The 54,910-nt window shown below is 41.0% G+C and overlaps 2 protein-coding genes across 8 annotated transcripts; one reads left to right on the plus strand and one right to left on the minus strand.

Moving 5' to 3' along the window:
• The first annotated feature begins 19,847 nt into the window (after positions 1 to 19,847).
• FBXL21 (Putative F-box/LRR-repeat protein 21) lies at positions 19,848 to 39,432 on the plus strand. 7 transcript variants are annotated; one of them, XM_070793614.1, is made up of 6 exons: positions 19,848 to 20,010; positions 20,366 to 26,136; positions 28,490 to 28,856; positions 29,315 to 29,437; positions 35,519 to 35,690; positions 36,289 to 39,432. In XM_070793614.1, the coding sequence occupies exons 2-6, from the start codon at positions 26,054 to 26,056 to the stop codon at positions 36,930 to 36,932; spliced, it is 1,389 nt and encodes a 462-aa protein (XP_070649715.1). In that variant the 5' UTR covers positions 19,848 to 20,010; positions 20,366 to 26,053; the 3' UTR covers positions 36,933 to 39,432. The 7 variants fall into 7 exon arrangements, with proteins under 7 accessions (XP_070649715.1, XP_070649719.1, XP_019820515.1 ...); XM_070793618.1 differs by having other exon boundaries at positions 20,366 to 20,421; XM_070793615.1 differs by lacking the exon at positions 19,848 to 20,010 and having other exon boundaries at positions 20,022 to 24,885; positions 26,041 to 26,136.
• Positions 39,433 to 40,565: 1,133 nt separating this feature from the next.
• On the minus strand, positions 40,566 to 52,417 carry LECT2 (leukocyte cell derived chemotaxin 2). Its single transcript, XM_019964958.2, has 4 exons — positions 52,160 to 52,417; positions 49,836 to 49,932; positions 48,052 to 48,197; positions 40,566 to 40,865 (listed from the first exon to the last, which is right to left on the minus strand). Exons 1-4 carry the CDS (start codon positions 52,203 to 52,205, stop codon positions 40,699 to 40,701), a joined length of 456 nt encoding a protein of 151 aa, XP_019820517.1. The 5' UTR covers positions 52,206 to 52,417; the 3' UTR covers positions 40,566 to 40,698.
• Between the last annotated feature and the right edge of the window lie 2,493 nt (positions 52,418 to 54,910).

Raw genomic sequence — 54,910 nt, forward strand, 5'->3', positions numbered from 1 at the left:
AGTCAAAGCTATGGTTTTTCCAGTAGTCATGTATGGATGTGAGAGTCGGACCATAAAGAAAGTGGAATGCCTAAGAATTGATGCTGTCAAATTGTGGTGCTAGAGAAGACTCTTAAGAGTCCCTTGGACTACAAGGAGATCAAACCAGTCAATCCTAAAAGGAAATCAATCCTGAATATTCATTGGAAGAACTAATCCTGAAGCTGAAGCTCCAATACTTTGGCTATCTGATGCGAAGAGCTGACTCATTGGAAAAGTCCCTGATGCTGGGAAAGATTGGGGACAAGAGGAGAAGGAGGCAACAGAGGGTGAAATGGTTAGATAGCATCACTGACTCAATGGACATGAGTTTGAGCAAACTCTGGGAGGCAGTGGAGGACAGAGGAGCTTGGCATGCTGCAGTTCATGGAGTCTCAGAGTTGGACATGACTTAGCGACTGAATACCATCCATCCATAGGGCTACAGTGTGCGTTTGGGTCAGGAGCTAGGCAGAGGTTATGGGAGGTACTCAGAGGGCCTTAAAGAGCCAGGTGACCAGAGGCTGAATCAGCCAGGGAGTCCCAGAGCCTTTACTGACCTCTCACCAGCCCCTGGCCACCAGTGTCAGCAGTGAGCGCCAGCAGGGCAAGCAGTGACCAGGGCCATACAAACAAGGTCCCCTGCTGTAGAGTCCAAAGGTGGCAGAAGACACCACAAGGTGCAAGACTCCTTCCAGGCACAGCTGAGTGTGCACCGTGGGCACCCACCACCCTGGGGGAGAGAGCAGTGTTGGGGCAGAAAGCTGAGAGATTGAATCTGTTTAAATGCTTCCCTCAGTGGAAGAAGACTAGACCCAGACTGACTCTAGTTCTGTTCCACCTGTCCCCATCCCTCAGTGAGTGAGGAATCCCGAGGAAGATCTAAGAGGCTACGGTTTCTTTGCACTTGTGAGTTATATTTAATGGAATGAAAAATGTCCTCAACTCTTAAGTCTGACTGTTAGACATCTAACCCGTATCTTAGGCTAACGTTGCCTAAATTTAATTCTTGATCCCTGTCTAAAAATAACCTGGCCCACTCCCCAGTGTCCCTAGCTCCATCATGACAGTAACATACCCCATGAGTTTAAGAATCACCATTGATTTCTCCCCGGCCCCTCACATCTAATCCATCAGTAAGTCCGGCCATCTCTTCATCCAGGCATATCCTAAACCCATTTTTTTTTCTTTTCCACCATAATTATTATCTCTGCAAAGGTTATTTCAATATCTTCCCCTCTGTTCTCTTTCCTGAAGGTGCTCCCTGCCCATATGATACATTGTGTGTGATAGAAAAAGATACCCCTTTCTCCAAGTGAATGTAGCCCCAAGCTGGACACAAGGCTTAGTGAATGGTGCAAAAGCTGGATTTCAACCCCACCCACCTACTCTGCCTGCCTTCCTTGCATAGGATCCAGCCTAAATGAACAGTACCAGCCACCCTTCTCACTCCTAAACTTCTCCCCATCATCCATACCCACCAGGAGCCAGAGTAATCTTTAAAAAACATGAATCAGATATCACTGCTCTGGAATACCCTCCATGTCTTACCCAAGCCCTTATCACAGAACTTCAGCTTCCCACCCCTGTCACCTCTTGACCTACAGTGTCCTGTGTGCTGGGACCCCCGATTCCCTCTCCAGCTTCATCATACTCCCTCGGAGTCGCTCTCTCTCTTCCCTCCAGCATGATCCCTCACCCTGGAATATGCAGCCCGGCTCCTGCTTGTCATCCAGGTTCAAACTCAAATCTCACCTCAGTAAGGACTTCTCTAAATGCCCCTATTTACCCCACCCTCCTCCCACATCCTCTATCACATTACCTGTTTTGTTTCCTTGAGAGGATTTACCAACCTCTAAAAATCATCTTTTTAATGTTTTCATTTCTGTCCCCTTTCTCTGTCTCTCAAGAATAAAGGTTCCAAAAACAGGAACCATTTTTGTCTGGTCTCCCTTCGTTTTCAGTCGTGAACAATGAAAGGCACATGTTTGTTGAATGAACGCTTGAAGAATGAATGGTGAAGATGCATGTGGTGCTGTTGTAGATGTTTCATAAAAAACTGCACTGTTGATCTGCAAAGCCAAGTCTTTAGTGTTTCTCTGAGAGACAGTGATGTGGCCCTACACACATACAGAGGGAAGAATAAGCACAAGAAATCGGTGAGCGGTTTGCTGGACACTGAACCATACTATAAATTTCTCAGTAATAAATGATGTGGCCAATTGATACCAGTGACATTGCTGAATCTTTTTTGAAAAAAATAAATGTATTAATTTATTGGCTGTGCTGGGTCTTCTGTTGCTGTGTGCAGGCTTTCTCTAGCTGCGGAGGATGGGGGTCACTCTACTCTGTGGCACACAGGCTTCTCACTGTGGTGGTTTCTCTTGTTGCAGAGCACAGGCTCTAGGATGCTGGCTCAGGAGCTGTGCTCCCCAGCTCTAGCGCACAAGAGTTTCAGGAGTTGTGGCTCACGGCCGTAGTTGCCCCTCTGCACGTGGAATTTTCCTGGAGCAGGGATCGAACCCCTGTCCCCTGCATTGGCAGGCGGATTCTTAACACTGGATCACCGGGGAAGTCCCGCCATTGGTGAATCTTAACAAAGTCACACTTAGGTAAAGTTTTATCAGTATTTTAAAAGTTCTAGGAATAATTATAATAATGTACTCTGCTTGGAATACAAAACCTTTGATGAAAACTATTGTTGTCTAGATTACCATATGAGTTAAGGGAAAGCTTTCTTACCTAAAGAAAAACTTATTTGAACAAATGATTCACATAGTATATTCTATTTTGCTAATATGATGAGGGTAAGAATGAAATCTCTCCCCTCTTCCTTTTAAATGTCTATATAACATGGTAGAAGATGCCCTTAGTTCTGTGTTTATGATACTAAGAAATCTTGATGGATATTGTCTTTCATCACTGAATTTAAAACTAGAAAAGAGCAAGTTTTAAAGTGTCTGGGTGCTTTTACAACGTCATGCAAAACATATTCTCCTGGTGATCATCTTATTTTCTGACTCTGAAACTTTGTTTTTCATTATTTGTCTTCATCCTGTCTGTGGTTTAAAAAGTTTGATCACAAAGAATGATATAACATATACTAAATAATAATTCAAGTAGAGTAATCTTAACATCTATTCATCATCAAGTTTTCAAGTTTTCTAAAACATTATTCACTGTGTTACTAAATCCAGGAACTGACCACTTTCACACAGTTTACAGTTTACAGTCCTTGTAAATGAATATTACTCCTTGTGACTACTTACGTTGTAATCAGTTCATGGAACTACTACAGTTAGGGCATTTATCAAGAGTCAGCATCTTCTGTTACCTCATTTGCTCCTAATGTTCAATCCTCCACAGATGAGCTGTGGCCTGAGTCCTGACTTGACTCACAGTTTCTTCTGTTCAATGTAGGAAACACCGTAGTTGCATAACAGGCTAGGTTTCATGGTGTTTATTGAGATTACGTTATGATACTACTCATTAATACATACTCAGTTGAACAATATGAAAAGCAATTAACTTGTACTTGAGACCCACTCTCCTTTTCTTCTTCTTTCCTCTTTCTCCTCCTTACTGCCTGCTTTCCTTCCTTCTTCCATATGCATTAAGCCCAGTGTGAGGCAACTCCATATGAACACATTCATAAAATACCCTATTCTCTGCCTGGAGCTCGGAAGATATTCCACTGGCAAAAGAAAAGAATCAAGTACACAGTTTTTGCTTTTGATCCTGACGTTACTGAATCTTTTATTTGGTCTTAACCTAGACAGAGGAGAAGGCAATGGCACCCCACTCCAGTACTCTTGCCTGGAAAATCCCATGGACGGAGGAGGCTGGTAGGCTGCAGTCCATGGGGTTGCTGGAGTCGGACATGACTGAGTGACTTCACTTTCAGTTTTCCCTTTCCTGCATTGGAGAAGGAAATGACAACCCACTCCGATGTTCTTGCCTGGAGAATCCCAGGGAACGGGGAGCCTGGTGGGCTGCCATCTATGGGGTCGCACAGAGTCGGACACGACTGAAGCGACTTAGCAGCAGCAGCAGCAACCTGGACAGAAATCAATTAGTCTAAACTCGCATATCCTATCACAGAATCTTTGGTAAATGGTCCTCCTTATTTTGCTTAAATAAATGAATTTTGCCATGATTTGGTATGGTATGAATAAGTTGGTTTAAAGCTCAACATTCAGAAAATGAAGATCATGGCATCCGGTCCTACCACTTCATGGGAAATAGATGGGGAAACAGTGGAAACAGTGTCAGACTTTATTTTTCTGGGCTCCAAAATCACTACAGATGGTGACTGCAGCCATGAAATTAAAAGACGCTTACTCCTTGGAAGGAAAGTTATGACTAACCTAGATAGCATATTCAAAAGCAGAGACATTCTTTGCCAACAAAGGTTCGTCTAGTCAAGGCTATGGTTTTTCCTGTGGTCATGTATGGATGTGAGAGTTGGACTGTGAAGAAGGCTGAGCGCCGAAGAATTGATGCTTTTGAACTGTGGTGTTGGAGAAGACTCTTGAGAGTCCCTTGGACTGCAAGGACATCCAACCAGTCCATTCTGAAGGAGATCAGCCCTGGGATTTCTTTGGAGGGAACGATGCTAAAGCTGAAACTCCAGTACTTTGGCCACCTCATGCGAAGAGTTGACTCATTGGAAAAGACTCTGATGCTGGGAGGGATTGGGGGCAGGAGGAGAAGGGGACGACAGAGGATGAGATGGCTGGATGGCATCACTGACTCGATGGACGTGAGTCTGAGTGAATCCCGGGAGTTGGTGATGGACAGGGAGGCCTGGCGTGCTGCAATTCATGGGGTCGCAAAGAGTTGGACACGACTGAGTGACTGATCTGATCTGAATAAAGACCTGAACTATCATTTAGAAAGTGTTGAATAATTCACAAGACAGAGCATATAAAACACAGTGCAGTATAAAATGTGTTGGAATGGGAATCAATAGATCTGATTTCAAGTCCAAATTTTGTCCCCAATGAGCTATGTAACCTTTAGGCAATCACTCCCTCTGTGTGAACCTCACTTTCCCCATTTGAAAAATTAGAAGATGTGTTACTCAAGACTCTTTTAATCAAAAGTGACAGAAATCCAGATAAAGCTAATTCAGGCAAAAAAAGAGAAATTTCCAATCAAACATCTTCAGGCATGGCTGAATCCAGGAACCAAACAGCATCATTGGAACACTGTCTTTCTCTCTGCTCTGCTTGTCTCTGTATTAGCCCCACCTCTCCTCGTGCAGATGGGCTTCCATTGTGGACTCAAGGGAAGGAGCCACTGTAACCTCAGGTTTGTGCCATCCCAGCTTATTCACTCTAGAGGAAAGGACACATTTCCCAAGACCTGTATACCAATATGAGGAAATCGGAGACTGGGTCTGCTTTGGTCCTGTAGCTATCCTTTGGCCCTGTTTCTGTTGCTGAGGGAGTAGCTATTATCATCTTCCGTGTATAGATACCAAGTCTACCGCTGAACGGAGAAGGCAATGGCATCCCACTCCAGTGCTCTTGCCTGGAAAATCTCATGGACGGAGGAGCCTGGTAGGCGGCAGCAGAGAGTCGGACACGACTGAGCGACTTCACTTTCACTTTTCACTTTCATGCATTGGAGAAGGAAATGGCAACCCACTCCAGTGTTCTTGCCTGGAGAATCCCAGGGACGGGGAAGCCTGGTGGGCTGCCGTCTATGGGGTCGCACAGAGTCGGACACGACTGAAGTGACTTAGCAGCAGCAGCAGCTACCGCTGAAATTGGCTTGGTGTGGGATCTTCTTGGCTGCCACCCTGATGTCTGTTTTCTGGCCCCAGAAAATAACTGGAAAGACGAGGGATAGCACTAGTGTGTGCTCTGCACTCAGCCTTTCCAGGCAATCTGTTTCTCCAAGTCTTTGCTAGATGAGGAGACCCTGAACCAGAAAGCCTTTAAAGTAAAACCTTTTCACCTTTAAAGTAAAACTATTGCTCATTTACTTTGCACATCTCTCCATCCCGCCCTCGTGGACGATAGTAAGTTTGATTGCTTACTAGGAGGATTTCTATTGCCCAAAGAGGTGAGTGAAGTGAAAGTCACTCAGTCATGTCCAGCTCTTTGTGACCCCATGGACTATAGCCTGCTAGGTTCCTCTATCCATGGAATTCTCCAGACAAGAATACTGGAGTGGATAGCCATTCCCTTCTCCAGGGGATCTTCCCAGCCCCAGGATCAAACCCAGGTCTCCTGCATTGCAGGCAGATTCTTTACCATCTGAGCCACCAGCCCAAAGTGAAATGACTATACTGCGATGAAATCTGGCCTGAAACTCATACCTGCCTTCTCCCATCCAGTGTCCACTTCATACCACCATGCTTCTTTGCTCATACTGATTTACCACTTGGTGCCTGGGGTCCTGGGCTTCTCTAGTTTGGAGGCAGATGACAAATAGTTCCTTCTAGGCCCAACTTGAAAATTGTATTAGCTTTTATGACTTGTATTCCTAGAAAACAGGCATTTTTGGAGTATCCTGGCTATGAAGCTCAATGAAATAGCACTGCTTTTGACTATAAAGATGTCCAGAATGACTGTGTTGAATTATGGGAGGTTTTGTAAGTCATTTACAAGTACACATAAATCAAGGCATGAAATGTGCACTGAGGGGCCCACAGGACAGCAATTAACATTTAGGAACCTCGATTTTCTCACCTATAAAGTGGGAGAGTTAGACTAAATGACTTCTAAGGTCCTCCAGAAATCTGTGCATATATGATCTAAAGCTGTTGGAGTTTCTTTCAATCTTTAGACCATGTCTAAATTTTTTTTTTAAGTTTAGAGCAGCTATCTGCTGGAGATGCTTGGGGTGTAGGGGTTGTGGGTGCCCAGCCTACTGCTACTGCTGCTGCTGCAAAGTCTATTCAGTCGTGTCCAACTCTGTGTGACCCCATAGATGGCAGCCTACCAGGCTCCCCTGTCCCTGAGATTCTCCAGGCAAGAACACTGGAGTGGGTTGCCATTTCCTTCTCCAGTGAATGAAAGTGAAAAGTGAAAGTGAAGTCGCTCAGTCGTGTCCGACTCTTAGCGACCCCATGGACTGCAGCCCACCAGGCTCCTGCATCCATGGGATTTTCCAGGCAAGAGTACTGGAGTGGGGTGCCATTGCCTTCTCTGGGGTGTCCAGCCTACTAGACTCTATCTCCAGGGCACTAGCAGTCAAAGCCTTGACCCCCCCAACACAGAGGTCTGGCTTGTTGATTCCTGGAACTTCACCACTGGCACTTTGTTCATTTGGTTTCTGGCTTTGATCTCTCCAAAAGGACATATAAGAACTTTGGAAGAGGCAACTTGTTTAAGCTGTAATCAGAGGCTTTCCTGTGTGCTAGTTTGAAAGCAAGAAGAGTGAGTGTTCTGGGTACCAGAAGAGGGCATTCAAGGTGCTAGAAGCATGCTCTCAGGAAACCAGGGGCCAAAGCCACGTTCTAAACATTCGGCAGCTTTGTAGGGGCTCAGTCACATAAAGAACACTTGTCTTTACACTGTAATTGTGGTCAACACAGAGCATCTGTGTCACTCACACTTTGACCTCAGGAAAGCACTTTTGGTTAAGAAAAAAGTACCAAGAGTGAACCCCACTTCCTTTTCAGAGCCTTCTCTCAGCAATCTGCTCAACTCTGATGTGCTGAGTAGACAGGAAGAACCAAGTAAAAGCAACTGAGGTCACTGGCTGGCCCAAGGTTAGCACGACACTCTATTGATAGTCTGCATGTCAGTGCACTTTTTCTTATGCTAATGAGCAAGGCAACAATAGACTGTCTAAGGCTTAAATGCCATATTGTAAATGTCAGACTGCTGCTGGGGCTTTTCTTGCATTTTTTGTTCCATTACAAAGGTGTCAAAAGCAGTGAGATCTTGAATCCATGAAGCCTGATTTTTAAAGTGATGTATAAGTACATGTAATTATGGTACTCTTTTTTAAAAAACACATTTTAAGCTGTTGCAATGAAAGGTATTATTTAACACTTAATTTCTAAGAAATGTAAAATGTATAATGATTATATGCTATCCTACGGCTAGAATGAGAAGTTGTCTCTGTGATTCTGTAGTGGTATTTGTCCTGCTCTTCCTGCAGCAGGAGTGGGGGAGTGGTAGTGACAAGTTGTACCAGCCTATCCCTATGTAGGCTTACTCTGTCCATCCATCCATTCACCCATCCACTTTCTATCTGTTGGAACGATTTTGTGAGATGACAAGACGTTCATTTACTCATCCCCTTTACAATTGCTCATTGAGTACTTGCTACGTGCCAGGCGCTATTCTGAATAGTGAGGATACAGCAGAGAATGAAACAGACAAAAATCCTGCCTGCCTGGAGCTTACATTCTAGTGGGAACAATAGATAAGAAAAATGTATCTGTGGTTGTTGTTATTGTTCAGTGGCTAAGTTGTGTCCAACTCTTTGCAACCCCATGGACTGCAGCATGCCAGGCTTCCCTGTCCTTCTATTAGAGGAAACACACTGACTAAAACCGCCCACCCTGGCCAGGCACCCTAGTAACCATTTGTGTGAGTTATTTTATGACAGGTGGTCCTAGGAAGGAACACTGAACTAACAAGCCATCACCAACCAAAAGAGTTCAAGATAGCTCAAAAGGACACACCGCATGTCTGACCACCTCCCAGAATCCTTCTCACTGGCATCCATCTTGGCTGAGCAATGCGTGCACTGCCAGAAAGGACTCTGAGTCAGCATGATTGGCTAAAGACAACCCAGAAACTAATCCCATCACCACAAAACCTGAGACCCCGAGCCACGTGGTAGAGCAGTTCTCCTGGTTCCTTTACCCTGTGGCTCTCTTCCTGGGCACCCTTTCCTAATAAAGTCTCTTGTTTCATCAGCACATGTGTCTCCTCAGACAATTCATTTCCCAGTGTTAGACAAGAGCCCACTCTTGAGCCCTGGGAGGTGTCCCTCTTCCTGCAATACTTCACTGTCTCCTGGAGTTTGCTCCAATTCATGTCCATTGAGTCAGTGATGATATCTAACTATCTCATTCTCTGCCACACTCTATAGTATATGATATAGTCATTAGTAACAAGGAGAAAATGAAGCAAGTGAGATTTGAGTAAAGCCCTAGGCTTTCCCAGTAGCTCAAATGGTAAAGAATCTGCCTGCAACGCGGGAGTTCAGTTCAGTTCAGTTCAATTGCTCAGTCATGTCTGACTCTTTGCGACCCCATGAACCGCAGCACACCAGGCCTCCCTGTCCATCATCAATTCCCGGAGTTCACCCAAACCTATGTCCATTGAGTCGGTAATGCCATCCAACCATCTCATCCTCTGTGGTCCCCTTCTCTTCCTGCCCTCAATCTTTCCCAGCATCAGGGTCTTTTCCAATGAATCAGCCATTTGCATCAGGTGCCCAAAGTATTGGAGTTTCAGCTTCAACATCAGTCCTTCCAATGAACACCCAGGATTGATCTCCTTTAGGATGGACTGGTTGGATCTCCTTGCAGTCCAAGGGACTCTCAAGAGTCTTCTCCAACACCACAGTTCAAAAGCATCAATTCTTCGGTGTTCAGTTTTTTTTATAGTCCAACTGTCACATCCATACAAGACCACTGGAAAAACCATAGCCTTGACTAGATGGACCTTTGTTGACAAAGTAATGTCTCTGCTTTTGGGAGACCTGGGTTCAATCCCTGGATCAGGAAGATCCCCCGGAGAAGGGCATGGCAACCCTCTCCAGTATTCTTGCCTGGAGAATCCCATGGACAGATGAGCCTGGCAGGCTACAGACCATGGGGTCACAAAGAGTTTGACATGACTGAGAAACTAACATTTTCATTTTCTGAAGGAGAAGAGGGAGTAAGCCTTGTAGGTATCTATGCAAAGAGCATTCCAGGTAGAGGGGAAAGTGAATGGTGAAGGCCTGAGACAAGAGTATTCTTACAAGATTTGAGGAACAGAGACTAGAGTGAAGGATGGAGGGAGGAGGGAGTAGAAGATGAAGTCAAGGGGATGGCGTAGCAGAGGACAGATTACAGGGAGGGTTCTTAGGTCCTTATAAGGACTATGTTTTACTCTGAGTGGAAGGACACCATTGATGGGTTTCAAGCAGAGGATTGACATGAGTTGACATCCTTACAGGAGTCCTCTGGCCCTCCGCATTTAGAATACATTGTAGACCAAGAGTGGAGGCAGGGAGGCAAATGGGAGGCCCCCAAACACTCCAGGTGAGATGGCAGTGGCTTGGACCAGAGTTGTGATAGTCAGCGTGGGGAGAGGTATTTAGATTCTGGACATGTTTCGAAGATAGAGCTGAAATTTGTTGACATATTTTACATAAAGTGTGAAAGAAAATAGAGAATTCCAAAGTTCTGGGCCTGTGAAACTAAAAAGACAGTATTGCTATTTAATGAGATAGGAAAACAGCAAGAGAAACGTGTTTTTAAGAAGAGAATCTAGAAGTCACCTTGGACACAAGTTTGAGATGACTATTGTAAATCCAGCAGAAGTCAAAGGGAGAATTGGATATAAAAGTCTGGAGTTCAAGAGAGAGGGGAGGACTCGAGATCTAGATTTGGGAATCAATAACATATAGACTGAGCTTAAAACCAGGAGGAGTGATGTCACCAAGAGAATCAGCATAAATAGAGACAGAAGTGCTCCTAGAACTGAGCCGAGCCGGGGCACCCCTGCGGTCAAGAGGTTGAGGTAATGGGAGAGGGGGCAGCCAAGGAGAGGAGTTGTCAGAGCAATCGGGTTTGGAAAGCCAGAGACTGCATCCAGACTCTTTGCTGTGGAATAGGACATAATTAAACAGTGTATTCAAACATGTATGTTCATTGTAGCACTATTTACAATAGCTAAGACATGGAAGCAACCTAGATGTCCATCAACAGAGGAATAGAAAAAGAAGTTGTGGTACATATACACAGTGGAATATTAGAAGGGAACACATCTGAGTCAGTTCTCGTGAAGTGGCTGAACATAGAGCTTGTTATACAGAATGAAGTAAGTCAGAAAGAGAAAAACAAATCCCTTGTATTAATGCATATATATATGGAATCTAGAAAAATGGTACTGATGAACTTTTTGCAGGGCAGAAATAGAGATGCAGACATCGAGAACAGACGTTGGACCCAGCAGGGAAAGGAGAGGGTGCCATGAATTGAGAGAGAAGAATTGAAACATACATACTGTGCTCAGATGCTCAGTCATGTCCGACTCTTTGCGACCCCATGAACTGTAGCCCACCAGGCTCCTCTGTCCATGGGATTCTTCAGGCAAGAATACTGGAGTGGGTTGCCATTTCCTTCTCCAACATATACATTACCATATGTAAAATCGATAGCTAATGGGACGTTCCTGTATAACACAGGAGTTCAACGCGATACATGGAGAGCTTGGAGGAGTGATGGGGTTGGGGGCAGGGGGATTCAAGGGGGAGGGGCCATATGTATACTTATGACCTGATTCACATTGTATAGAAGAAGCCAACACAACACTATAAAGCATTTACCCTCCAAGTAAAAATAAATGTAATAAAATAGTGTACTCAAAAAAAAAATCATTGTATGTTACTGTCCTATATCTAGAAAAGTGTCTGTGACTTGGGTTGAGAGTAGAAGAAACCAAAGCTAAAAGAACAAGCTAATGTGATGATTTCTGGTCAGAGAAAACTGATGCCTTCCCATCATTATTCCTACTTTGCAAGAGGCTGTGCATCAAAGTTTAAAATTTGAAGCATTTGGTATAAAAACTATTTGGGGATTTTTTTTTCCCTGACATAATTCAGAAGTAAAATCATTATAATTCTCAACATATTGCTATGGAATATTAGCCAAAAAAATCTAAATTAAATTTAGGCTTCTTGAAGATAGATTTTATACAGCTTCCAGAATATAGGGGAATCTGAGTTTGTGAAAAGGAACTTTTACTCAAATCCATTATCTTTTATGGATAATGTTCTAGCTCTATATTGAGAACGGCTAGGAAAAGTGCTAGGGACGGCATGAATATTGTAGGAGAACTGCTGTGGTTCATTAATTAATGTTTTTAGCGTAGTTCTCTAGGTAGTTAATTCAAGGAAATGTAACTAAATTCTATGTGAGTTAGTGACATAGTTGCACATCATGACTGTCACTTGTCAAAGGGAACCTATATATGGCATTCTACAAGCTTGATGTTAGTTATTTTTTTCTGGATTCCAGATGAAACCTCTGCTCCAAAGGGAATACATCAATATATTAAGAGTTTGACTTGGTTCCTGTCTGAAGCACCCATAGAAGTTTTCTGTTAAAAAGAAAGAGTCACTTTCAGGATATGACTCAACAGTAATTTGTTCTTAATGAAACACCCTTCATTCAATAGTAGATGGTGTAGAGATTTTCCTTTCAAAGGTTTGAAAAGTTCCCTAAAGGCAGGAAGTTGTAATTGATGTTGATAAAGGAAAGTGAGTAACCAAATTTTCTCTGAAGAGAAAACTTCTTTTATTAAACGTAAGGGCAAAAATGCTCAGTAAGGATTTGGGGATCTAAAATACACTTTTTCACTATGATTCAGCCCAAACTGAATACACGCTCTGTGAATCATCATTAAAGGAAGAAAATAGCTCCAACTCACACATGTGATCTGCTTCCCCCTTCTGGAGGAAAATCATTGCCCCTAAACCCAAAGCTTTGTGCATTCTCAAAAGCTTCATGCATTCTCAAGACTCTTCCTCAAAGCCCAACTGAGAGCCCACACCATGCCATGTGCTGGGTATGCATGGGGTCCGGAAAGAGGTGTCACTTGGATTTTTTTTTTTTCACTTTGATTCTTATTCAACATGTTTTGCATACCTCATCCTATGTTTATAAAGCTCAAATAAGACTACTCATTTGAAAGAGTCAAAGCTGTAACACTCTCTGTAAATGCTGAGCTTTGCAATTTTACTCAACACAGGGAGTTCACACAGGGAAATATAAAAGCCAGACATGCTGTGCTTGGTTTGAATTTCTACTGAGGTAATACTTTCATTAACACCACCATCTAGAAGACGTGGTGGTAGGTGTGTGATTGATCGGCGGTGACGTGAGCAGTAGCGGACATTATGGTTGTGACATTGGCCTGTGTTTGACTGTGTGGCTCAATTTTTTTTTAATTTTACCTAATCATTTATTTATGGCTGTGCTGGGTCTCTGTTGCTACCTGCAGGCTTTCTCCTGTTGTGGCGAGTGGGGATACTCTTTGTTGTGGTGTGTGGGTTTCTTATTCTTTGTTGCCAAGCACGGGCTCCAGGTGCAGTTGTGGGGCACACAGGTTTAGTTGCCCCACGTCATGTGGAATCTTCCTAGACCGGGCATGGAACCCATGTCCCCAGCATTGGCAGGCAGATTCTTAACCACTGGACCACCAGAGAGGTCCCCCTGGGTTTGTTCTTGCTCTGTTCTCTGTGCTAGACTGCTTGCCATTGCTGTTGATTGGCAAACTCTGCTGATGTCTCTGAGCCTGTGTTTAGTGTCTCCTTGATACCTTGTATCAAAGAGCTATCCTATTTCTGTTTGCTTACTTATTGGTGTGTTTGCTGCCAGTCTACTGCTATCCTGTGATATTTAAAGTATTATTTCCCTTAAATATTATAGTATCTTTTCCATTTCTTCTGACAGTTGTAATGTAATCAACTGGCAATACAGTGTATCCTTTATGATAATGAATAATAATTATTAAAAACAAAACCTACTTTGGAGCATTTACTTTATAAAGCCAGTACATCAAATTAAACTATTGTGTATTTAATTTCCAATCTTAAGACATGGCATTTTTCAACGATTTTAAATTGCCATAGGAAAACATAATAAAGAGGAAATTTTAACACATTGAAAGCACTTGCTGTTCTTTACAAGGAAAATATTTTAGTATTAAATTTTTCCTCTAATTAAACAGCTAAGAAATTTTCATTCTTGCTAATGACTACTTTTTGAAATGCCTTTAAAGATGGCTGATCACCCGAACAGCTATAAAACATGACCTACTAACCTACTTTTACCACATGATTTGAAATGACTGATCTTGTTTCTCTCTACAATCCCAGATTTGTGTGGACAGTCAAATTAATAATACACACTTTGCCTTTCATAGCTGACTACAGAAAATTATCTATAAATTAACTATTTCTATGAAATGTTTAGTTAAACATAGCAATAAATCAGTGTCCTTTTAAAATCAAGTATATTTGCAGAATCATTTACAAATTTATGTTACAGCTTTTAAAACTAGCTAATCCATGTTACAGCTTTTAAAATCAGTTGGAACACATAATTCAATGTTACAGAAAATTATCTTTAAAAATTACAAATTTATGTTACAGCTTTTCAAATCAGTGGGAACACACAGTTCAATGTCACATTTCATTTTAAAGACTTTGTACTATAAAAACTTGACTTAGAAAAGCATTAGTGAAAAGGAAAAGGTCAAAATCATTTTTCTTCTCTGTTTTAAGAAATGATAAGTTCAGATCCACAAGATGGTACAAAACAAGGCTACCTTACATGAGACTGAACACAGTGTTTATGGAATCTTGAGCTCCACACAATCCCCTTGATTTTATTCACTTTTCAAAACAGGATAGTGGCTTTGAATCAGTATTGTCAGGGATGACTAGCCCTGACCCACTTAGAAATGCTCATTTCATAATTCCCTCTCTTTTCAGGGGCTTCATACTGTGTCTGAAAACACTGAAAACAGCAGCAAGTTCTTCCACATTCAGAGACGCACTAGCTGGCATTTCTGATTTTAAAATGAAAACCCTTAATTTTTACTTTACTAATTTTACATTTACTAATTTCCTTTGGGGAAAGCTTAATTTAAAGGAATATGGAGCAAAAGCAAAAAGTCTTAACTTATTTAGAATATAGATTATATATCTTTTAAAATATTAAACACCAACCTCTTTTTTAATTAATTATTTTAATTGGAGGCTAATTAATTTACAATATTGCAGTGGTTTTTGCCATACATTGACATGAATCAGCCATGGGTGTACATGTGTTCCCCATCCTGAACCCCCCTCCCACCTCCCTTCCCATCTCATCCCTCAGGGTCATCCCAGTGCTCCGGCCCTGAGCACCCTGTCTCATGCATCAAACCTGGACTGAAACACCAAATTCTTAAAAGAAAGGCAGAATAGATCTTCAGAGCATAATTATATTGGTAAGGCGATGGCACCCCACTCCAGTACTCTTGCCTGGAAAATCCCAAGGACGGAGGAGCCTGGTAGGCTGCAGTCCATGGGGTCGCTAAGAGTCGGACACGACTGAGCGACTTCACTTTCACTTTTCACTTCCATGCACTGGAGAAGGAAATGGCAACCCACTCCAGTGTTCTTGCCTGGAGAATCCCAGGGACGGTGGAGCCTGGTGGGCTGCTGTCTATGGGGTTGCACAGAGTCGGACACGACTGAAGCGACTTAGCAGTAGCAGCAGCATTCAGTTGGGACAAACAGTAACTGCTTTTATGACATGATTGTCTATGTAGAAAATCCAGTGGAATGTACTAGATGCCAATGGAGGCTTCTAGAACTAAAAGTGATTTGAGCAAGTTTGCTCCCTGGTGGCTCAGACAGTAAAGAATCGGCCTGCATTACAGGAGACCTGGGTACGATCCCTGGGTTGGGAAGATCCCCTGGAGAAGGGAATGTCTACCCACTCCAGCATTCTAGCCTGGAGAATTCCATGGACAGAGGAACCTGGTTGGCTACAGTCCATGGGGTCACAATGAGTCTGCCATGACTGAGCAACAAAACACAGCACAGCAAGATACAAGATCAATGTACAAAAGTCAATTATATTTCTATATATTTGCACCAAATGATTAGGAATTAAAACATATAAAGCAATATTGTTTACAACAGCCTTGTAAAAACTATAAATACCTAGGGTGTGTGTCGCTCACTCAGTCATGTCTAATTCTTTGTGACCCCATGGACTGTAGATGCTAGGCTCCTCTGCCTGTGGAATTTTCCATGAAAGAATATTGGAGTAGGTTGCCATTTACTCCTCCAGGGGATCTTCCTGACCCGGGGATCTTCCTGACCCAGGGATCAAACTCACGTCTCTTGCATCTCCTGCACTGGCAGTTGGAGTCTTTACCACTGTATCACCTGGGAAGCCGAAAGATTAGAAGGCTAAGGATTTGTGCATGCTCAGTTGCCAAGTCGTATCCAACTCTTTGCCATGCCATGGACTGTAGACCCCTAGACTCCTCTAAAATACCTAGGGTATCTCTGGGGGGGGGGGGGGAAAGTGTGCAACACCTGTATAAAAACTCAAACATTGCTGAGAGAAATTAAAGAGGACCTAAATACATGAAAGCTATATTATGTTCATCAGTTTGAAGACTTGATATTTTTAAGCTATCAATTCTCCCTACACTGATTTCTAGATTCAAGGCAATCTCTAGCAAGATCCCATCAAGACTTTTTTTTTTTGTAGATATTGACAAACTGAGTCTAAAATGCAAATAGAAATACAAAGAATATCGAATAGTCATAATAAAGCCTGGATGGGAGGGGAGTTTGGGGGAGAATGGATACATGTATACGTATGGCTGAGTCCTTTCACTGCTTACCTGAGACTATCACAGCGTTGTTAACTGACTATACCCCAATACAAAATAAAATGTTAAACAAACAAACCAATAAAACAAAAGAGCCAATAGGGCCTTGAAAAAGAACAAGTTGGAGGGCTAAAATTACCTGATTTTAATAATTATTACAAAGTTACAGAAACAAGGCAGTGTGATGTTGGCATAAAGATGGGAAAATATATCAATTAAACAAAATAGAGACTCTTAGACCATGTATACATGAACAACTGTTCTTCTGCAAAGATGCAGAGGCAATTCAGTGGAGAAAAGCAACAATCTTTTCAAAAGCTAGACATGAAGTAATTGGATATACATACAAAAAAAAAAGTGAACTTCGATTCATACACAAAAGTTAACTCAAGGGGGCTTCCCTGGAAGCTCAGACAGTAAAGCGTCTGCCTACAGTGCAGGAGACCCGGGTTCGATCCCTGGGTCGGGAAGATCCCCTGGAGAAGGAAATGGCAACCCATTCCAGGATTCTTGCCTGGAAAATCCCATGGACTGAGGTGCCTGGTAGTCCACAGTCCATGGGGTCGCAAAGAGTCGGACACAAAGAGCATGAAGTAATTGGATATACATACAAAAAAAAAAAGTGAACTTCGATTCATACACAAAAGTTAACTCAAATGAATCATAAACCTACATGTAAAATCTAAAATTATAAACCATATAGGAGAAAATCTTTGTGAACTTGGCTTAGGCAAAAATTTCTTAGATGGACATCATGATCCACAAAAGGTCAAATTGATAAACCAGACTTCATCAAAATGAAAACTTCTGCTCTTCAAAAGGAGAGTAGAAAGACAACTTACATATAGACTGGGGGAAAAAAAAAGGTTGTAAGTCTTATGTCTGATAGGGGATTTGTATGCAGAATGTATAAAGAATTCTCAAAATTCAGTGAGAAAACAGACAACCGAATTAAAATTAGGCAATATTTTAACAGACACATAACCAAAAAGGTTGTACAGATGGCAAATAAACACATGAAGAAATGTTCAACAGCATTATTTACTAGGGAAATGTACATTTAAACTGTATTGTGATACCTCTAGATATCTATTAGATTAAAAAGTGGGGGTGAGGATGTGGAGGAAATGGAGCTGTAACACACTTCTGGTGGGAATATAAAATAGCCTTGTTGGAAAAGACTGGCAATCTTCTTTAGAAGTTAGTTCAGTTCAGTCTCCCAGTTGTGTCTGACTCTTTGTGACCCCATGGACTGTAGCATGCCAGGCTTCCCTGTCCATCACCAACTCCTGGAGCTTGCTCAAACTCATGTCCAACGAGTTGGTGATGCCATCCAATGATCTCATCCTCTGTCTTCCCCTTTTCTTCCCGCCTTCAATCTTTCCCAGCATCAGGGTCTTTTCCAATGAGTTGGCTCTTTGAATTGGGTGGCCACAGTATTGGAGCTTCAGCTTCAGCATCAGTCCTTCCAATGAATATTCAGGACTGATTTCCTTTAGGATTGACTGGTTTGATATCCTTGCAGTCCAAGGGACTCTCAAGAGTCTTCTCCAGCACCACAGTTCAAAAGCATCAATTCTTCGATGCTCAGCTTTCTTTATTGCCCAACTCTCACATCCATATACGACTACTGAAAAAACCATAGCTTTGACTAGACAGACCTTTGTTGGCAAAGTAATGTCTCTGCTTTTTAATATGCTGTCTAGGTTGATCATAGCTTTTCTTCCAAGGAGCAAGCGTCTTTTAATTTCATGGCTGCAGCCACCATCTGCAGTGATTTTGGAGCCCAGGAAAATAAAGTTTGTCACTGTTTCCATTGTTTCCCCATTTATTTGCCATAAAATGATGGGACCGGATGCCATGATCTTAGTTTTTTGAATGTTGAGTTTTAAGCCAGCTTTTTCACTCTCCTCTTTCACTTTCCTCAAGAGGCTCTTCAGTTCCTCTTGGCTTTCTTCCAGAAGGGTGATGTCATCTATTATACAGTGCAGCTCTTGCATACTAGGTGTTCACCCAAGAGAAATGAACATGTCCAAAGATGTGTACAGTAATGTTCATAGCAGCTTTATTTGTAATAGCCAAATGTCCATCTTCAGGTGAATGTATATATAAACTGTGTTATATCTGTAAAATGGAATACTACTCAGCAGTAAAAACAAATGAGCTATGATATTCATTTCCCTGGTGGTTTCCCTGGTGGTTAAGATGGTAAAGAATCCACCTGCAGTACAGAAGACCTGGGTTCAATCCCTGGTCAGGGAAGATCCCCTAGAGAAAGGAATGGTTACCCACTCAAGTATTCTTGCCTGGAGAATTGCACGGACAGAGGAGCCTGGTGGACTACAGTCCATAGGGTAACAAAGAGTCAGACAAGACCGAGCAACTAACACTATGATACTCAAAATAATTATGCTGAGTGCAAATAACCAGATAAAAAGAGTACATACTCTATGATTCAATTTATGTAAAATTCTAGAAAATGTGAACTAATCTGTAGTGTCAGAAAGCAGATGGGGAAAGTGTTGGAGGAGGGATTATAGACAGGCATAAGGAAACTTTTGGAAGAAATGTGTATGTTCAGACTTATCGAATTGTATGTTTTAAGTATCTGCAGTTTATTTTGTCAATTATACCTTAAGAGAGTTGTTTGCAAAAAAAAAAAAAAAAAAGTATGAGGGGGATTTGTGTTGATAGAGAAGTTTATAGAGAAATATGTCCGTGATGTAGTAAGCAAAAGAAGTTCCAGAATATTATATATAATTTGATCCCAGAGTTTTTTTTCAAACTTAGCAAATGAGAGTAATAAAATTCTTGCTTCTCATTGGATACTTCTGTGTATGTACGGAAGGTCTAGTAATTTACACAAGAACAGTGTTATCCTCAGGGAGTGAGATGTGGCACAGGACGGGGAGTTGATATACACATATTTAACACTGAACTGTTAACACTCTCAGTATTTTAAGTTTCATGTATCTGTGTATTAATAAAGGGTGCACTTTCCAGGGAAGTTACGTTCTAGACCCTGGAACTGTGAATTCACTCCCATTCGGATGGGCTGGTCGTTAAGATTTCACCGCGCAGGTGTCACATCAATTTAGCTGAAGGCCAGCAGGCAGAAAACCCTCCCAGTCACCACTTAAGGAGATGCCCCTGAGCGGGTGGGAGCCGGCACGCACAGGTCCCCTGAGACAGTTGGAGCTATGCGCATGCGTGGCCGCCCGGGGGCGGGGCCGGGGGAGGGCCTGGGGGACGCCCGCGAGCTCTGGGGTCTTCGTCCCCGGCCCAGCGTATCCGGTTCCAGGGCAGCTGCCCAGAGCTCGGACGGGGGGGAATTGGGCCGCCGCCGCAGCCCGGCCGGCGAAAGCCCGGGCGCGCGGAAAGACACGCGGTGGTGTGTCTCCAGGTATCCTTTCCTTCTGGGGAGAGCGGAGGTCTGCGGGGGGCTGCGCCTCCACTAGCTTTGAGGAAGCCGCGGGCAGGAGCGCGGGTCCTGCCCGGGGCGGGTTGTTTGAGGACCCGGCTAGCGCGCTTTCTCCCGGAACGGGGAGGCGCGACCTGGCGTCCTCAGCCCGGGCACTGGACTCCCCGAAACGGGGAGCGGGAGGGGGCACCCCCGGCTAGAGACTCCTCCCGACCCCAGGCCAGGCTGCCGTGGCCAACCCCCACCCCTGCATTTGCTTTTCCTCGAGGTGGGGTCTTCTGTCTGAGGTTTTACAGCCTCGGGTTGTTCGTTTCTTCCTATGGTGGTTTTTCTGCAGGGCCCAGCCCGGGACCCAGGTTTCCCGAATTTAGTCATTTTGTTCATCTTTGGAGGGTAAGCTCTGAACGGATTATGTTCGTCTTAACCTCTCTCTTAAGCGCGTATTAGTTGATGTTTTCATTACCTGTATGATTACTGATTACGCGGTCTCTTTTGCACGACGACTTGAAGTGTTTTCCCTTAACAGGAGGAGCCTGTTAAGAGTTTATGTTTACAAAGGCATGTCCTGGAGAAAAGTAGACACAAGCCTTCCCTGTAATTTGGAAGAATCTCTGCCCTTTTAGGTGTTATTGGTTTTGTCTTTATTTACCTGTGCCCAGAAATTTCCCCCAAAATATGAAGTGGAAAAACTGATTATTTGCTCAGAAAAATGTTGCAAAGTGCCTTCTTGAAACCTTTGTATTAATTGTTAAGATCCCTTGGTGTAACCAACACTGAGAAGAGACTCTCCCCATTTCAGAAGCCTTCCCTGTAAGAGAGCCTGGCTTGCAGTCCTCATTCCCTTTTCCCTTCGGAGTTGCAGGAGAGGTGGAGAGGGTTAAGAGAGGGGAACAGCTGAGACTCTCCCCCACCCCAGTTTCAAGGATTTAAACACATTGCCCAGTTCAAGTTTTTAAGAGTCACAACAGTAGAAAGTTGGCAATCACTGCTTTAAGAAAGATTTGTTTGACATAAATACATACCAGTTATTTATGTCCTGTTGGAACTTTGATGATACTGTAGTTTGACTTTCATATTTTAAAAAATTGTAGATTTTAGATTTAGAATGGAACCCAGAGGTCATGTGGGTTGCAAAGAACATAAATATTTTTGAAAACATTCTTAAAAAATTATATTTTGTCCTCTGGGCTATGTTCAGTGGGAAGACTTTGCCCTTTGGCACAATTTACTCTTCTATTAGTATTCTGTCAAGCAGTCAAGTTTCAAAACTATATTTTGAAATAAATCTTCCGCTCCCCTGTCCAGGCTACACCTCTCTGGCCATTGCACTGATGACTACTAGGATTTCAGACTCCTAACAGAGGTCCCCTGCATATGGGGGGAGCAATCTAATTTCTCAGTGTGCCACTTTAGAAGAGTTGCTTAAGGACATTTGCTCATTGTTTTTGTTCATTTTCATCTTGTTGCTTCCAACAAATATGTCTCATTTTTTTAGATAGTTTTAAATCTTTATGCTTTATCTGTAGTATTTACACAATATTTCTACTGTTGTGACTCATAAAAACTTGACGTCTTTAGAAGTGCCTTCTGTGTATTCATTTCATCAATCTGGAAGAACCTGGTGATGGTGCAGAAGATAGCTGCTTTCATTTCTGCTTCCAGGCGGGCTTTTAATGTTCAGTAACCTGTCTTTGATTATCTTTCCCTCAAGAATACTGTGGGAGAGTTCTTAGATACTTTTAGAGGCTCTGATTCACAGGGTCACCCATCTGCCAAATTAATTAACATATTTAAAAAAGGGAAATTGGGTTAGGGTGGTTAGTGAAGCCACCAAGTGGACTTTGAATCATCATTACGTTTTTTCCCCAAGTGCTGATAAACCTGTTTTGTGCTTGTGATCACTGTCAAGTTTGCTCATTTCTACATGTTTCAATTGTGGCTTACCACCTGATGGGGTCCTAAATTCTGGTTTTGTCTTCCACCAGTCCTCACTATTTGGTGACTCTTAAAACAACAGTCAACTCCCTTTAGCCACCAGGAAAGTAATTCATCTGAGTTTAAAAACTCCAGTGAGCCGATCTGAGTTAGGTACCTTCACAACGCCTACTTCTGGGTCTTAGGTAGAGACTCCCTATTTATATATCCTTTCCAGATCTCTTCAGTGTTTTCTAGCATAAAGCATGACCTGCATACATGGAATTAGCCATATTGATAGCTCAGTAGAAGAGTTTCTGTGGTAAATAAAACCATGTGTCATTTGGTTGGGAAAGTATAAGTCACTTGACTGACCTCTCTCTTCTTTTGTGGTATTCCTCTGAAAGTGTCCCTGGTGGCTCCCATCTGCTTAGTTCTGGAGTAGAATATAAAGGCGAGAGAGCTGACCTTGCCATTATCTGGAAGATGGGGTTTGTATGATAGTAGAGCAACACTTGGCAGTCTGGAAATCAAATTGTGGATATTGGGCTCTAATTCATTCTCCCTGTCTGTCTTCCAGAGCTCTATTTTAGGAGTAGGATTCAGAGAGAAGAGAGCTGGCTGATGGTGGGCATTAGAGATTGAAGATAAGGTTTTAGTGGATTATTAATAAGTTGTCTCCTCCACCTGCTGTGTGTAACTCAGTTAGGCTTACAAAAAGGAGCAGAGTGAATTTATTTAATTTTACTTTATGACACTTATTCATGATGCCCAGACAATGAGTTTTATCCTGGTATTGTTGTAGTTGTTCAATCGTGTCTGACTCTTTACAACCCCGTGGACTGCAGCACCCCAGGCTTCTCTGTCCTTCACTGTCTGCCAGAGTTTGCTCAAGCTCATGTCCATTGAGTCAGTGATGCTATCCAACCATCTCATCCTCTGCCATCCCTTTCTCCTCCTGTCTTTAATCTTTGCCAGCATCAGGGTCTTTTCCAGGGAGTTGGCTCTTCGTATCAGATGACCAAAGGGTTGGAGCTTCAACTTCAGCATCAGTCCTTCCAATGAATATTCAAGGTTGATTTCCTTTAGGATTGACTGGTTTGATCTCCTTGCAGTCCAAGGGACTCTCAAGAGTCTTCTCCAGCACCACAGTTTGAAGGCATCAATTCTTTAGGGCTCAGCCTTTTTTATTGTCCAGCTCTCACATCCATACATGACTACTGGAAAAACCATAGCTTTGACTATATGGACCTTTGTAGGCAAAGTAATGTCTCTGCTTTTTAATACGCTGTTAAGTTTGTCATTGCTTTTCTTTCAAGGAGCAAGCTTCTTTTAATTTCCTGGCTGCAGTCACCGTCCACAGTGATCTTGGAGCCCAAGAAAATAAAGTTCTGTCACTGTTTGCATTGCTTCCCCATCTATTTGCCATGCCTGGTGTAGACCTGTTTTTATTTTCTTCTGTATCCATAGACTGCTCCTAACTCTGATAAGTCACAGAAATTGATCAAACTTCAAAGAGAATACTAATAAATCATGAACAAATCAATTATGTCTGTCAATACAGGTGAAAAATTTAAAAACCACAGAAGCTTATGGTAACAGCAGACAATGGCACCCCACTCCAGTACTCTTGCCTAGAAAATCCCATGGATGGAGGAGCCTGGTAGCCTGGTAGGTCGCTAAGAGTCGGACATGACTGAGCGACTTCCCTTTCACTTTTCACTTTCATGCATTGGAGAAGGAAATGGCAACCCACTCCAGTGTTCTTGCCTGGAGAATCCCAGGGATGGGGGAGCCTGATGGGCTTCCATTTATGGGGTCGCACAGAGTCGGACACGACTGAAGCGACTTAGCAGCAGCAGCAGCAGTCAGACTACATTCATATGGGAATGATAAATAATAAAAGTTCTGTCTGCTTATTTAATTATTATAACTGTAGAGGTGTTCAATTCAGTTCATTTGCTCAGTCGTGTCCAACTCTTTGCGACCCCATGGACTGCAGCACACCAGGCTTCCCTGTCCATCACCGACTCCTGGAGCTTTCTCAAACTCATGTCCTTCAAGTCAGTGATGCCATCCAACCATCTTATCCTCTGTTGTCCCCTTCTCCTCCTGCCTTCAATCTTTCCCGGTATCAGGGTCTTTTCTAATGAGTCAGTTCTTCACATCAGGTGGCCATAATATTGGAGCTTCAGCATCAGTCCTTCCAATGAATATTCAGGACTGATTTTCTTTAGGATGGACTGGTTGGATCTCCTTGCAGTCTAGGGGTCTCTCAAGGGTCTTCTCCAACACCACAGTTCAAAAACATCAGTTCTTCGGAGCTCAGCTTTCTTTATAGTCCAATTCTCACATCCATACAAGACTACTGGAAAAACCATAGCCTTGATTAGATGGACCTTTGTTGGCAAAGTAGTGTCTCTGCTTTTTAATATGCTGTCTAGGTTGGTTATAACTTTCCTTCCAAGGAGTAAGCGTCTTCTAATTTCATGGCTGCAGTCACCGTCTTCAGTGATTTTGGAGCCCTAGAAAATAAAGTCTGTCACTGTGTCCTTTGTTTCCCCATCTATCTGCCATGAAGTGATGGAACCAGATGCCATGATCTTAGTTTTCTGATTGTTGAATTTCAAGCCAAGATTTTCTCCAGGATGGTGGAGTAGAGGGATGTGTGCTCATCTTCTCCTGTGAGAACTCCAAAATTACAACTTGCTACTGGACAACTGTCAACAGGAGAATGTTGGATCCCACCAAAAAAAAGATACCCCACATCCAAGGGCAAAGGAGAATCCCCAGCAAGATGGTAGGAGAGGCAAAATCGTGTTTAGAATCAAACCTCATACCTGCCAGAGACTCTTGGAGGGCTCAAACAAACCTTGTGCGCACCAGGACCCAAAGACCCTGCAGAGACTGAGCCAGAACTGTGTTTGAGTGTCTCCTGTGGAGGTATGGGTCAGCAGTGGACTGCTGCAGGGGCAGGGGCTCTGGGTGCAGTAGACCTGGGTATGGCATGTGACCATTAACCCCACCATAGAGCCCCCAGAACTTACACAAGACTGAGGAAACAGACTCTTGGAGGGCACAAACAAAACCTTGTGTGTACCAGGACCCAGGAAAGAGCAGCAGGGACCCCACGAGAGACTGACTCAGCCTTGCCCGTGAGTGTCCAGGAGTCTCGGTGGAGGCGTGGGTCGGCAGTGGCCTGCTGCAGGGTTGGGGGCACTGAGTGCAGCAGTGCCTGCATGGGACCTTTTGAAGGAAGTCGCCATTATCTTCATTACCTTCTCCATAGTTTGGCCTTAGGTCAAACCACAGGGAGGGAACACAGCCCTCCCCATCAACAGAAAATTGAATTAAAGATTTACTGAACATGGCCCTGCCCATCAGATCAAGACCCAGTTTCCCCCTCAGTCAGTCTGTCCCATCAGGATGCTTCCATAAGCCTCTTATCCTTCTTCTTCAGAGGGCAGACAGAATGAAAACCACAATCACAAAATCTAACCAATCTGATCACATGGACCACAACCTTGTCTAACTCAAACTATGAGCCATGCCGTGTAGGGCCACCCAAGACAGACGGGTCATGGTGGAGAGTTCTGACAAAACGTGGTCCGCTGGAGAAGGGAATGGCAAACCACTTCAGTATTCTTACCTTGAGAACCCCATGAACAGTATGAAAAGTAGTGGTGGCATGTGCTTCTAAAAACTGGAACTGAAAGATTTACATAGCCTATTAACAAATGTAATCAGGGCTACCCTAATTGTTCTGTAGTAACTCGCTATATGTTTTTATTAAAATGTGAATTTTTAGAGCCCTCATTTGACTGTTTGATCCACAGTCTTCTATTTGAGTAGAGCTTCATGTGTAATTCCTGGTGAGTGTTGCTCTATTTCTATTGATGAGGCTAGTGGTATTTTGTTCTTGTTTTTGCTTTAATGGGCAGCTTTTCTTCTGAGTGGAAAATAGTTTGGGAATCAGTAATTTTCTGATAATAACTTTCAGCATATACAATGATATATAAATGCCCTAAGTATAAAAATTGCTGAATTTTTACTTATATATTCTGATGAATGTGTTTTTGTGGTGTTTTGCCAAGCTAGGAAGTGAAATCAAATGGATATTGGTGAGTACCCTATGGCAGCAGTTACTTCATTTCATTCATTCACCGTGAACTGTAACTTGGGAGCCTTCTTTAGGTAAGAAAGTTGGTAGTTTGAAAAAGAAATGATCAGTTTTGAAAAACGATTGTATATGCTTAGGCTGGAATTTCTATATCTAGGTTTTCAAGCTAATAAAGATCCCTTTGTCTTGCACTTGATCATATGTTCCAGATGTTCATTGCTAAAAAATTATTTCATATAAAATGTATGGTTTGTGGATGGGTTTTCTATTCTGAAAGTTGATGTACATGAGGAAAAAGAAAACTAAGATGTTATTTTTTGATAGAACTATTGGTACATACTATCGTTTAGTTATTTTTGGTGACTCTGTCAGTGAATTGGGAACTTAAATTTTTTTAACAGATACACAGGTTTAACATTTAATCCCTGTTACATGCGGTTTTAATATATAGCACAGTTCCTTTATTTAGAATCACAAGGTGGTTTTCTAACTGGGCATTTGGATGAAGTCTTTGTTTTATTTTTGGCTTCACTGCTTTTTTAATGAGGGATTATGTTAGCAATAACTTTTTGGTAATTCCTTAGTAAAATTTTAGCTTTCCATTCTGTAGGCTTCCTAATAAAACAGTTACAAGCAAAATGTCCATAAATGTGCTCAGCTTCAGAGGTGAGTATCTGACGTCCATTCCTGTGCTTTCCTTGGACCGTTGTATTTCGTTTTAGGGAATTAACCCTTTAAAATAGTACATGCTTTGAATTATTGATGTCAGCAGCTGCGCATATTCTACATGGTACTGCTCAGTTACGTACGTAAACTGGTTTAGTCAGATTAAGATGCGCACTGGCTCTTCTGCCTAGTGCTCGAGATACAGTTTTTTCCTACCCCTCCTTCCCTTTCCCAAACCCTAAAGATGGCCTTTCATTTTGCTCAGTGATTTTATGGGTCATTCCTATTTCTGGGATCCATCTCTATGTTGTGGTTAAGAAATGTTTCCCATCAGACAGTGACTCGTGAGACAGGGATATTTACATATTAAATAAATATTTCATTAGATTTGAAGGTATGTTTCAGTTATGATACCAAATCTTCCACATACACATACCTAGCATCCAGGGATGAGAAGAGGGTTAAAGAGTCAACCAAAGTTAAATAAAATTCAGAACTACCCTTATTACTATTTTAAAATGTATACTTAAAATACTTTGAATTCTTATGTAAAATATATGTACAAGATAACCCTATATACTTGGCTATATCTATACCTGAATTTTGTCTGCACTTAGTTTTGTCTCCAGCTAATAGGAGTCATCCTTTCTTTCTGTTGGGAAAGAATGCTCGTTCCTTTGCTATGTTTACATCAGCTAGTGAGGACCCAGTATGCTGCTGCGGCTTCAGTCCCTGCCATATCCCGCTTCTCTAGATCTCCCATGTCCTGGGTGTCATCTGAAAACTGTCACAGGCCATTTGGCTTTTCGTTGGAACTGTGCTCCAGCTTAAGCAACATAATGAAATTTGTTCAGGAAAATGCATTAGATGATTTAACAACAAGGGCGACATTTATTGAGCACTTACTATGGGCTGGCACTTGAGTTACTTTAATCCTCTCTACAACCTTATGAGACGTAATGCATTTCTCCCTGCTTTTCAGGGGAGGAAGCTGAGGCTTATATTAATTTGCTCAGACAGAATCACATGGTTGGTAAATAACAGAGTTGGGACTTACCCAGATCCATGCTTTTAGTTATGTTTTATAGCTCCCAACGATCCCCACAACCCCACCCTGCTTGGAGTTCTCAGCACAATTGCACTGTGTTAGTGAGAATACAGTAATTGACTAGGAATAAACCTGGCACATGCTCTGCTTCCTTGGACCTTTCTTCCTGGAAACTTACCCCGACTACCCCCTCCCACATACAAACTCAAGAATATGCCATTCCCTTAAACTTCCACCAGCTGGTCCCAGTTTCAGTGATGGCATTCATCACTGTATTTTGCTGTTTCACCATAGCTCTTTGAGAACAAGTTCCCTCCTATTTGGGGCTTCTCTGGTGGCTCAGATGGTAAAGAATCTGCTGGCAGTGTGGGAAACGTGGGTTAGGAAGATTATCTGAAGAGGGGAATGGCTATCCAATCTAGTATTCTTGCCTGGGGAATCCCATGGAAAAGAAGAGCCTGGTGGGCTACAGTCCATGGTGTCGCCGCAAGTCGAACATGACTGAGCGACTAACGCTTTGACTTTTCCCTCCTGTTTATCTCTGTATGTCTAGTGCTAAGTAGTGCCTATCAATGCATGAAAGTGAAAGATTCCTGTGAAAATTGTCTTAAACTGTTTCTCATTTTCTGATGTTGTTATTCCATACAATTAAAGCAAAGTATAGGATGGGAATGTGGGGAAAATGATCACTTACCATTGTTTACTGTTTACAGAATGAAGAGGAACCGTTTATCTTTCATGAATAAAGTTCTCCAGTCTTCACCTGCAGTGAAACAGCCAAAACTTGGGTGCCATTCTTCTCTCAGCCAGACTCACATGCGTGCTGCTCTTCTGGACTGGGGGAATTTGCCTCACCACGTAGTGTTACGCATTTTTCAGTATCTTCCTTTAATAGATCGAGCCCGGGCATCTTCTGTCTGTAGGAGATGGAATGAAGTTTTCCACATACCTGACCTTTGGAGAAAGTTTGAATTTGAGCTGAACCAGTCAGCTACTTCATATTTTAACTCCACTCATCCTGATCTCATTCAGCAGATCATTAAAAAGCATGCTGCCCATCTCCAGTATGTCAGCTTTAAGGTAAGAAAAATAAGCAGTACATAAAAGCGATGACTTAAGTTTTGTTAGTATTTGTGTTAGATCATTATACTGAAACAGTCAATGAATAGTTCAGAATTCTTATCCCAATCTATTTCCTGTTTGTTGTTACTTGCATAGATTTAGATGTAGTACTTGAGCTACAATTGAATAAACTTCAGCTTCCTTCATGTAGATGCCATTAATAATTTTAATAAAATTCAGGTAATCTTACAAGATTCGAAAGTATAAAGTGCTTAGAAAGTTCATTTGTCATCATCTCTGCTTTTCCTTTTTTGTCGAATATAGTGTATATTAGAGAAAAAATACTCATTTATTTTATAGTTTGAAGGGATAAGTACAGTTTTGTAGTTGAGTATTGAATTCTGTTAAATAATTATATTGCCAGTAACCTTCTAATGTTACATTCATGAAATTAAGATTTTTAATTGTCTCTGTAGGTTGATAGTAGTACTGAGTCAGCAGAAGCTGCCTGTGGTATACTTTCGCAGCTGGTAAATTGTTCTATCCAGACTTTGGGCTTGATTTCAACGGCCAAGCCAAGTTTTCTGAATATGTCCAAGGTAAAGATGATTTTTTTTGTGAGATTGACTACAATTCTTAAATATTATTGAACTAGACACACACAGGGCTTCCCAGGTGGTGCTAGTGGTAAAGAACTTCCCTGCCAGTGCAGGAGATGCAAGAGATGCAAGTTTGATCCCTGGGTTGGGAAGATTCCCTGGAAAAAGAAATGGCAACCCACTCCAGTATTCTTGCCTGAAAAATTCCATGGACAGAAGAGCCTGGAGGGCTACAGTCCCTGGAGCTGCAGAATCAGACACGACGAAGCAACTGAGCATGCATTCAGTCAAACATAATTCTTTTCCTAAAAATAGATCACAACCTTACTTGCATTCAAATAATTACTTAAAGCAGGTTTTTGTTGACTAGCACTTAGATACACATTAGATATTTTTGATGAGATATCTAATGCATGGTTTCATTCTTTAGATCTGTTTTGTAATTTTAATAATTGTGTCACAGCAGATGGCATTAATATAAAATCTAGGTGTTGTATTTAGAATTTCCAAGTGCCAGTTTACATAGTTACATTGAGTGTAGAGTGTGTAGGGCCAATAGTGGGTATCTTTCCTGAATTCAGTTGTTGCTCCATTGGAGGTGGAACAGTGTCATCTTTAACTAAATGTACTATACTGGTTAGGATAATGTTGGCATCCTTGCAGTAGAAATTCCAAAGGAACAGTGGCTTGAAAACATGGCTGAGGTTTATTTCTCTTACACTAAAGAAATCCATAGGCGCCGCAGTCCCTAGCTGTGGCCTGGCTGTCCACTAGGACTGTGGAACCCACATTCCGCCTAGGCGCTTCCTTTCTCTCCACGGTGTTGTCTTCATTTTCATTTCCCAAGATGGCTTTCTGTGCTCCAGCCATCATGTCCTTGTTCTAGACCGCTGGAGGGAATAAATGGGGGGGAAGAGTGTGCCCTCTCCCTTTCAAGGTGTACAAGGCTAGCCATAAGTACCACACAGGGCTTCTTACTGGGCAGCTTAGCTCTGTGGCCACAGCACATCTCTGGGAAGCAAGGAAAGTCTTTTAGCTGGGTGGCAATATGCCCAGCTAAAAATTAGAACCAGATTACCAAAGAAGAAAGGATGATGGTTCTTATGAAGCCACCAGCAGTCTCTGCCACAGAAATTAATGACTGCCTTCTCTTCATTCGGCTTTGACTTGAATGCCGTGTCCTCAGAGAGGCCCTCCTTGACCCATTTTGCTGAAACAACACCCCCTCCTCTAGTTACTCTCTGCAGTGTTTTATTTTCTTTACATCATTCATCAGAACTTGAAATCACCTTATTTATTTAATGTTTACTCTTCTCCTCCTGAAACAGAAGACATCAGCTCCTTGAGGGTGGGGACTCTCTTTTGCTTATTTACCATAATAAACCCAGAATTAGAATAGTGCCTCATATGTAATAAGCACTGAACTCTGGTCATCAGTGAAACTGACTAATGGAAGCCTTCCTGTAGAAGTGGATGGAGGAATAGCAGCATCTCCGTTCTCATTAACTGGGTCATGGCTCTCTTTTAGAATGCATTTCTGCTAGCCTGTTAATCTTTTTAAGAGGTATGCTGAAAAAAAATGGGTCACTTGGGGATTCAATAATCAGATGAAAACTTACTACTTCTAAATAGTTATTTTTGTTTATGAGATAGGGAAGCAGATTAGCCTGAAATTCTTAGATTCTGGGCTGTCTCTCTGCTGCACATCAGCTTCCAGGGCCAGCTTCTGGGTTACCTGAGGCAGTTACCAGAGGCTTCATTCTAAGACGCGCCTCCACACAAAATGAGCTCTGTGGCTTCTGGCAAAGTTGTGGATGTCTCTGTGCCTCAGTTCTTTGATTTGCAGACTGAGGGAAAGTGATGTATGGATACAGAATGTTGATCTGCCTGAGAAGTACTGACCTAGAGACTTCCATGGCAGTTCAGTGGTTAAGACTTTCCTTCCAGTGCAGGGGATGTGATTCAATCCCTGATTGGGGGGCTAAGATCCCATATGCCTTGTGGCCAAAAAACCGAAAACATAAAAACAGAAGCAGTATTGTAATAAATTCAATAAAGACTTTGAAAATGGTCCTCTTTTTAAAAAAAAGCAATAGTACATTGTTACTGTAATGAAATATGTACTCTAATGCTTAAGTGTGTCCTTCAGGACTGAAAGAGTCCTATGGAAGTTGATTAAAAGTGAAATAAACCTTACATTTCTTAAGGGAAAAGAGTGAACTGTTTCTTTTCCTCTAATAATTTTTGGCACCATAAAGTTTAGTAGAACTATTCAAAACCCTGAAGGACGATGCCATCAAAGTGTTGCATTCAATATGTCAGCAAATCTGGAAGACCCAGCAGTGGCCACAGGACTGGAAAAGATCAATCCTCATCCCAATTCCCAAGAAGGGTAGTACTAAAGAATGTGCTGAACATCAGATAATTGCACTCATCTCCCATGCTAGTAAGGTCATGCTAAAATCCTGCAAGCTAGGCTTCAGTATTTTGAGAACCAAGAACTTCCAGATGTCCAAGCTGGTTTTAGAAAAGGAAGAGGAACCAGAGGTCAAATTGCCAACATTCAGTGGATCATAGAGAAAGCCAGGGAATTCCAAGAAAACATCTACCTCTGTTTCATGGACTGCTCCAAAGCTTTTGACTGTGTGGATCATAATAAATTGTGGAAAGCTCTTAAAAGAGATAGGAGTACCAGACCATCTTACCTATCTCCTGAGAATCCTGTATGCAGGTCAAGAAGCAACAGTTAGAATCCTGTATAGAACAACTGATTGGTTCAGGATTGAGAAAGGAATACAACAGCGTTGTGTGCTGCCACCCTGTTTGTTTAACCTATACGCTGAGCATATCATAAGAAATGATGGTCTGGATGAGTTACAAGCTGGAATCAAGGTAGAAGGGAGTAACCTCAACAACGTTAGATATGAGGATGATACCACTCTAATGGCAGAAAGCAAAGAGGAACTAAAAAACCTCTTGATGAGGGTGAAGGAGGAGAGTAAAGGAGCTGGCTTAAAACTATATGTTAAAAAACTAAGATCATGGCATCTGGCCCCATTACTTCATGGCAAAGAGAAGGGGAAAAGGTGGGAGTAGTGTCAGATTTCCTCTTCTTGGGCTCTAAAATCACTGTGGATGGTGACTGCAGAAGATGATGATTGCTTCTTGGCAGGAAAGCTATGACAAACCTAGACAGTATGTTGAAAAGCAGAGATATCACTCTGCTGACAGAAGTCTGTGTAGTGGTCTTCCCAGTGGTCATGTATGGTTGTGAGAGATGGACCATGAAGAAGGCAGAGCACCGAAGAGATGAAGCCTTCAAACTGTGGTGCTGGAGAAGATTCCTAAAAGTCCCTTGGACAGTAAGGAGATAAAACCAGTCAATCTGGAGGAAAATCAATCCTGAATTCTCATTGGAAGGACTGATGCTGAAGCTGAAGCTCCAGTATTTTGGAGAAAAAGCAAGAGAATTCCAGAAAAACATCTACTTCTGCTTTATGGATTACACCAAAGCCTTTGACTGTGTAGATCACAACAAACTGGGAGATTCTTCAAGAGATGGGAATACTAGACCACTTTACCTGCCTCCTGAGAAATCTGTTTGCAGCTCAAGAAGCAGCAGTTAGAACTGGACATGAAACAACAGACTGGTTCCAGATTGGGGAAGGAGTATGTCAAGGCTGTGTATTGTCACCTTGCTTTTTAACTTATATGCAGAGTACATCATGAGAAATGCCAGCTTGGATGAAGCGCAAGCTGGAATCAAGATTTCCGGGAGAAATACCAATAACCTCAGATATGCAGATGATACCACCCTTATGGCAGAAAGTAAAGGAACTAAAGAGCCTTTTGATGAAAGTGAAAGAGGAGAGTGAAAAAGCTGGCTTAAAACTTAACATTCAAAATATTAAGATCATGGCATCCGGTCCCATCACTTCATGGCAAATAGATGGGAAAACAATGGAAACAGTGCCAGACTTTATTTTCTTGGGCTCCAAAATCACTGCAGATGGTGACTGAAGCTATGAAATTAAAAGATGCTTGCTCCTTGGAAGGAAATCTGTGATCAACCTAGACAGCGTATTAAAAAGCAGAGATATTACTTTGCCAGCAAAATGTCCTTCTAGTCAAAGCTATGGTTTTTCCAGTAGTCATATACGGGTGTGAGAGTTGGACTATAAAGAAAGCTGAGTCCCAAAGGAGTGATGCTTTTGAATTGTGGTGTTGGAGAAGACTTGAGAGTCCCTTGGACTGCAAGGAGATGGAACCAGTCAATCCTAAGGGAAATCAGTCATGAGTATTCATTGGAAGGACTGATGCTGAAGCTGAAACTCCAATACTTTGGCCATCTGATGCAAAGAATGGACTCCTTGGAAAAGACCCTGATGCTGAGAAAGATTGAAGGGAGGAGGAGAAGGGAGTGACAGAGGGTGAGATGGTTGGATGGCACCACTGACTTGACAGACATGAGTTTGAACAAGTTCCGGGAGTTGGTGATGGACAGGGAAGCCTGGCATGCTGGAGTCCATGGGGTTGGAAAGAGGTGGACATGACTGAGTGACTGAACTGAGCTGATGTGAACATCTGACTCATTGAAGTCCCTGATGCTGGGAAAGATTGAGGGTAGAAGGAGAGGAGGAGAGAGAATGAGATGGCTGAATGGCATCACTGATGCAGTGGACACAAACTTGGGCAAACTTTGGGAGATGGTGAAGGACAGGGAGGCCTGGTGTGCTGCAGTCCATGGGGTCACAAAGAGTCGTGCACGACTGGACAACAACAGCAAAGTTTAGTAAAGAGGTTCGGCTGTCCACCATTTGAGAATGTGTGTAACTCAGTTTACACTTGTATAAACCATTGATTTCTTGTAAAGGAATTATGATGTATAACCAATTTGGTCATTCTATTAGGGACAGTAGAGCCTTTGATAGAATCCAAGTTGATTATGAAAAGGAAAAAATGTGCATAGATTTGTTTTCTAGACTTTCTGTGTCAAAAAATGACCTGAAAAGTTCTGAAACTCCACCCATTATGAAGTCAGACTGTAACTAAACTTTTTTTTGTCAGTCTTCAAAACAGAAAGTTTTCAAAATGTATCTTTGTTTAGATAATTTGCTAGAAAAAAAAGTCTCTGAAGAATATGACATCATTTATTCATCAACAGTAAATATTGACTTTTACTATGTACCAGATACTATTTTAGGTGCTAGAAATACACGAATGAATAAAACAGATAAGAATTTATTTATCCTAGACTAGGGTGTTGACTCAGTCCAGATAGTAAATTTCAGGCTTTGTGGGGCCTATCGCTCTGCTCACTTCTCGCACTGTAGTGTGAAAGAAGAGCAGTACATAAATGAGTCCCACAGTGCTCTTCTATGGTCAGGCTTTAATTAGGGACACTGAAAGAGCTTCACTTAAGTTTTGCATATCACAAAGCACTCCTCTTTAAAAATTTTCTTTGAATCATTTGAAAATATAAAAACCATGCAGTGGCTTAGATGATAAAGAATCCACCTGCAATGCGGGAGACCTGGGTGTGATCCCTGGGTCCAGAAGATCCCCTGGAGAAGGGAATGGCGACCCACTCCAGTATTCTTGCCTGGAGAATTCCATGATCAGAGGAACCTTGTGGGCTATAGTCCATGGGATCGCAAAGAGTCAGACATGAATGAGTGACTAACACTTTTCACACTTAACTCATGAGCCGTACAATAAAGTGGACTGGACTTGGCCCGTGGACCATAACTTGCCAACCTCTATTCTAGGAAATACATAAGATTATATCCTTTTAATGTTGAAAAGTAAATCCTTAAGAATGAAAATAATTGGAAGATGTGTTTATGAAATCTTTGAGACTTCTTCCTCTCTCACTATTCCATTTAGCAATGATAAAAGTAATAAAACTGTACTTTGCTATTTCTCCTGGCTAATGGCACTATGAAAAGCAGTAATATGTTGATCACTTTTATTATGCTATTATAAGCATATGTTGATATATTAATAAATAGTTTTGATGAAATTATTGCAGCTGTAGATTTTAAAATAATGTTTTATAATTTTTTCTTATTGCCATGCTAGTCTCATTTTGTGTCAGCACTTACAGTTCTTTTTGTTAACTCAAAATCATTGTCATCAATCAAAATTGAAGACACGCCAGTGGATGATCCTTCTTTGAGCATTCTTGTGGCCAATAATAGTGGTACTCTAAGACGCCTAAAAATGAGTAGCTGTCCTCATGTTTCATCTAATGGTAGGTTTTATTTTTGAGCTCATATGATGTTTTATTATAGTAATAGTAGTAATACAATTTCCTGTTGAACACTACATGCTTATGAGATATAATTCATCAATCTTTCTTTCAAAAGAACTCAGTGTATTGATGTAAGCTAAATATAGTTTAAATTGCTTCTCCTAAGAGTATCTTACTTATATATATATTTTTTATTGTATGTATAATTATATATATGGGGCTTTTCGGTTGGTGCAGTGGTAAAGAATCTGCCTGCCAATGCAGGAGACGGAAGAGATACAAGTTCAATCCCTGAATGGGGAAGATCCTCTGGAGAAGGAAATGGCAATCCACTCCAGAAGGACTAAGTACACATATTCACATAATTATTTATATTATATATATATATATATATATATATATATATATATATGCACACATACACACATACAAATACAGATTTGCATGCAAATTATATATATATATCAGCATCCATCTCAGAAATCATTAGATGTCTATTCTAGGAAATAATGAATAACTGATACAAATTTAAATTCACAAAATGTTGTGTTAGTATCCATACTCTTTGTGTTTAAAGATTTTTCCCCATTTCCTGCAGGAATCCTTTGTGTAGCTGACCATTGTCAAGGTCTTAGAGAACTGGCATTGAATTATTACATGCTAAGTGACAAACTTCTCCTGGCGCTTTCAAACGAGACTCATGTTAACCTTGAGCATCTTCGAATAGATGTTGTGAGTGAAAATGCTGGACAAATTGAATTTCATTCTATTAAAAGACAAAGTTGGGATGCACTTATTAAACACTCCCCTGGAGTGAATGTTGTTATGTACTTCTTTTTATATGAAGAGGAAATGGAGACGTTCTTCAAAGAAGAAACCCCTGTTACTCATCTTTATTTTGGTCGGTCAGTAAGCAAAGAGATTCTAGGACGGCTAGGTCTTAACTGTCCCCGACTAACAGAGTTAGTTGTATGTGCTAATGGTATTCAGGTCATTGATACTGAACTTATTTGTATTGCTGAACACTGTAAAAACTTGACAGCCTTGGGCCTCAGTGAATGTGAAGTTAGCTGCAGTGCATTCATTGAGTTTGTAAGACTGTGTGGGAGAAAGCTAACCCACCTCTCTATCATGGAGGAAGTTTTGATACCTGATGATGTGTATAGCCTAGATGAAATTCACACTGAAGTCTCCAAATACCTGGGAAGAATATGGTTTCCTGATGTCATGCCTCTCTGGTAATTGACTACTGAACCAAAGATTCTTAACTTTTTTTTTTTTTAATCTATAAGATTAGCTTCTTTCTGTCTATGCAAATGTAAATTTTAAGATGCGTTGCTGAAATGTGTTAGGTGAAATCTTGTATTGTTTACAAACTACCTTAATGGATTATAGCAGAAGCATTTGAGAAACTATGAGAGATTTGAAAAGACAGAAATCATAAATAGAGCACAGACACTGTATGGTGGGTTAGATAGTTGATAGCTGCCGCTGCTGCTAAGTTGCTTTAGTCTCGGCCTACTCTGTGCGACCCCATTGATGGTAGCTCACCAGGCTCCCCCGTCCCTGGGATTCTCCAGGCAAGAACACTGGAGTGGGTTGCCATTTCCTTCTCCAATGCATGAAAGTGAAAAGTGAAAGCGAAGTCGCTCAGTTGTGTCCGACTCTTCGAGACCCCATGGACTGCAGCCTACCAGGCTCCTCCGTCCTTGGGATTTTCCAGGCTAGAGTACTGGAGTGGGGTGCCTTCTCCAGATAATCAGTTTGTAGATAAGTTCCTCAGCCTTCCTTGAAGGCATATTTTGACTTGCTAAATAAATTTGTAATATTGAATTTTGGATCCCTTAAATTATGTCACTTACAATTTTATATTGTTAATTGTTTCTGTTTCATCTTGGTATTAATATACTTTACAAAATATTTAGTATTAGAAACTAAGAGTACACTCAAAGTAGAGATACAGAGGCTGGCTTAATTGAACTCTATTTTTTAGCAGTATATAAGATCATGTTATGATTCAGTAAATAACTTGTAATTTCTAGTGCATTTCGAATTCTACTTTGTTGTATTAACTTGGGAGAAAATGGGCATTAGATTAACATTAAATAATGCTAATTCATTTTATAAAGATACTGTGTAATTGGTTAAACACACTACTGAGATAAAAAGTAAATTTTTTAGAGGGTGTTTGTGAGGGAATCAGCATTTACTGGATATATTTACTATGTATCTGAAACTATGCCAGATCCTTTGCAGAAGTGGTTGTTTAATTAGTAACACAGCCAAAACACTTTAATTATTGTTTATATTTTATAATTATACTTTAATGGCTACGATTTATTGCCTTTAAGATGAATATGTATCCTTAAAATGACCCATAAGACCCCACAGGTTCTGGCTTCTGGCTTCTCCCTGCTTCTTTGACCTTGTCTCCTCCCACAGGTGCCCTTTGCCCCTTCTGTTCTCATCCTCTTTCAGTTCCTTAAAATTGCCATGCACCCTCTAGTCAGAGCGCATTTGTACATATTCTAGGCAGATTTTAAAGTCATATGTTATTGTTAATATGCCCTGAGTGTGATAAATGTTGTCACAAAAATGTAGTGATTCCTCCCTGTCCAGCTATGGCCTCTTAAATTGACCACTTACCTTGTTCTTTCATTAAATTACTTTCTTTCAGAAAACTCAAAACATTTTCTAAATAAAGATGGATTTTATAGTCATTTAAGCTAATATCTGACACCAAAATTTTAAGTATATGTTATAATCACCTTCAATAAAGAAAATTAAGTTACTCAGTGCTGTTACCTCCCTGTCATTTGAACCTGTGCAGTACTTTAGACTGAACATTTTAACACTCAAACCTAAAGGAAAAGGAAATTAAGAAAACAAAACAACCTTCTGATACAGTGCACCAGAGGGCGCTATATTCTAGTGATTCTGAGGAAAGAAGTCCTTTAGTCTAAAGTTTGCATTTATGTTCAACAGATATGAGAGTGCCTGTGGGAGGCGAGGCAGAAAGCAGCATTTTCGCTCTTCTTTGGAGAAGCCGTCTGTTCTGGGTAATGAGTGTGGTTTCTAAAACAGTCACTTCAGAAGGTTGATTATTTAGAAGACTAAATGTATATGTCATTGTTCAAACATTTTAGAGCTCCTTTTAAAATTGCCTTTGAAATCTGTATGCTATTTCCTTTTTTGTGATCTCAATGGGAGCACAGGCTTTGTCTTTTGAAGAAAAATGTAATCTTTGGAAGTGACCTAAAGTTACTTGGCACTAGGGAGATGAATAAGGTAGATGATCAAACCAGACACTGCTGGTGTTGCAGTTTTCTTCTTTTTAACCAAAACTTAAAGTCTTAATTTGCTAGCCTTGTATAAGATGTTATGACACAGTAGAGAATAGTATCTAACTGGATATGAGAAAGTACTGATGGTGTTTTATAGACTAAACTATCTGAGAGCCGTCAGTGAGTCTTCTTCCTGAATACCCACCCGAGTCCCGTTGCCTCTATAACATCTTATTTGTAATGATAAATACCCGTGAAGTCACCTCCCAACCGTAAAACTACAGCATTGATAGTAACTTAAATTTTTCTATGTGGTCCTTCCCTATCCAGTCCTGAGATAACTAGTGTTTATTATTTGCTCGATTTCCTTTTTATATGTTTTTATCACATATACATGTGTTCCTAAAAATTCTGTTTTGGCTTTAGTTGTTTTGACTTAATAAAACAGTATCATGCTATATGCCCTTTTGAGCTTTTTTAATGATTCATCTATTTTGTTATGTTTAGCTGAGGTTCATTTATTACAACTGCTGTATAACATTCCATTCTGTACCGAAACCACAGTTTGTCCATCTGACTATTGACAGGCATTTGAGTTGTTCCGGGTTTTGCTATGACAAATAGTCATATTATGAGCATTCTTGTACACAGGTGCTAGTATACCAAAGCAGCCCCTTCTCTTTAGTAAAAAAGTTAAGTTGACTACATTTCCAATCGCATAGCTCCACTAGGAGTGGAGTCATTCTACTGGAGTTTTCTACATTCCAAAGAGTTTAAGCAAAAATTCATGAAAGTTTCCAGAAGGAGGAGTTCACCTCACTCATTTCTTACTGACCGACTAAGATCTACAGAGCCGTATTATTTCTCGTCCTTTGACTAGTCGTATGGTCTTATTTCCCTTTTATACTCGTTGTCAGCATAACCAGGAAAGAGTCATAAGGATAGACAATGATGTGTAAAAATAAGTAGCTGTTACGGGCATATGGCTCGATGAGGCTGATGGACTCAGTTGCATGAGATACTTCAGGTCGGGGTAGATCTCTTTCTCTTTTTAGTATTCTTTGTAATGTAGACTTTCTGAAATCAGTGTCCCACAGTACCTTGGACTGCTATCATTGATTACCTGGAAGATCGACAACTTACATCGAGTGTGGGAATGTATGGCTGTAAAGACTGGCAAATTCTGTCTTATCCGTGTAAACCCTTCACCCTCCAACCACTTTGGGTATTTCAGCAATTGGGTATACCAATACCAAAACCTAAGGGTATTCCTGAAATTCTTTACTGCCTCAACTCAAAAGAAGCCTTGAGTTTATTCACTTGGTATTTATGAACTTTTATGTGTCTAGCATTGTACAACACTCTAATCTTGTGCCCTAAAAACACTTAAGGTTTTTTAAATATTTTCAAGCAGAAAGCTAGTTTTAGAAATGTCAACATTGCTGTTGGCACCAGTTTGAATTTGTATGTTTGTTTCTCCTATTTATTTAGAACTGAGAAATCTTTTAGAAAAAACACATCCCTGATCCCATAGGTTACAGATCAGACCTGAGAAATGAACTGACCTTCAAAACATCAAAGTGGCAATGAGTTGAAATCAAAATGCTTTTTTCTCTCTTTCATTCATCATGTTTCTATTTGAGCACAAATTTGTTGAAAAGCAGGATAGGTGCCTAGGTTTTAAGAAGATGGCTGTCTTTTTAGAAGATCGGCTTGTCCTCCATCTATAGGTAGACAGTAGGATCACTCAAGTCACAGTTTTCAATATGTATGTGGGATTGTATTCCAGGGTAAACTTTTTGCAAGGGCAGCAGAGTGCCCAGTTTTTCTCCCTTCTTGATAGAACCTTTATATTTAATTGGCTTGATGTAGAACATTTTAATGCAGAAACCTGAAAGAAAAGAAGTAAAATTATTCATTATCTAGGTTTTAGTAGCCTTGAATCAGAAGTTTTCATTAAAGAGCAGAAATGAAAAAAAAGAAAGGATGATTGATTGAACTCAATGAGCGAACAGAAGAAAATGACACAATCATATCAGAAATGAAGACTAAAATTACAAGATGCTGAAGGAAGAATAGACTCAAATCACTTTAAAAAGGCATTGACAAATAGCTGAGAAACACCAGCTAGCTGAAAAAATTGACCCAGAACAATGTCAACTTCAAGACAGATTCTGATAAAACACTTTTAAAAACAAAGCAAAGTAGAAATAATAACAGGCACAAGAATACAAAGCTTTCTAAATACCGGAAGAAAAAAAGACCTGTCAGAGAAATAGAAATAATACCATTGTAATACCATAATTATAAAATAATAACAGTGCCGGGACCAAATATATGAGTTGTATCTATAAATGTTAATTCATGTATTAAAAAGATTTTCATATTGGCTTGAAAATCAAAATGAAAGTCTGTGCTGTATACAATTAGACAGTCACTGAAAAGGTATAAAAATTCAAGGCTGGGAAAGATTTACCTTGCAAATGGAAGGAAAGGGAAAGCAAGGGTTATGATCTTGTTACCTTCAGGCCAAAAAGCATTGAAGCCAGACAAAGAATGACAATTATAATGCTAAATCCAACGAAGATAAAATAGTTAAAACTATCCAGGCACTCAATGACACAGAAATCATTATATAACACAAAAATCCTGTAAAGGAGAGATTACAGGAGACACAAGGAGAAATAGAAACCCAGCAGTAGTAGAAGACTCCAACACATTTGGTGTCAGTGCAAACCGGTCGGGTGGACAGAAAGCATAGGCAGGGCTATAGGAGCATCCTGTCCAGCACAGTAGCTGCCATCCACTGACTAGTCGACACTTGAAATGTAGCTAATTTGAATTAGATGCACTTTACAAGATACACATTGGATTTTGAAGACAGTAGCCCCTCCAAAGTTAAACATTACTAATTTCATATTAATTGCATTTTGAAATGACAATAATTTGGAGATCTTAAAATATTAAAATTAAGTTATAGTTTCTTTTTACTTAATGTGGATGCCGGAAAATTAAGATTACATATGTGGCTTTTATTATACTATTGGTGGACAGTACTGCTGTAGAAAATCTAAGTGAAATCCATAAGCTACATCTTATATACATAAGTTAAACAGAATATGTCCAAGGGTGCTGCTGCTGCTGCCAAGTCGCTTCAGTCGTGTCCGACTCTGTGTGACCCCAGAGACGGCAGCCACCAGGCTCCCCGTCCCTGGGATTCTCCAGGCAAGAACTCTGAAGTGGGGTGCCATTGCCTTCTCCAACGCATGAAAGCGAAAAGTGAAAGTGAAGTCGCTCAGTCGTGTCCGACCCTCTGCTACCCCATGGACTGCAGGCTACCAGGCTCCTCCATCCTTGGGTTTTCCAGGCAAGAGTACTGGAGTGGGGTGCCATTGCCTTCTCCAGTATAGCAGTGCAAGAAGACCTAAATAAATGGAAGATATAACATGCTCATTGATTGGAAGATCCATTACTTCTAAGACATCAATTCTTCTCAGTTTGATCTGTATAGTCAATGCAAACCCAATCCAAGACCCAGCAAGATTTTTGGTGGAGATTGACAAACTGCTTCTGTAATTTATTTGGAAATTCAGATAACCCAGGACTTGCCAAGGCAATCTGAAAAAAAGAGCAAAGTTGGAAGATTTATACTATTAAGAGATCAAGGTGTATTTTATAGCTAAGATAATTAAGACAGTGCAGTACTGCTGGAAGATTAACCAACTGACCAACGAAACACCGTAGAAAGACCATAAACAGACCCACATATATGCAGACCTTGATTTATGACAAGATACTTTTGTGCAGTGAGGAGAAAACGGTATTGGCAAGTTAATGGTATGGAGTCAGTTATCTATATGGGAGAAGAATTTGATTCTTATTCCTTACACAAAAGCCAATTCCAGATGGATTATAAATCTAAATGTGAAAGGTCAAGCAATAAAGCTTGTGGACAAAAGCCTAGGGTGAATATCTTTAGGGTTTCAGGATGGGCAAATGTGTCTTAAACAGGTAATAAAAATGTGCTAACAGTAAAGGAGGATACTACTAAATTGGACTGCATTAAAAATAATAATTTTGGTTTATTAAAAAACAACATTTGAAAAGTTAAAAAAGGAGCCCAGAAGATGGGAGAAGATAGTTATAATACATATTTGGCAAAGAATTTATGTCCAAAATACACAAAAAGCTCCCACATACCTCTAAAACACTGGGCATTTTGCAAAATATGTGAAGAGGCACTTCACAAAAGACAGTATTGATGTTATCAATAAATATGAAAAATATCAATAAATATGAAATGCAGATTAAAGTTAAAGGAGATACCATTACACACTCATGAGAATGACTGAAATGAGAAAAGCAGATAACACTAAGTATAGTGTATGGAGCAACTGGAATTTTCACACACACCTCATGGGAGTGTGAATGAATAGCACCACTTTGGGAAACCAGGTGGCAGTATCTGCTAAGGGTGCAGATACATCTACCAAGTGACCCAGCAACTCCACTCCTCTAGTGTCTGCCAGTTGCTGAGTATATTGATTCCAGCTATGCGTTCTGGACTGGGGAAGTTACTACAAGGGGGTCATGTGGATGCACTTGGTCCACTTGTAAGATGGACCCTAGCGAAAAACTGTCTTGATCACCTGACTGCATAAGCCCTAATCAGGGACCGCAGTGGCCTTTTGTGTCTTTAGGAATTAGTGTCAACTTTAAGTGTCTTCATCTCCAGTGTGCAGTCATCCTGCTAAAAGGCTAGAGCAAGTCCCTTTGAGAACAGCTATAAAGTAAGGCTTATAGTATAAATTTTTGGCTTTTGTGACAGCCCTTCCTTAGAAAGGCTCAGCCTCCCTTTCATTCAAGAGAGCCCCTGGACTGTAAACTGACTCAAGTCTGGCAATCAGTTGATAGCGTTGGGAGAAGATTTTCAGACCCAGAATTGATCGAGGTCAGAATTTTTTGTTCATCAGACCTAGAGTGTTTCCTTTTATACAAATCAAATAAAGCTTTAGTACACTGCCCATGTATTTGGTTCTAGGTCACCGTGATTAAGCAGACAGTGCCATAGATCCTTGATTCTGATGCATCTGATGACTGTTTGACCTCTGCTCCCCATTGGGTAGCCATGCCAACCTTGACTGCTCAGTGGAGTCCTTTCAATGGCAGTGGTTTCTCTTATTTCAAGCCTAGAGAAGATAGCCTCCAGATCGCTCCTTAAAGACTTGGTCTCCTTAGCAAAGTGTTTCTCATGGCCTTGGTGAGAGGAGTGTCACTAAACCCACCCCCAGCAGGCATGCAAATTTATGTTCATGAAAAGACATGTACTAGAAAGTTCATAGTAGCATTTTCCTAATTGCCTGAAACTGGATACTGCCCAAATGTCCATTTAGAGCATGATTAAATAAATAAACACACATGCATGCAATGGATACTATAGGTAAATAATGATGAATGAACCTCACAAACATGAATGAATCTTACAAACATCATGGTAATAAAAGAAGGCCCCCCCTCAAAAGAGTGCATGCTGTTTAATTCTATTTAAATCATTTTCAAAAACTAGGCAAAAAAAAAAAAAACCTAAAAGGTAGTACAAGGGGTCTCTGGGCTGCTGCTGTTGTACTTTTTCTTGAAATAGTGTAACCAGCAGGTTGCCCTGGTGTGCTTACTTTGTGAAAATTCATTGAGCCAGCCATTTTTGCTTTCTGCACTTTGCTGTATGTATGTTCTATTGCAATAGATTTAAAACACCAAATAAGAAGCCTAGGACCTGAAGTACCAGGAGACCTGCCTTTACCTAGAACATAGAGCTTTTGAAAATGTTGTTTTTGTTCAGTTGCTAAGTTGTGTCCCACTCTTTGTGACCCTTTGGACTGTAGCACACCAGGCCCTTCTGTCCTCCACTATCTCCCGGAGTTTGCTTAAGTTCATGTCCATTAAATTGGTGATGCTATCTAACCATCTCATCCTCTGTCACCCTCTTCTCCTTTTGCCTTCAATCTTTCCCAGCATCAGGATCTTTTCCATTGAGTCGGCTCTTCGCTTCTGGTGGCAAAAGTATTGGAGCTTCAGCTTCAGCATCAGTCCTTCCAATAAATATTCCGAGTTGATTACCTTCAGGATTTGATCTCCTTTCAATCCAGGAGACACTAAAGAGTTCTCCAGTACCACAGTTCAAAAGCATCAATTCTTCAGCGCTCAGCCTTCTTTATGGTCCAACTATCACATCTCTACATGACTACTGGAAAAGCCATAGCTTTGACTATATGGACCTTTGTTGGCAAAGTGATATCTCTGCTTTTTAATACACTGTCTAGGTTTGTCTCGGTTTTCCTTCAAGGAACAAGTGTTTTTTTTAACTTTATGGCTGGAGTCACCATCCACAGTGATTTTGGAGCCCAAGAAAATTAAAATCTGTCACTGTTTACAGCTTTTCCCCATCTCTTTGCCATGAAGTGATGGCACTGGATGCCATGATCTTAGTTTTTTGAATGTTGAGTTTTAAGCCAGTTTTTTCACTCTCCTCTTTCACTTTCATCAAGAGGCTCTTCAGTTCCTCTTCACTTTCTGCCATAAGGGTGGTGTCATCTGCATACCTGAGGTTGTTGATATTTCTCCCAGCAATCTTGATTTCAGCTTGTGATTCATCCAGCCTGGCATTTCACATAATATACTCTGCATATAAGTTAAATTAGCAGGGTGACAATACATAGCCTTGTCATACTTCTTTCTCAATTTTGAACCAGTCAGTTGTTCCATATCCAGTTCTAACTGTTTCTTCCTGACCCACATACAGCTTTCTCAGGAGGCAGGTAAGGTGGTCTATTATTCCCATCTCTTTAAAAATTTTCCACAGTTCATTGTGAGCCACACAGTCAAAGACTTTAGCCTAGTCAATAAAGCAGATGTTTTTCTGAAACTCACTTTCTTGCTCCATGATACAACAAATGTTTGCAATTTGATCCCTGGTTCCTCTGCCTCTTCGAAACCCAGCTTGTACACCTGAAAGTTCTTGGTTCATGTACTGCTAAAGCCTAGCTTGAAGGATTTTAAGCATAACCTTGCTAGCATGTGAAATGAGTGCAACTGTACAGCAGTGTAAACGATCTTTGGCATTGTCCTTCTTTGGGACTGGAACGAACGCTGATCTTTTCCAGTCCTGTGGCCACTGTTGAGTTTTCCAAATTTGCTGACATGTTGAGTGCAGCACTTTAACAGCATCATCTTTTAGGATTTTAAATAGCTCAGCTGGAAGTCTGTCACCTCCACTAGCTTTGTTTTTAGTAATGCTTCGTAAAGCCCACTTGACTTCATACTCCAAGATGTCTGCCTCTAGGCAGACCATATCATCGTGATTATCTGGGTCATCAAGACCTTTCTTGTTTAGTTCTTCTGTGTATTCTTGCCACCTCTTCTTAATCTCTTCTGGTTTTGCTTACTGTTTCTGTCTTTTATCACGCCCCATTCTTGCATGAAATGTTCCCTTGATATCTCCTTTTTTTTTGAAGAGATCTTTAGTCTTACCCATTTTATTTTTCCTCTATTTCTCTATTTTCCTCTATTTCCTGGCATTATTCATTTAAGAAGGCCTTCTTATCCTTTCTATTCTCTGAACTGTGAACTCAGTTGAGATTATCTTTGCCTTTCTCCTTTGCTTTTCACTTCTCTTCTCTTCTCAGCTATTTGTAAGGCCTCCTTAGACAACCACTTTGCCTTCTTGCACTTCTGTTTGTTTGGGATTGTTTTTGTCACTGCCTCCTATATAGTGTTATAAACCTCAGTCCATAGTTCTTCAGGCATTCTGTCTCCAGATCTAATCCCTTGAATCTATTTGTCACTTCCACTGTATAATCATCAGGGATTTGCTTTAGATCATATCTGAATGGCCTACTGGTTTTCCCTACTTGCTTCAATTTAAGCCTGAATTTTGCAATAAGGAGTTCATGATCTGAGCCACAGTCAGCTCCAGGTCTCGTTTTTGCTGATGGTATAGCACTTCTTCATCTTTGGCTGCAAAGAACATAATCAGATTTTCGTATTGACTACCTAGTAATGTCCATGTGTAGAGCTGTCTCTTGAGTTGTTGGAAAAGGGAATTTGCTATGACCAGTGCATTCTCTTGACAATATTCTGTTAGCCTTTGCTCTGCTTCATTTTGTACTCCAAGGCCAAACTTGCCTGTTATTCCAGGTATCTCTTGACTTCCTACTTTTGCATTCCAGTGCTCTGTGATGAAAAGGACATCTTTTTTTTGGTGTTAGTTCTAGAAGGTCTTGTCAGTCTTCATAGAACTGATGAACTTCACCTTCTTCAGCATCAGTGGTTGGGGCATAGACTTGGATTAGTGTGATGTTGAATGGTTTGTCTTGGAAATCAACTGAGACCATTCTGTTGTTTTTGAGATTACACCCAAGTACTGCATTTCAGACTCTTTCTGACTATGAGGGCTACTCCATTTCTTCTAAGTGGTTCTTGCCCACAGTAATAGGTATAATGGTCATCTGAATTAAATTTGACCATTCCCGTCACTGATTCCTAAAATGTTTATGTTCAATCTTGCCATCTCCTGCTTGACCACATCCAATTTACCTTGATTCGCGGACCTAATGTTCCAGGTTCCTATGCAATATTGTTCTTTACAGCTTTGGACTTTACTTTGACCACTAGACACATGTACAGCTGAACATTTGAAAACAGTTCACAAACTCTTGCAGAAATGCCAACATTTTCCAGTTGTGGAACTGGTAAATGAAAGCATCCATTCATTATAGCTAATATTGCTGAAAGTGATTTTGCTTGGAGAATATTAAGCAAAGCCATGTGGACCTCAGGAGGAAAGTGCCCCAGTCAGGTATAGAGCTAGGTGGGGAGTGTATGTATAAGAAAGATGACTGTAGGGAAAGTGGTGAAACATCTTGGAAAATGTGTGGGCTCTTTTAGTACAGTACCCTTGTCCTTTAGTTCCTAGGTTTTGTTCCTTTGAAAGAAGAATGCAACTTCTCTGTATAGAATACACATGAAATAAGCATCAGAGATCTCCACTATATGCCCCAGGTACATACACCACTTCTTACCTCCTCCAGAGATCCGAACACCATTATTGATGGCATTTTTGTTTTTATAAGGTTTCTCCTGGCCCATGATCTTTCCGGTGAAAGGTGCGTAAACAGTAGAGCCATCTGAGCACAAGACATCTACACCCTGGTGAAGCTTCTGATTTCTAGGATGTAAATAAGAATGAACAGACTGAAGAACTGCCCTGGGAATTTTATTGCCCAGGAACAGGGGTTAACCCACTGTTCCCAGTCCAGGGTATCAAAAATGTTGGGATGTCCCAGGTTTCCTCACTCTGTTTAGTCAGTTTTCACCTCCCTCTCCGCAGGTATTCATAATCATGTTGTAAAGGTTAAAGCACGCAAGATAGTATTTGGTACACAAGAAGTGTTTAAAAAAAAATGTTAGCCATTATTAATATATGGCATCTGGGGGAGATGAGGCAATCAATGTAAGTAAATGTTATAGATACCTGAATCTTTACATCTATAAGACCACTTAGAAAAGAGTTGACTTTTTATGGGAACCTATTTTATAAGAAGAATCATAGTCTTTTTTATCTCTCAGTGATCCATACACATCATTTATTGTGTATGACATTTTAATATGGTGACTGATAGCTCCTGCATTTATTAAACTCTGTGGAGCACAAATGGAAAACGATCCCAGGTTGTAAGGTTTCCTGAGGTTGTCTCTAACAGTCCTCACTCTTCCTGCTCTTACCAGGCTCTTCTCCTTCTAATAGGCCTCCTGAAAGTCAGATTCACCAGGATTGTTAGCATTATGTGTATAACAACATAGAGCAGGTTCCACGTGAGGAGCCAGTAAGTTATTGAATGAGTCAAGTGCACAAACTGTAGGGTTTATGGACTGATTGAGCCTGAGTTTTGGCAATTCAGGGGCCATTTCCCCCTGTGTCCCATTTCTCAGCCCTATTCCATGTATGTGAGGTTGCTTTGTGAATAGTATCTGTGTGAGTGAGAGTTCTGTGATTAGAGTGGTGATTGGTAATGCAGTTGGTGCATGTGCTATACACACTCGGTCGTGTCTGACTCATTGTGACCCCATTGACTGTAGCCCACCAGGCTCCCCTGTCCATGAGATATACACACTCGGTCGTGTCTGACTCATTGTGACCCCATTGACTGTAGCCCACCAGGCTCCCCTGTCCATGGGATTTTCCAGGCAAGAGTACTGGAGTGGGTTGCCATTTCCCTCTCCAAATGCAGTTGGACTTGTTGCTATTTCATCAGAAAGTGGCACTCCCTAAGTAGTACTGGGAATTGTTGAACATTCATAGTATGTCCCTCACCGTCTGGAAGAGATTACCTGCTTAGGGCCAGCCTTTGGAATTTACCTCCCAAAGCCTGGGTCAGTAACACCACAGTCTGCTGGCAACAAGAGCTAAAAGCCTGAATCCTAGTTCCCCAGCCTTCAACCACCTTCACTGTGTTTGGCAGGTCCCTCAGCCCTTTGGTGCCCCAGTTCAAGTTCCTCTTCTATAAAATGGGATGGTAAAGTTTGGTTTTCACTTTGGAAAAGCCAGGTGAGATGAGTCAACATATGAAAACATTGAGAGAGAAAACACAGCTCTCCTCTCTGTGGTCCTTATTCAGTGCTCTGTTCTCAATTCAGAGCCCACATCTGAAGCCCTGTTCTTGGAAGTTGCTCCAGACATGGTAATGCAACTGGTTTTGCCTCTGAATTTTCCTGCCGTCAGAAGGGAAAGGATGGTGAGCACTTACAGCGAGGACACTGAGCAAAGAGGTTGAGCTGAAAGAGTGTGTGTGTGAAACCCCATTACCTCTGAGCCGTGTACTGGCCACAGCCATGGCCATCACATGTCCTGATCTCATTGGAAGACTTGCCAGCACATATAATAGCCCATGGTCCAGCCAGTGCTGAAAAGGAAAAACATGAGAAGCAGGTTTCCTGACCACGTATTCCCAATATCCATTACCCTCATGTCTCCCAGCAGATTCAAAAATTCTTTTCATTATACTTTTTCTCTGATTTTTTCTGTAGTTTATGGGGTGGCCTGCCTTTAACTCCTGATTCAGCTGTAAAATGGCCCTTTTTTCCCTGGCCGTGGAAGTTTGTTTTCTGACGTGTAGAGTATTTGTAAGTTTATTTACAAGCACTCACCTTTATTGTTATTATTTGTTTTATATTATCCGCCGAACAATGTTGTAGATGGTGCTTTAAAATTTTTCTTTGCTTATGACTTGGCGTGGGGCCCTCTATGTTTAGGTTAAACAAAATAATTGAACAACATGGCTCAAAGAAATGATTCTAGAGTAACTTTGAAATGTTCTTTATTTTTAGTCTTGATCCAAGATGTTTGAATTGAAGGAAAAACAAACTATGAGTTAGCAAAGTGTATTTAACACTAAATGGATCTCTTTCATATCCACTGACATAGAAGAGGAGATTCTTAGAAATAAGAACATGTCAAACTAATTTAGCCTAGAGCAGAGTGTGAAGAGAAGGTGAGGAAGTGAGTAATAACAATTACTTGAAAAATTGAGAAGCCGTAAAACATGGAGGGAGGGGGCTGGCTGTCTTCATGTATTTTGTGCAAACTTTCCGTGCAACTTCTCGTTATTAGAGTAAGCACTTGATAAATATTCCTTTAAATTGTTTCCTGGATTTCTAATTATTTATATTCACAGAGAGTTGCATTAAGAAACTCATTGTTTTACTTCAAAGCAAACTAACAAAAATGGAAGCAAAAGCAGGAAATCTGCTAATTTGGTTGTTGATTATATTTAAAGGTATTTTGCTATTCATTAATATATGTGTTATGAAAAGAAGCTACAGAATATGACCATTAAGCATATTCTTGAATATACCTCTAAAAGGTATATTATGCCTTTGGACCAAGCTTCAAGTCACTTTGGCCCTAATATTTATCCTTCAGAATTGAGGCATATATTAGTTTATTAATGTATTCATTTGCTCTTTTGCTATGACAGGGGAGTGTTCCCCTTGTCCTGCTGCTGCTGCTGCTAAGTCACTTCAGTCGTGTCCAACTCTGTGCGACCCCATAGACGGCAGCCCACCAGGCTCCCCATCCCTGGGATTCTCCAGGCAAGAACACTGGAGTGGGTTGCCATTTCCTTCTCCGATGCATGAAAGTGAAAAGTGAAAGTGAAGTCGCCCAGTCGTGTCCGACTCTTCGCGACCCCATGGACTGCAGCCCATCAGGCTTCTCCATCCATGGGATTTTCCAGGCAAGAGTACTGGAGTGGGTGCCATCGCCTTCTCCGTCCCCTTATCCTAATCCATACCAATTTTTGTGTCAGGGGTTTTCTAAATCAGATTCTCATACAAACTTTATTTTCTAATTTTGTTCCAATTAATTCCAAACTAAGATTGTTTTTTCTTTTCTGCTTCTCTCATTAAAGAAATAGAACATTCAGGTGGAAGTCATTGATAACCACTCTTGACCTTGTGTATTCTTCCTTTTCTGCTTTAAAAAAAAAATTTTTTTTTATTGTGGTAGAAGTCACATAACATAAAACAGACTGTGTTAACCATATCTAACTGTGCATTTCAGTGGCACAAAGTACATTCATATTGTTGTGCAACTCTTCATCATCCAACTTCCAACTTGTTCACCTTCCTAAATGGAAACTCTGTCCCCAGTAAACAACAACTCCCCACTCCCCTCACTGCCTCCCACCCCCGACAGCATCCGCCAGTATGCCTTCTATGAAGTTGACTGTTCTAGTTACCTCGTATAAGCAGAATCAAATGATGCATGTCAGCACCTAGTATTTATTGGAATGCGTTTCTAAAGTTAACAGTGTGTGTCCTACACACAGACAAAGCTGCTTTTCCCCTGTGCAGTACAGTAGGTTCTCATTCGATTTCTGTCTTATACATGGTAGTAGATATATGTCATTCTCAATCTCCCAATTCATCCCACCCTGCCATTACCCTCTTGGTGTCCGTGTGTTCGTTCTCTGCGTTGGTGTCTCTGTTTCAGCTTTGCTTCCTATTCCACTGTTAATAACCAAATATACAAGTTTCTGTTGTGGTTGTAATGTTAATGACTTTCGAATCTATCCTTGGAATCAATTTTTAAAAGTCAGCCAGGATTCTAAGACAGTAATTTTGACTTACCAGGTGAAATCAGAGCAGCCAGAAGGAGGGTTCCTGTGGAAAACATTTGTCTTTGTCTCTCTAGAATGCTTCTTCCTCTGACCCTTAGGCTTGCCCCCACACACTCTGTGAAGAATATTCCAGTCTGAATTAGTATTATCTAGCTATTTAGAATTCTGCATCTCTCATATCTTCAATTTGGTACAAGACCCAAGAATTTACGAGAATGGAAGGAGTCAGATTTTAATACTCTGTGGACAGCTATGTAGGACCTACGTAAAAGCTTTTCATCTGAAAAAGCTAACTTTATTGGAAATGCTGACTAAATATTAACAAGTGATAAGGCTGGGTAAAGAGTGGCTTTTCTCTGGGCTGTGACTGGTGGGAGGATATCCACATGAAAAAATGAATATTTAATATTGTCTGCTAGTAGATCTGTCTTTCATTCCCTGGATAGGGTATGTTTCAGAAAAGAAGATTAATAATGTATGACCTTCTATAGTATATTTTTTAGTATTTCCCTTGGGTTTTTTTGGAGGATCAGTTAATTTTATCTGTGTAATGTTTGCAAATACTTTTATAATTTTGAGAAAATTATCTTTCTTTAAATATGTGACTTTAGATGTTTGCTTGTTTGTAATAATGAAAAATTAACATCCACAGTACCCATAAGTAGAGAAAAGGATGAATGATATACGATGGAGTATAATAGCAGTTGGAATATATATTGTCATTCCAATTTTCCAGAAGAGAAAACAAAGGCACAGTTTGATTAGGTGAATTCACTCAAGATCACATGGGGAGGACGTAACAGATTTGGGATTCAAACCTATGGGGAAGAGGGGAAGTTTTGCTGTGTTCGAATCATCTAAAGAGATTCTCTCTTAGGCATTGGTCATTTATCCACAGCAGTGGTTCTCACCAGGAATAATTTTGTCCCCCAGGAAACACTTGGCAGTGTCTAGAAATGTTTTTGGTCGTTACTGCTACACAGACGCTGTTGGAACATAGTGGGCAGAGGCCAGGGCTACTGCTAAACATCATACCAGACATAGAACATACCCCAGGGCAAAGAATTATCTGGCCCTAAACGTTCATCATTCCAAAGTTGTGAATCCCTGATAAGAAGTATGCTGTGCTGTGCTAAGTCACTGCAGTCATGTCCGACTCTGCGCCCTATGGATGTAGCCCACCAAGCTCCTCTGTCTATGGGGTTCTCCAGGCAAGAATATTGGAGTGGGCTGACCCAGGGATGGAACCTGCGTCTCTTATGTCTCCTACATCGGCAGGTTGTTTACATTTAGTGCCACCAGGGAAGCCCAGTCTAAAGTATACCTAACAATTTCTTTGTAACTAGAATGGAGAACATGTTGAATTAAATTTGTCTAGGTGTTAACTGACAATTTTAAAAACATCATGATGGGAATCAGCATGTTAAATTACTTAAACCATATTCCTAAATTTACATCAAAAAATTACCAGCTTCCAATAATTATAATGTTAATTACTGAATACAATAATTAAACTCATTATGTTTAAGGAAATAATATGGGAATTAAAGCAAATGTTGTTTATAAGCCGGCTAACTGAAGATTTGTTCTGAACAGAGCTGGCAAGTGTCCATTCTGCAATGGGCTCTCAGGACCAGAAGGCACAGTCATTGTTCTTTTGTATAGCCAGTGATTATAAGGTACGGTCAGATGGTTGCTACACGGTAGAAACCTTTTGATTAGTAACACTGATCTGTTAATAGACAGCTTTATCTTCTCTAAGCTATACTTCATAAAGAAATACATGTGGAATTACAAATTTTTGTTGGGCTACAATTATGGGTATTTAACTTTCGCAAGATGTAGTCAGCTACCAGTGCTGTAAGTTGCTTTCACATTTCTCTCCTACTCACCCCCAGCCCCCTGACACCACCCCCACCCCCACCAACTGTGCCCCGACCTGTACCTCATGCCTTGATCTTTTTATTTTTTTTCTTAACATTTCACTAAAGGTAGAGAAACCCGAGATGAGGAGAAATTCAAAACTCACTATAATTCAAATTTGAGGGCAGTGGTGATAAAACTATTCTTTTCCTATATTGATATGAACTAAGTTAGTTTCAGCACATTAGTCTCATCTCTTGTTAGAAAAGCTTGAGATAAAGTCATGTAAGTGTGTTGTCGCTCAGTCATGTCCGACACTTTGTGACCCTGTGGACTGTAGCCTGCCAGCCTCTCACCCAGTTGCAAGGCTCGATTGTCTCCTGTCCTGTCTCTGCTTCTCTATAACTCTACCTTCTGCTTCTGATGAGGTAGGTGGTGAACATGTGCTGAAATAGCAAAGTGATAATGCTGGCCAAATGGCAGGAGGTTATGAACAAATTGATTCTGATATGTTAATAGCTTGTGTTCATCTTGGTCTGTTGGGCTGCTATACAGACCACCAGAGATGGGATGGCTCATAAACAACAGAAATTTATCTCTTACGGTTCTAGAGTCTGAAAGTCCAAGATCATGGTGCTAGTATGGTCGGTTAGCATATAAAAACCTACTTATCATCCTTGATTGAGGTAAATTTCCCTTAATCCAGAGTCTGACCCTTAGTCTTTTTGTTGTCTAAGACTTTGACTCAGGGAGAATGATTCGAGTTCATCAGATTATAGGAAGCTAAACACAGAGATCGATAGATGATAGCTAGCTAGCTATCTTGATAGATGATTTTCAACAGAGATGACTCCTCTCTAATGGGAGGATGTGCTGTCTTGGTGTTAAAACCCTCGGC

This window comes from Bos indicus, chromosome 7 (genome assembly GCF_029378745.1).
Source record: "Bos indicus isolate NIAB-ARS_2022 breed Sahiwal x Tharparkar chromosome 7, NIAB-ARS_B.indTharparkar_mat_pri_1.0, whole genome shotgun sequence".
Taxonomy (NCBI): domain Eukaryota; kingdom Metazoa; phylum Chordata; class Mammalia; order Artiodactyla; family Bovidae; genus Bos; species Bos indicus.

Excerpts from the sequence above, each read along its gene's own strand:
- FBXL21 (XM_070793614.1), top strand. The coding sequence starts at position 26,054 with ATGGATATTGGTGAGTACCCTATGGCAGCAGTTACTTCATTTCATTCA. Across the intron at positions 28,857-29,314 it reads TCCAGTATGTCAGCTTTAAG|GTTGATAGTAGTACTGAGTC; the intron begins GTAAGAAAAATA and ends TTGTCTCTGTAG. Across the intron at positions 35,691-36,288 it reads TCCTCATGTTTCATCTAATG|GAATCCTTTGTGTAGCTGAC; the intron begins GTAGGTTTTATT and ends CATTTCCTGCAG.
- LECT2 (XM_019964958.2), bottom strand. The coding sequence starts at position 52,205 with ATGTTTTCCACAGGAACCCTCCTTCTGGCTGCTCTGATTTCACCTG. Across the intron at positions 48,198-49,835 it reads GGCCAGTACACGGCTCAGAG|AAATCAGAAGCTTCACCAGG; the intron begins GTAATGGGGTTT and ends TTTACATCCTAG. Across the intron at positions 40,866-48,051 it reads TGTTCGGATCTCTGGAGGAG|GTTTCTGCATTAAAATGTTC; the intron begins GTAAGAAGTGGT and ends CTTTTCTTTCAG.